The sequence below is a fragment of the Haliotis cracherodii genome, unplaced genomic scaffold, assembly GCF_022045235.1.
Source record: "Haliotis cracherodii isolate W230 unplaced genomic scaffold, xgHalCrac1.p SCAF_10, whole genome shotgun sequence".
NCBI lineage: Eukaryota > Metazoa > Mollusca > Gastropoda > Lepetellida > Haliotidae > Haliotis > Haliotis cracherodii.
Window position 1 is genome coordinate 13,416,733 of NW_027266265.1, and position 72,089 is coordinate 13,488,821.

General features: G+C 42.5%; 4 protein-coding genes across 4 annotated transcripts in view; 2 read left to right on the forward strand and 2 right to left on the reverse strand.

The window, feature by feature from the left end:
• Positions 1–2,093: 2,093 nt before the first annotated feature.
• LOC139454080 (uncharacterized) lies at positions 2,094–14,265 on the reverse strand. Its single transcript, XM_071235575.1, has 3 exons — positions 14,161–14,265; positions 7,003–7,396; positions 2,094–3,756 (listed from the first exon to the last, which is right to left on the reverse strand). Exons 2-3 carry the CDS (start codon positions 7,327–7,329, stop codon positions 3,316–3,318), a joined length of 768 nt encoding a protein of 255 aa, XP_071091676.1. The 5' UTR covers positions 7,330–7,396; positions 14,161–14,265; the 3' UTR covers positions 2,094–3,315.
• A 7,481-nt stretch (positions 14,266–21,746) lies between these two features.
• LOC139446709 (2,4-dienoyl-CoA reductase [(3E)-enoyl-CoA-producing], mitochondrial-like) lies at positions 21,747–34,888 on the reverse strand. Its single transcript, XM_071228003.1, has 8 exons — positions 34,811–34,888; positions 32,505–32,704; positions 31,746–31,803; positions 30,400–30,634; positions 29,568–29,667; positions 27,826–27,898; positions 25,432–25,578; positions 21,747–22,759 (listed from the first exon to the last, which is right to left on the reverse strand). The coding sequence occupies exons 1-8, from the start codon at positions 34,865–34,867 to the stop codon at positions 22,637–22,639; spliced, it is 993 nt and encodes a 330-aa protein (XP_071084104.1). The 5' UTR covers positions 34,868–34,888; the 3' UTR covers positions 21,747–22,636.
• A 212-nt stretch (positions 34,889–35,100) lies between these two features.
• LOC139446716 (bolA-like protein 3) lies at positions 35,101–39,357 on the forward strand. Its single transcript, XM_071228013.1, has 4 exons — positions 35,101–35,194; positions 36,161–36,308; positions 37,394–37,482; positions 38,011–39,357. Exons 1-4 carry the CDS (start codon positions 35,162–35,164, stop codon positions 38,077–38,079), a joined length of 339 nt encoding a protein of 112 aa, XP_071084114.1. The 5' UTR covers positions 35,101–35,161; the 3' UTR covers positions 38,080–39,357.
• Positions 39,358–71,900: 32,543 nt separating this feature from the next.
• Positions 71,901–72,089, forward strand: part of LOC139453209 (uncharacterized) — a 1,021-nt gene continuing 832 nt past the window's right edge. The window contains exon 1 of the mRNA XM_071234841.1: positions 71,901–71,975. Coding sequence (XP_071090942.1) covers positions 71,901–71,975 — 75 coding nt within the window. The remainder of the gene's footprint in view (positions 71,976–72,089) is intronic.

Sequence of the window (72,089 nt, forward strand, 5' to 3'; positions counted from 1 at the left end):
AAACCACAAATAAAAATGCCACTGATTTCCTGCAAACATTGAATAAAACACAATTAGGGATGGGACGGGTAACTCAGGTACTCGGGTCCGGTGGGTACTGAGTAGGACCCAGGTACCCACAGGACTACCCATACCTGTGGTTAGTCACATGATGTATTGTTTAATGACAAAAAATATCTAGAACTCTACTGTTACACTACAAGTCACTTATGTTCACAATTCTTTCTGACAATGCACCCATTCCTTCTGACCTTTATATGTTTGAATAAAGTTTGGTTGGTTTGTTGTTTAACGCCGCACTCAGCAATATTCCAGCTATATGACGACGGTCTGTAAATAATCGAGTCTGGACCAGACAATCCAGTGATTGATATCATGAGCATCGATCCACCCAATTGGGATCGATGACATGCATCAACCAAGTCAGCGAGCCTGACCACCCAATCCCGTTAGTCCCCTTTTATGACAAGCATAGTTGCCTATTACGGCAAGCATGGGTTGCTGAAGACCTATTCTGCCCCGGATCTTCACGGGTCGTTTGAATAAAGATAAAACTTCAGTCAACTTCAGTGTATGCATGATCAGATCATTTTATACCTGTATCTAAATACATTTTACCAGGGCTATGGTCAAACTATTCCCAATCTGGCATTTTGTACCTATCTCATGACACCAACAGCGGGTACCCGGGTAGGGTCAGGTAATAGGGGTGTGGGTACCCGGGTAGTAACTTTGGACTCATCTCAGCACTAGTATTCCAGTTATATCACAGCATGTCAGCTTAATATATGTGGGAGGAAAGCCCAACAGGCACTGGTATGGTGCTGACTGACATCGAAACAGAATCGAGGCAAACCGGGATTCGAACCCACAATCATCATCCCCTGAGGCAAGGGAGTTCATCCCCGGAGGCAAGGGAGTTCATCCCCTGAGGCAAGGGAGTTCATCCCCTGAGGCAAGAGAGTTAACTGACTGCAAAGTCCAGTTTCCACCCTTGCTGAACTAGGCTGGAATTATGGAGTAATACTTTGGCTGGACTAACAAGTCTATGCATAGTCCAATCAAAATTGCATCACAAAATCGACATCCGGTTCATAAACATGGATTTCAACGTTCAGATTTCGGTCGACTGCAGGATTTGCAAAAAGATGTGTACATGTACCATCAACTGGGTGTCGACAGATATTTTCCAAATCTTTTTATGTTTTTAAACAATGTGCTCATGTAATTTCATGCAATTAGCAAGGTAAGATTTAATTTATTACAATCTATATCTTGATCATCGATCAGATCATCTTAAAAAAGTGCCACCATTTTGTTTTAAATCAAACGCAAGTGACATGAGAGGTGGAATCTGATTGGTCAATAGGAGGGGAAGAGAAGGGACAAAACTCGTAAAAGCCACTGGTGGCACTACGATCGAGTCCACAAATTCCAGCCCAGGGTGGTAACTGGATATTTAGAGTCAATTAACTCCCTTGCCTCGGGAAGAGGACAATCTGGTTTCTGGCGTGCTGAAGAACAAATTTGATGACTGGGCCAAGAGCTTGCTGGCTTGTGCAACACCTACTGATCAACAACAATACTATCAGCACATTCAAAAATCATACACTTGAGCTAAGATTATACACCACCTGAACTTTTCAGTGAGACTAAGATAACATATAAACCAAATAAAGGAGTTTATACTACTCAAAAAAAGTTAAAGAAGACCCAATCCTTTTATATTATTACTGTCATCCTGTCATGCATGAACATACACACCGCTCCAAAGGAGTAAAGAACACCTGATTCTTTCGTACAACTATTGTTAATCTGTTATGCCACAACCAACAACATTATGTTGTTGTTGTTTGTTGTTTAATGCCGCACTCAGCAATATTCCAGCTATATGACGGCGGTCTGTAAATAATCCAGTCTGGACAAGACAATCCTGTGATTGACATCATGAGCATCAATCCTAATAATAGGGATACGATGACATGCATCAACCAAGTCAGCGAGTCTGACCACCCGATCCCGTTAGTCGCCTCTTACGACAAGCATGGTCGCCTCATAACAACATTAACTATAGTCATATGAAAGAATCTCTACTGCAGTATATATTTTAAAATAATTTGCTAACAGATATGCATTTATTTACTGCCATATGCCCAAAGTACAAAATTCTATAATAATGTTTAAATATTTTTCAAGTTCAAGGTCAATGCAGAATCTTAGTAGGAACTTCTCCCGAACACAACTCTAACCTATTCCTTTCAGACAACCCCAAAGCATGCCATCATGTTAGCTGTCCATATGAAGTATCAGATTGGAGGACAGAAAATATTTATTTATTATTTGTCCAAATATATAAAAATATATCAAAATATATCACACCTGAAACTGCCCGTGAAAGTATATTCTTGAATCGGTGTGCAGTGCCTGTGTGTCAGGCAGAGTATGCCAGTATCTCTCTATGTAAGCCCCTGCGTTAGTAGGCATTGTATCCAAGGGTTTGACATGGTCTCCATTAGGTCACGCATGAGAAGATAGTGCAAGTATCCAAACACTCATCTCGGTCAGAAAACATGTATAACGCACATCTATTGAGTGAATATATGTAGGTGTAGTATTAATCATGTTAATTGGACAATCTTGCATATTTTCATATTGCTGGGAAATATATAAGAGAACTGTGTGGACTAATTCAAATTTATTTTTTTCTAGAATATATTAAGGTCTTATGCCACTTTTAGTAATGTTCCTGAAAAATATGTCAGAGCTGCTACAGAATAAAGTCATTTAAGAATATATTTTTTTAAAACTGTAGCACTTTACTGCAAAAAAACAGTTTTCAAAATTTTTAGAAATTGTTCAGAGCCAAATACTGACCAGAAGAGTCATTGAATCTTTAGAACGTTTAGTCAGTTTCAGCAATACTGAAGGGGATACCAGTAGGTTCAAACATTAGTAGCAAAGTGGGGACATCAACTCTGATTACATAACCATACCAACAAACACCTTGCCCACTGCCCTCACATGTATATGAGTGGCAGACACTGAGTTTGGTTCCATGCTGCTTTGAACAGCACAGATATATGAAGATCCTTTCAGACAAAAAAATGTATGTATGAAATCACCACAACATCTAAAAATCAGGAATATTTCACATGGAGATATATACCATAACTCATATTATAAAAGTATTGCCAACATACTTCTATCAAAATGGACAATGGTCAATGTGACCAGCCAAAGTTCATCGGACACCAATAGTTCATTCAGAATGGATCCGTGGAAGTACTCAAGGATTCTTAAATTGCTTTTTGCCATTTACTCTTTTTCCAAATTCTTGATTTCTTCTTCAAATGTCGAAGGTTTTTCCGTTTTCCATTTTGAGATTTGATTCCACCCAGAAAAAGGATCTGGAGTAGTGTCATGTCCAAACATATCAAAATAGTAGGAGGGCTTGCGTGTTGAAAAAATTGTTTTTAAAAAGTCTCTATCTTTTTTCACGTTGTCAAGTTCTTTTAAAATTGCTGGATCAACTGTAGGATAGTCAAACTTAAATGTTGGTTCCTGGTTGATTGAGCCGTGAGAGGATGATGGATAGTGGCGGAGCACAGAGGCAGCAATGAGTCCAGCGACAACAAACACTCCCATTATTGCTCCCAGTAGACAGACTGACCACTTTTTTCGGGCTGCAGTTTGTGCCCGAGGGTCAGATGGAGAACTTCCTCGTCCAGAACTATCTCTTCTTGGTTGTGACCGGTTCTGAAATATACATTGCAAGAGTTGAAGGATTTTGTTTGTTTGTGTGTTTGGTTGTTGTTTAACGCTGCACTCAGCAATATTCCAGCTATATGACGGCGGTCTGTAAATAATCGAGTCTGGACCAGACAATCCAGCGATTGACATCATGAGCATCAATCCACGCAATTGGGATACCATGACAATAACCAAGTCAGCGAGTCTGACCACCAGATCCCTTTGGTCACCTCTTAGGACAAACATAGTTATAGTAGTACCTATTGTAGCAAGTATAGGTTGCTGAAGACCTATTCTACCCCAGATTTTCACGGGTCCTCGATGCTTCTGACTGATGAGGGGGCCTAAAGCTGAGTTGAGGAGGTCAGTGTAATATTGATAAACATGACCATAAAAGTAAAAAGATATTTAACATAAAGACCATTAAAATACTGCTTATTGAAAATAAAATAATATTATTTTCCATAAAGGCACAAGTGGACTTTTATAGTCAGTTAAAGCCCTTGCCCCAGGAAGATGGTGAATCCCCAAATGAAACATGTCATGTGACACTTTCAATAGTTAATCACAATGATCATGCAGATTCGAGAATTTGATATTTCACAGGCAAAACAAGCACCTGAAGACTTTTGTATTACTTTTATCAAAAAGCAAATGCATGAAATAAGTGACCACAAAAAACAACTTCAGATGAAGAACTGGCTTAGCAAGAGTGCTGGCAACTGATCACATAATCAATATATCAAGTGTCGAGGAATTATTGATTGTTGTTATATCTGATCTGAATACAACATGGACATGTAACCATGGTAACAGAAGGTAGTAACTACACAATATTGTAACTTACAGGAATATGAACTGGAAAATATTATCAATTCAATAACCCAATATTGCAATAACCGCAACAGCAGCCAGTCTAGACTCAATTGGGTTTTAAGTTCATCACTTCTGACAAAATGCATTTTCAATCAAACTATTTGGCCTACTTATCGATAAATGATTTGGGATCTAGGGGTATAAAAACGTTCACAACGTGCACTTTGACAGAGATTGTGAAGGCCAGTGAAAAATCATCTTCCCGAGGCAAGTGAGTTAACTGACTATAAAAGTCCAGTTTCCACCCTTGCCGAACTAGGCTGGGATTACGGAGTTACATTTTGGCTGGGCTAACGAGTCTATGAATAGTCCAATCAAAATCGCGCAACGAAATCGAAATCCAGTTTGTAAAATGTTGTGCAGATTTCTGTTGATTGCAGGATTTGCAAAGCATTTGCACCGCAAACTCGCTGTCAACAGATATTTTCCAAGTCTTTTCATGTTTTTAATCAAGGTGCTCACGTGATTTTATGCACTTCGCTATGTAAGATCCGTTTTATCACAATATAGATCTTGATTATCAATCAGATCGTTTTGACTGGGCGCCACCATTTTGTTTGAAACAAATGCAAGTGATACGAGAGGTGGAATCTGATTTGTCCATAGGAGAGGCTTAGAAGGAACATAACTCGTAATAACAACTGGTGGCGCTACGGTCGAGCCCAGGAATTCCAGCCTAGTTCGGTAAGGGTGGAAACTGGACTTTTACAGTCAGTTAACTCCCTTGCCTCGGGAAGATGGTGAAAAATCGGCATTGGTAGGAGCAGTGTTACTGTCCTGACAAACCTAGAAACATAATCAAGGCGAGTTTGGGATTCAACCTCACGATAAGGCATTCATAAGATATGATTTGTGTACAACTTGTTACATGGATTGCAACACAAAGTGCATTTTTTTAACATAAAGTAGTCCCTCACAGATGGTTTGTATTGTCATACTACTGCATACTGACAACCTGATCTCCATTTTTAAATTTTAATACATCTTGATGTATTATATGTATTGTATTAATAAAGCATATGAAATATCAGAACAACAGATAAGCAGCGTATTTGCGTAAAACACCCAAAAAAAATATTCAAAACTCAATTACTTTCAATTAACTTGTGTACAGAAACGCATGCATTAAATGAAAAAGTCAAATGTTTTAAAACATCATGCGTAAATACCCAGTGAAGCTTTTTCAGCAGAGTACAACATGTACAAAGGAGCTAATATCCGAAACCCAATTACGAGCTAATTAACTACTTTTTTTTACTTTTTTTAAATCTTAAAATGTTCACTCATTTTGCGGAATACCCAGTAGAGTGATGAATAGATGTGTGAAAAAATAATGGTTACCTAATGAAAAATAACCCCATTAAGATAGAAAGCCAAGAGTAAAATAAAAACTCAATTGCTCAAAAGTTACCTGGAGAACTGAATGATTCATACCCTATTAAACTATATCTCACTAATGAGGTTTTATGTGGGCAAAATTGCTTTTTTATCCACATAATCCAGATCATTATGTAATAATTAATTAATATCAAGGGAAACCGCTGTAGTAAACATCCCATGGCCAACTATTTGCCCTCCTACAATGCCACAAGAGTGTGTGTTTGTTTCATGCCGCACTTAGCAATACTCCAGCTATTAGATGGCATCCAGTAAGGAATCGAGTTTGGACCAGACAATCTAGTGATTGATATTGTGAACAACAATCCAAGCCATCAGGGTACAATGACATTCAATGAACCAAATCACCAGATCCATTAAATCGTTGCTTATATCCAGTATTGGTTGACGGGTACCTATTTTAACTCAGAAACCAAAAGGGGACATGGGTGGCCCAGTCGTCTAAGGCGCCACGATTTGCTGTGCAGAGTTGCGTCCCTTTGGCTCGCCAGAAACCTATGATTGTGGGTTCAAATCCTGGTTCGCCCCGATTATCTTTCTAGGTTTGTCAGCACCATACCCCTGCTCGTGGGTTTTCACCGAAGTGGTAAACATCTGAGACCTGCATCACTTTGGGCTTTCCTCCCACATTAAGCTGACACGCCATGATATAACTGGAATACTGTTAAAAGGGGCGTCAACCCTAACTCAATCACTCACGGGGATGAGGTGGTAGTGTGACTGTGATGTAACTGTTAGCTTTAAAACTCCTCATAAGGCAGCTTATGTTGCATACTCCCCAGGGAGCTGAGAATCAAATTTGTGTGCACACATTGACTGACCAAGGGTAATAATAAATGTTAGCACTTTGAGCTTGCTACAACTGATGGATCTGTAAATACACCTTACCATTATTGTTCTTATTATAAATAATTCACATTACAGACCACAGACATATTACAAATACAATTTATACACCATCCAGGATCCTGACATTACCTGTGTTGCGGTTTGATGCAAAAGTCCCGGTGACCTCCCTTGCCGTGGGCGATCAGCCCTTTCTATGCTAACAATAATTAGTCCTGTGAGGTCATTCGTGCTCTGCACTTCTGGCTGATCAGAAGGGAGATAACTGCTGGGGTACACATCATCCTTAGTAGCCTCAGTGTAAGAAGGTGGTGGTTCATCATTGCTTGCAATTTCAATTCTGGGAATCTCGGGAGCGGGCGACTGAACTGCTTCCTCGTATGATGGTGGAGAAATTGGAGCATCAAAAGGAAGAGAAGAAGTAGCCATATTGGAAGAGCTTGACGGATGATTAATCATTTGTCAGCGTATAATCTATTTCCTACTTGTGCGTCCTGGAGCAAAATCCTCTCATCAGACTCTCATCCTGCAAGAATCACAAGTGATAAAATTAATATCATGATTACCATGATTATGATTATTATTATTTATACCTCATTTATCCAGATACACAAGTATCTGCTCAATGGTGGCTTATTGTTCCCAAACCAGTGGAGCATTTCAGTTATCATTCTCAACTCCCTGGGGAGTATGCAACCCAGACTGCCTATGGGTACTAGAAGGTTTTACATCCACCTCGCATATCAGGTACCCATTCCCTGCTGGGTGAACAGAAGAACATTGGAACTTGTCACTTGCCAAGCGTGACACCACATATATTGACACTTGTGTTTCACGTGTGTGAATGTATTCGTGTTTCCACCATCTGGTAATTTACTAACAATTTTTTAGTTTGAAGTTTACACGATATACGGTTTTCCATTGGACAAGTGGTCGGTCACATGATGGCGAAACTGGTGTTATAAGTGTATGAACGACACAATTTGATATTTATGTTTTTCATGAATCTAGCTTAGTGTCAATTTGACACATCTTTACATTCACCTTTCAGTGATCGGCCAACTGATCTGTGATGACTGACACCGTTAATAGCCACAGGTTCATTAAAAAATTCGAAAATCTCTCCCATCACGTTTATCGTGTCGCCCATTTTGACATCTCGTACTTGATGTAAAATGTATTATGACGCGCTGTCATTGTGACTGACTTATTGAGGTTGTTCTCAACATTCCTTTCTCATCTAGTGTACATTTGTTGCACAGAAGCTACAAAAGTTGTTCCTGTTGAGCATGTTAAGCTCATGTCACCTCTAGTTTTGAGGAACCAATTTATTCCGCGAAACAGCTGGTTGTTACATGGCTGTCAGTGTAAACATGAAGTCACACATCCTAAACATAATTGTTATAGATCCAGGTCTACATCTTTTGAGGTGTAAAATAGTGATATAAAAAAGTATAAGAATTGACTTTCACTTTGTGTGAGTTTATTGGAGTATGAACCTTCATAGAGTGAGGGCCAAACTGTTTGAACGTAAGCTCAGACATTTTTTATAAATTTGAAGGGAAATCTAAAATTTCAGTGATTGTAGCTTTACCTTGGCTGTCTATAATCCAGAGATAATACAATGAAGGCAACAACTATGCAGCCTTTGCAGGCAGATTGGAAACAAATCAAGACTTTGTCCAAAATTAGGATTTTGTTTAAAGTTCTAAATTTCCTAAATTAAGAGGTATTTTATCTGTGCCGCAATGTTTAGTTGTTTGTTTGTCATTTTCCGCCGCACTCAGCAATATTCCAGCTATATGACAGCGGTCTGTAAATAATCAGACAATCCAATGATCAACATCATGAGCATCGATCCACGCAATTGAGATACAATGACATGCATCAACTGAGACAGCGAGCCAGACCACCCAATCCCCTAAGTCACCTGCAACAATGTTAATGCCAGTTTAATTGAGTACTGACATTTGCTGCAGGCTAAGGAGTGAGATATAATTTAACACCAGTTAAGTAATTAAGTAAACCAGCTTAATTAAGTAATGACATTTGCTGCAGGCTAATGAGTGAGTTATAATTTAACACCAGTTAAGTAATTAAGTAAACCAGTTTAATTAAGTAATGACATTTGCTGCAGGCTAAGGAGTGAGTTATAATTTAACACCAGTTAAGTAATTAAGTAAACCAGTTTAATTAAGTAATGACATTTGCTGCAGGCTAAGGAGTGAGATATAATTTAACGCACCAGTTAAGTAATTAAGTAAACCAGTTTAATTAAGTAATGACATTTGCTGCAGGCTAAGGAGTGAGATATAATTTAACGCACCAGTTAAGTAATTAAGTAAACCAGTTTAATTAAGTAATGACATTTGCTGCAGGCTAAGGAGTGAGATATAATTTAACGCACCAGTTAAGTAATTAAGTAAACCAGTTTAATTAAGTAATGACATTTGCTGCAGGCTAAGGAGTGAGATATAATTTAACGCACCAGTTAAGTAATTAAGTTAACCAGTTTAATTAAGTAATGACATTTGCTGCAGGCTAAGGAGTGAGTTATAATTTAACACCAGTTAAGTAATTAAGTAAACCAGTTTAATTAAGCAATGACATTTGCTGCAGGCTAAGGAGTGAGTTATAATTTAACACCAGTTAAGTAATTAAGTAAACCAGCTTAATTAAGCAATGACATTTCCTGCAGGCTACGGACCTCCAGAGAGCTTCATCTGAAATGTGTGGATCAGTTGAACATAACACCTGGTGTCTAGCCCCTGTTTGTGCAAGGCCGTAGTTAACTTTTTTTGACAGGGGGACAAATATTTGTACAAGTATCACTTTTCCCCAACTTGATTCAAATAAAACTGTTTTCTATAAAAAATCTAGGGAGGCAACTGCCCCTCCCCCCCCCCCCCCCCCCCCCCCCTCTCTTGGCTGTGGTTATGCTAACATCAGCAAAATCCATCATAACAAGATGGCAGACAGTGTGTTACCAAAGCAACAATTTCTTACATTTGGGTTTACAGATTTAACCGACCAGAGTTACAAGCTACAATAATAAAATGTAATAATGAAGTTCAATTTAATTCTAGTTCTCTGAATGCTTAACCTGATACAACTAAGGAAATTTACCATAGTAATTGTTAAGTGTTAATTGGTCAAATGCAATATATGTTATGTCGAGACTCTTCAAACCAGAGATACAACAGAAAACAAAATCTTCTCAGAAGTGAGTGAGTGAGTATGGTTTTACGCCGCTTTAAGCAATATTCCAGCAATATCACGGCAGGATGCACCAGAAATGGGCTTTACACATTGTACCCATGTTGGGAATCGAACCCGGGTCTTCGGTGTGATGAGCGAATGTTTTTACCACTAGGCTACCCAACCGCCCCTTTTCAGAAGTATTATTATACATACCGGTACATATTACCGTTAAAATGATAAACTTGAATCTATATATTCAAACTAAACCGACCGAAAGAACCTCCTGTTCAATAAAATAAACCATATCATCCTCAACATGCTCAAATCTTTTTTACTACTTTTGACTGACCCAAGCAAGAAACAAAATACAAAATGTGTCCCAATGACAATATATATAGATATAATAATTAAGAGAACAATAAACATTCTCCCAATAGAATCTGAAGACAAATATTGATGTATTTTGTCGATCCAGTTTAGGTAGAATGTTATGACAGAAACCGGCAACAACCTCACACCGTTTATTACCAGCCAGCTGGTATGAACATAGAATTTCTGGTCGGGTTCAAATTTCCCGTCTGGTCCAGTACGACTACATAAGCAGTAGTGATAAACATGATAAAGCTGGAATATTGCTGACTAAGAAACAGTGTACCATTAACTCGTCCCATTGTATATGCATGTGTATCAATACAAAATACTGTGCATAGGTATCAATACAAACTGAAATACAATGAAAAGAGTCAAAGAATCAAGTTTCGTATGGACAAAAGTGCCTTGCAGTTGTGATAGCTTATATCCCATATCAAATTTCTGCACAGAGAAAGGTTTGAATCAGGGATTAGCTTTTCATATTAACACTTCACTGACTGCATGAGGCGAGGTAAAATTAGGCTTAAGATTATTAGGACTTAAGATTATTATTGTTATACTGCAATATGCTTTTCATATCATTTGTATAGCCATATGTCTTCTGTGTTCCGGTATATTGGGTAACAAAATACAGCATTTGTTATTATTTGTATCTCTTACCCTAAACATGCTAAAGTTTATACAGAAATTAATTCACAAATGATCTTTCTGTTCAAAATTGACTGACTGAACGGTGATTTTCCTCACCTATATCCATGACTACAATATGACAGAGAACTACCATGCCGCACTCAGCAATATTCCAGCTATATGACGGCGGTCTGTAAATAATCGAGTCTGGACCAGACAATCCAGTGATTAATATCATGAGTATCGATCCACGTAATTGGGATCGATGACATGCATCAACCAAGCCAGCGAGCCTGACCACCCGATCCCGTTAGTCCCTTTTAACAACAAGCATAGTCACCTTTTACGGCAAGCATGGGTTGCTGAAGACCTATTCTACCCCGGAATCTTCACGGGTCTACTTCAGTAGTAGACAATAGGATCTGCGTGCACAATCAGTGTCAATCACTGCCATAAACCTCAGAACCAAAAAAATTGCAACATGTATCACAGTACTAATACTGTAAATCGTGAAATTAATGCGTCTCCAAAAGAATGTGAACACTGGCCCCTTGCCAAAAATGCGACACCCCCCTCCTCTCAAGCTTCAGTGGATATGTTATCTAAAGAAAATGTCCTCTGTCAGGTTTACCGGAGAATCCTCACCTTAATCCAACCTTACATTAATCCAATCACACACCAAATAGAACTGCTTTTTAGCGCTGAGTAGTGTACTTCCGCTAAAACAATGCGGGCGCGCTGGCTCGTGTCGGCCTTTGACGCAGTCGCAAAGAACAAAAGACACTGTGTTGCGTGGGTGGCGTCTGTCTGGACTTGCAGGTGTGATCAGTGATGACATAAGTGAGTAGAACTCTTGTCATGACCCCAGCAGTGACATTTCACAGGATGTAATTAGTGTTTGAATTACATTGTTTATATACTTGTTAAAAGTGCTGCTCAATAAACAGTGATGTGGAAACATAGTTGTTTATTTTCAGCGTATGTCTAAGTTCCTATTTCTGCTAAACAAAATGTCTTATTGTTGATATAAATGTGATGTTTAATAATTGCGAGCCAAGACCACGCACATTTTTCGCATTCAATTCACGCTCACGTTAATTTCAAGATTTACAGTACCTATATTGCAAATGCAATACAAATTTTTGGCCAATACACAGACCCAAAATGTTTTCCCTTTTATTACATATACAAAGATGTTCATGCACATGTGTCTGTACAAGACAACTAAATTGTGCAGAGGTCAAGCAAACAGCCAAGGATGGTCGTCATTGACACGTAGCACTTGAAGGCTATAATTCTGTTTTGTTTGTTGTGTAATGCTGTACTCAGCAATATTCCAGCTACCGTGTTCGACGTAATAAGCGCCCAGGGCGCTCTCATAATTAGAAACATGAGGCTCTAATTAGAATATTATTTCGGTGGAAAAAAAAGTGCTGAAAAATAAATTTCGTGGTTTATGCTGACAGCCTGAAATGTTTATATGCGACATATATATTTTTCCAGAATTTAATTGCCTATAATTAAGGGTGCATATGACACACGAGTGCGTATTATACACGAATAAATAAGTCTTGTGTACATTGATCAATCCGAAGGGGTGCTAATTGGGATTGTTCACTAGCCACTATATACGCAAATATCGCCATGGGCGCTTATTAGAGCGGGGCGCTTATTACGTCGAATACGGTATATGGCGTTGGTCTGTAAATAATCTGGACAAGACAATCCAGCGATTGTCAGAATGAGCATTGATCTTCACAATTGGGATACAATGACATGCATCAACCAAGTCAGCAAGCCTGCCCACACGATCCCCTTAATTGCCTCTTACGACAAGCATTGTCACCTTTTACTGGGGGGGGGGGGGGCTGGCTGAAGACCTATTCTACCCCGGACCTTCACGGGTACCAGTTCTCAAAGCTTCAGTCTTGCTACAAATTGGAAGTGAATGAATGTGACAGAAAATGTAAACATATATACATGATTGTGTCATTCAAGCAGTACTAGCTACAAAGTCTGAGATCTGAGGATGAAATTGAGAAAATATCCTAAAATGTGTAAAACTATTTCCATTGTCATATTATACTCCACATGCTGTCATCGAAGCACCTAACTGTTGCAGTTGTAGTCATGTATATGTATAATCATTCAAAACAACATGTAAAGCGAACAGAAAGGTTTCAATTAGGCCTGTCTGCTGTTATTTCAGAAAAAGTGTGTTTGTTTGCAAACAAGAGAAAGATCTGTGACAAGACCATCCACTGGAGCAGAAACTTCTCTGCTTAATAAGCGAGCAAGCCCAAGTGGGCTATTGTTTATAAACAATTCTTCAGAATGGTCTATGTACTGACCCCACATTTTTTTATAATATGACTCCAAATGACTACCTATATTTAGACAAACTACAAATACAATCTCTCAATTCCAGACGGTGAAATCAAATTTACAATATCTCCACCTCGACTGCAAACGTTTGTGCACATACTTGTGTACTAAACAATGCGATACATAAAGAGCATAAATTGTATGTGTTCTGTACATTATTTTTGATCGTTTGTGTAAACAATGCCATACACGATCAAAAATAGTGTCCCGCACACATAAATATTATGTTCTTCTTCAGTAATGATCTAGTCCGATACGTGTTCGACCAACAATACCACATTGAACAACAGTAACTTCGGCGGAAGGGTATTCAATAACGTTACCCCATTGTTAGAATATGTCCCGTGTCATGACATTACATACAATGTTGACAAACATTGTGACAACGCGGATTGGCCATTGTCGAACTGCAACAGCGATCTTTAATTCCAAACAATCCCGACAATTGTTTGTCAACAGTGTTATGAAACCAGTTACCGTTTTTAGCAATATCATACGTGATCACTAGTGGGAAATCGTGACAATCGTGCATTTGACCTATATGTATATATAAACCACACATTTAGGACGCTGGTTCCCCAACAAGCCCCCGGCTGAGCTGGCGATCGTTGATGTGCGAAGTGTTTGCAAACTTCAGACAGAGAACTACGACTAGTTTCACCAAAATATATATATATCATTGACGTTTCGACTTTTACTTACCTTAATGTTCAATTAATGGTGAATAATTCATGACAGAAGTTGAGAAAAACTACCACAAAACGAACACAAACACAAACTATGAGATCGCGTGTGAAATCCAATCGACACAGGATACACGCCATCAGGAGTTACCTCCCTTTCAATATTTTCCATCACAACTCATGGGAAGACTGTGCATCACTCGGGTCGTGACGCACACCTGCACGTAAACTTGCTTGTATTCATGTAAACGTGTTTCCACGAGAACAGGATGTATGACAAACCCCTTTTTATATTTCAAAGTTATTGTGTATCTTCTTCTCAGAAAATCTGACACCGAAACAAATTCGGGGTCATCACACAATTCAAATATTGACTCAAATCAGCCTGTGTCGACTAGGCTAGAGAATTACTGCTCAAATATATGCCCCATAACTGTAAATATTTTACCCTGTTTGTGTAGACAATGTCACGAATGTGGTGACTGCACACAAAGCACGATTTAAAGTGACCTTGAGAGTTAGATCAGTGCAGTTGTTTACGTTCATAGTAGAAGTCGGCCGGGATTTTTAATTACGCTCGTTTTGAGTGAGTGAGTTGGGTTTGACGCCGCTTTTAACACTATTCCAGTTATATCACGGCGTGTCAGCTTAATGTGGGAGGAAAGCCCGAAGTGATGCAGGTCTCAGTCTTTACCACTTCGGTGAAACCCACGAGTACGGGTATGGTGCTGAAAAACCTTGAAACATAATCGGGGCGAACCGGGATTCGAACCCACAATCATAGGTTTCTGGCGTGCCGAAGGGACGCAATTCTGCACAGCGAATCGACACTTAGACGAATGGGCCACCCATGCCCCTCGCGTTCGTTTATACAACGTATATGCCCATTCACATACCTACACGCGAAGATCCGGGGTAGAATTGGTCTTCAGCAACCCAAGCTTGCCATAAGAGGCGACTATTTTTTTCGTAAGAAGTGACTCACGGGATCGGGTGGTCAGGCTTGGTTGATGCATGTCATTGTATCCCAATTGCATACATCGATGCTCATGATGTCAATCACTGGATTGTCTGGTCCAGACACGATTATTTACCGACCGACGTCATAAAGCTGGAATTTTGCTGAGTGCGGATTTAAACAACAAACAAACAAACAAAACAAACATACATATATGGTAAGTGTTAGGGGTGCCACAATCGGTCGATATATCGATGCATCGCGAATTGAAAGCTGACGATAGGCGATGTGCATACCAATGTTTTGATTCATGTTTTAATTCTGCATCGATTTTCAAAAAGTAATGTGTTAAATATTACATTAAGAAGTCATACGCGATGCTAAACTGGGTGCAGCAATTGTCATCCGGCTCACACGGAGACACCCAAGCAATGTGGGGGAAACTTTAAATATACAGTAAACTACGGTTATAACGAACACGGTTATAACGAACAAACGGATATAACGAACTAATTTTTTAGTCCCGACTAAATGCTATAGTTATGCTGTGTATATGCTTATAACGAATTAAGGTTATAACGAACTAAAATTAGTAGTCCCTTTGAGTCCCTTTACAGTTTACTGTAACTACTCAAAATAAGGTTTAAAAACATCATTTTTTCAAATGATTACAGTTAATTTCTCATATGTATATAAGTACTCAAAGTAAGTGAAAGAACACCCAATTTCTTCACATGACTATAGTTAATCTGTCAAGTCACGATATATGGAACCGGGCCTTCGTCGTGACGAGCAAACGCTTAAACCCCTAGTGAGTGATTTAAGTATGGTTTTACACCGCGTTTAGCAATATTCCAGCCATATCAGGGCGGGGGACACCAGAAATGGGCTTCACACATTGTATCCATGTTGGGAATCGATCCCGGGTCTTCGGCGTGACGAGCGAACGCTTTAACCACTGGGCTACCCCTACCCTCCAAATGGATCAGAAGTGACATTGTATGCTGGGCACGAATTTGTACTCAAAGTACACATCATGTGATATAGCGTGGATTTCAGTTCATGTTGGACTGCGTGCTAATGTAATGGCAGACCAGCTTGCATAATCTGGCATAAAATATCCTGAAGTAATTACACATGGCCATATCTGAATACAGACGCCAACCAAAATGGGCTAGAATATCAAGATCTATATTTTTATAAACGTGTCTTACTTTGAGAAGTGCATCAAATCACGTGAGCCCCTTGATCGAAAACATGGCAATATCTGGAAAATATCTGTTGACGCTAAGTTGACGGTACACATGATTTGCAAATCCTACAATCGACCGAAATCTGCACGACAGTTTGCGAACCGGACGTTGGTTTCGTTATGCGATTTTGATTGAAATATGCAAAGACTTGTTAGTCCAGCCAAAAAAACTCCATAATTCCAGCCTAGTTCGGCAAGGAGTGAGTGAGTTAGTGAGTATGGTTTTACACCGCGTTTAGCAATATTCCAGCAATTTCACGGCGGGGGACACCAGAAATGGGCTTCACACATTGTACCCATGTCGGGAATCGAACCCGGGTCTTCGGTGTGACGAGCAAACGCTTTAACCACTGGGCTACCCGACCGCCCCAGTTCGGCAAGGAGGGAAGCTGGACTGTTACAGTTTGTTAACTTCCTTGCCTCGAGAAAATGTGATTTACTCATCTGCTTGAAGTCAACTTCCCCTAAAGGGAATTATAAGTTTTGTCTGATTTGTCTTTTTGTTGTTTATGCCGCATCCGTTTTCCCGAGGCAAGGGAGTTAACTGATTAGGGACATGGACTTTACAGTTAGTTAACTCCCTTGCCCCAGGAAGATGCGCCGCACCATGAGCATCCATCTACACTATTGTAGATCTGACGGGATCCAATTCTAACCAGGGTCTTCACGGGGCAATTAAAAGTTGCAGTCGGATTATATACCAATTTTGCGAAATGTTTGGAGCTGCTGGGCTATTGCTCGACATATGATTGTGGGTTTGAATCCCGGTTCGCCCCGATTATGTTTCAAGGTTTGTCAGCACCATACCCGTGCTCGTGGGTTTCACCGAAGTGGTAAACGTCTGAGACCTGCATCACTTTGGGCTTTCCTCCCACATTAAGCTGACACGCCGTGATATAACTGGAATACTGTTAAAAGCGGCGTTAAACCCAACTCACTCACTCACTCACTCTTGTGTCGAACCCACAATCATAGGTTTCCGGCGTGCCCAAGGGACGCAACTCTGCACAGCGAATCGCAGCGCCTTAGACGACTGGGCCACCCGTGCCCCCTGCACCCACAAGAAATGGAATTTACACCATCAGCTACCAAGTCCATGTTCTGCAAGACGTTCCTGCAATTAAACAACTTGGGTGATACAGGAAAAGGACACTGTTGCTGGTTCCTGAAATTTGAAATATTGTGAGACATTTAGAGTAAAGTCTTGTTCTTACTGTGTGCAGTCTCAATGGTTCTTGAAGGAGGGGCAACACATCTTCCAAATCAATGGTATCATTTGCCTTTCATACTTATTTTGTGTGACCATGGCTGCTGCTGCGATGCCGAAAACCAACTCAATACATTGACGTTGGCAATTCGTTGGCTTGAAAGACTGCCAATGTCTTAATTTTGTCATTACATCCCAACGGTCGAATCAATTTATTTTCTTAGCAGATCCTATAAGGTCGGATGTATTCAAGGCTATAGGATGGATGGTATATTTTCTCTAACTTCCTGATATTGGGGTAGATTATTCAGGTTTCTAAAAGTTTGCTACAACCAGATTGGAGTCAATGCAGATCATTAAACGAGTGAGTTAGAAACGCTAACAAGTATTTTTGGTATGCGAAGGCGCTTCATGTGTAATGGCGAAAGAAAGCATCAAATGACCCAGATCATGGCTATGTTGCCCAAAGACCGAGGATCAGAATCAGAACAACGTACTATTCGAACCCGTGCACGACCGGCAGATTATCCAACCTATTGGGATTTGCAACGCAAACTGCAGTTACACGGATCACGGGAACACCTCTTCACTAAATCCCCAGAGACCACTTGGTCACCTCTTTATTCTATCCTCACAGACCTCTGGGTCACCTCTTTATTCTATCCTCACAGACCTCTGGGTCACCTCTTTATTCTATCCTCACAGACCTCTGGGTCACCTCTTTATTCTATCCTCACAGACCTCTGGGTCACCTCTTCATTCTATCCTCACAGACCTCTGGGTCACCTCTTCACTAAATCCCCAGAGACTACTGGGTCACCTCTTCATTCTATCCTCACAGACCTCTGGGTCACCTCTTCACTAAATCCCCAGAGACCACTTGGTCACCTCTTCATTTTATCCTCACAGACTACTGGGTCACCTCTTCACTAAATCCCCAGAGACCACTTCGTCACCTCTTCATTTTATCCTCACAGACTACTGGGTCACCTCTTCATTCTATCCTCACAGACCACTGGGTCACCTCTTCACTAAATCCCCAGAGACCACTTGGTCACCTCTTCATTTTATACTCACAGACTACTGGGTCACCTCTTCATTCTATCCTCACTGACCACTGGGTCACCTCTTCACTAAATCCCCAGAGACCACTTGGTCACCTCTTCATTTTATCCTCACAGACTACTGGGTCACCTCTTCATTCTATCCTCACTGACCACTGGACCACCTCTTCATTCTATCCTCACAGACCACTGGGCCTCCTCTTCATTCTATCCTCACAGACCACTGGGCCTCTTTATTCTATCCTCACAGACTACTGGGCCTCTTTATTCTATCCTCACAGACCACTGGGCCTCTTCATTCTATCCTCACAGACTACTGTGCCTCTTTATTCTATCCTCACAGACTACTGGGCCTCTTTATTCTATCCTCACAGACTACTGGGCCTCTTTATTCTATCCTCACAGACTACTGGGCCTCTTTATTCTATCCTCACAGACCACTGGGCCTCTTCTTTCTATCCTCACAGACTACTGTGCCTCTTCATTCTATCCTCACATACTACTGGGCCTCTTTATTCTATCCTCACAGACTACTGGGCCTCTATATTCTATCCTCACAGACCACTGGGCCTCTTTATTCTATCCTCACAGACCACTGGGCCACCTCTTCATTCTATCCTCACAGACCACTGGGCCACCTCTTCATTCTATCCTCACTGACCACTGGGCCACCTCTTCATTCTATCCTCACTGACCACTGGGCCACCTCTTCATTCTATAATCACTGACCACTGGGCCACCTCTTCTTTCTATAATCATTCTATAAACCTCTTCTTTTTATCTTCACGATCACAAGGCCTCCTCTTCATTCTATCCTCACAGACCACTTGGTCACCCCTCATCCTATCCCCACATACCACTGGGCCTCCTCTTTATTCTTTCCTCACTGACCACTGGGTCACCTCTTCATTCTATCCCAACAGACCACTTGGCCACCTCTTCATTCTATCCTCACAGACCACTGGGCAACCTCTTCATTCTATCCTCACAGACCACTGGGCAACCTCTTCATTCTATCCTCACAGACCACTGGGCAACCTCTTCATTCAATCCTCACAAACCACCTCTTCATTCTATTCCCACAGACCACCTCTTTATTTTATCCTCACAGACGACTGGGCCACCTCTTCATTCTGTCTTCACAGACCACTTGGCCACCTCTTCATCCTATCCCCACAGACCACTGGGCCACCTCTTCATTCTATCCTCACAGACCACGTGGCCACCTCTTCATTCTTTCCTCACAGACCACTGTTCATCTCTTCATTCTATACTCACAGACCACTGGGCCACCTCTTCATCCTATCTTCACAGACCACTGGGTCACCTCTTCATTCTATCCTCACAGACCACTGGGCCACCTCTTCATTTTTTGTCCACAGACCACCTCTTCATTCTATCCTCACAGACCACTGGGCACCTCTTCATTCCATCCTCACAGACCACTGGGCCCCCTCTTCATTCTATTCCCTCAGACCACTAGGCCACCTCTTCACTCTTTCCTCACAGACCACTGGGCCACCTAGGCCTCTTCACTCTTTCCTCACAGACCACTGGGCCACCTCTTCACTCTTTCCCCACATCTCATTTTGGATCAGTGAGTGATTGCACATTGTTTTTATGACAGTCAGCAATATTCCAGCTATAGTACAACAGCTGTACATTTTCCTGTGTCCAGGAAAAACAATGGTTCAATAGCATGAGCCACGATCCATGTCTCAAGGGTACATAGTACCCAACCATCCAGGTCACATACTGTAACCATCCAATTGTCACCACTGTAACCATCCAGTCTTCACCACTGTAGCCACCCAATCGTAACCACTGTAGCTACCCAATCATCACCACTGTAGCCACCCAATTGTCACCACTGTAGCCGCCCAATCGTCACCACTGTAGCCGCCCAATCGTCACCATCGTAGCCACCTAATCGTCACCACTGTAGCCACCCAATCATCACCACTGTAGCCACCCAATCATCACCACTGTAGCCGCCTAATCGTCACCACTGTAGCCACTGTAGCCGCCTTATTGTCACCACTGTAGCCACCAAATCGTCACCACTATAACCATCCAATCGTCACCATTGTAGCCGCCCAATCATCACCACTGTAGCCGCCGAATCATCACCACTGTAGCCGCCCAATCGTCACCACTGTAACCACCCAATCGTCACCACTGTAGCCGCCTAATCATCACCACTGTAGCCGCCTAATCGTCACCACTGTAGCCACCCAATCGTCACCACTGTAGCCGCCCAATCGTCACCACTGTAGCCACTCAATCGTCACCACTGTAGCCACCTAATCGTCACCACTGTAACCACCCAATCGTCACCACTGTAGCCACCCAATCGTCACCACTGTAGCCGCCCAATCGTCACCACTGTAGCCACCCAATCGTCACCACTGTAGCCGCCCAATCGTCACCACTGTAGCCGCCCAATCGTCACCACTGTAGCCACCTAATCGTCACCACTGTAACCACCCAATCGTCACCACTGTAGCCACCCAATCATCACCACTGTAGCCGCCTAATCGTCACCATTGTAGCCACTGTAGCCGCCTAATTGTCACCACTGTAGCCACCAAATCGTCACCACTATAACCATCCAATCGTCACCATTGTAGCCACCCAATCATCACCACTGTAGCCGCCTAATCGTCACCACTGTAGCCACCCAATCGTCACCACTGTAACCACCCAATTGTCACCACTGTAGCCGCCTAATCATCACCACTGTAGCCACCTAATCATCACCACTGTAGCTACCCAATCGTCACCACTGTAGCCACCCAATCATCACCACTGTAGCCGCCTAATCATCACCACTATAGCCACCCAATCGTCACCACTGTAGCCACCCAATCGTCACCACTGTAACCACCCAATCGTCACCACTGTAGCCGCCTAATCGTCACCACTGTAGCCACCCAATCACACCACTGTAACCACCCAATCGTCACCACTGTAGCCACCCAATCATCACCACTGTAGCCACCCAATCGTCACCACTATAGCCACCCAATCATCTGGGAAGCTAGTTGGACTCCATGGAAATCCATTTGGAACAGACAGAGACGACATTTGATCCTTCATGGCTTGTAAAACTCAAATGAAAACATCATCAATAATTAGTCAAACAGTGGTCACCGAATTCGTAAGAGTTAAAAATAATAATATCTCATTCAGATTAACTGCATTCCTAAATCAGTCGGTGTGTTGGCAAACATTTTCGCAATTTTTCTTCTTGAAAAAATATTTTATGACAAGGAACGTCTATTTGTATGTATATCGAGAATGTCTGAGTGTGGAGTGGGAATACAAACAAATAACTACAACACAAACAAATAACCACAACACAAACAAATAACAATAACAGAAACAAACAAATAACTATACCATAGACTGACAGACAACGACAACAGATGAAAATATAACGATTTTATTATGTTTAATTCTTTAACACAAATAAATAGTCATATGGAATATACCTTAATATAGAGATGGTTAATCATTGACTTGTGCAGTGAGTAATGGATTTGTTCTATCATGTCATTGAAACCATCATGAGGTACTTCCGGTTCATCTCCAATGCCTCAATAAGTCATCAATCAAGCATCGGTTTTCATCCCATACACAAATATTTCTTCCAATTAAACAAAGAATCATTCAAACACACAGCCATGTTCAGCCATCTTCAACCATTCTCATTAATCAGATCCAGATGACCTGGGCTCACTTGCACAAAGCGATCTTAGCGCTAAGATGATTGTAACTCCCACGCTTTAACACAGGCTTACAATAGTCGTAGCGCTAAGATTCCTTTGTTTATGGACCAGGGCCCACTTGCACAAAGCAATCTTAGCGCTAAGATGATCATAACTCCCATGCTTTAACACAGGCTTACAATAGTCGTAGATTCCTTTGAGCAAGTGGGCCCTGGTCAATAAACAATCTATGCACTCATGTAGAGGGACTCTATGAAGAGGTGTGGACGGTCCTGGACTAGGTTCACGATCCTTTCACCCCTCTGATCATGGCCTCCAGCTGATCCCACTGTTCCTTCGTCACCTGTACCAGTGGGCTGAACATCCCCGAGGAGGCAGGGTACTCGCCCCCATTCAGTCTCACCACCTGCAACATACATGCCACACTAACACTAACAGAGGCAGGATCTGGGATTTCCACTTTGTTGGGTATATCCCGGCAGCTAAGGGACACAACTTACTGCACTGCCATAAACCCATTGGTATCCCCTAGTCTGAATTGTGGTGACTCACAAAGCATACCAAGATTACAGACTGTGATCTTAATGCACCCAGTTCATACTTCATTTCTGTCAAGCCTAGTGACTTATTATCATTCCTATGCTGACAAGTGGTCAGTGTCCCCACCACACTGCATCGCTACAAGTGGTCAGTGTCTCCATCACACTGCAACACTACAAGTGGTCAGTGTCTCCACCACACTGCAACCCTACAAGTGGTCAGTGTCTCCACCACACTGCAACCCTACAAGTGGTCAGTGTCTCCACCACACTGCAACCCTACAAGTGGTCAGTGTCTCCACCACACTGCAACCCTACAAGTGGTCAGTGTCTCCACCACACTGCAACACTACAAGTGGTCAGTGTCTCCACCACACTGCAACCCTACAAGTGGTCAGTGTCTCCACCACACTGCAACCCTACAAGTGGTCAGTGTCTCCACCACACTGCAACACTACAAGTGGTCAGTGTCTCCACCACACTGCAACACTACAAGTGGTCAGTATCACCACCACACTGCAACACTACAAGTGGTCAGTGTCTCCACCACACTGCAACACTACGAGTGGTCAGTGTCTCCACCACACTGCAACACTACAAGTGATCAGTATCACCACCACACTGCAACACTACAAGTGGTCAGTATCACCACCACACTGCAACCCTACAAGTGGTCAGTGTTTCCACCACACTGCAACACTACGAGTGGTCAGTGTCTACACCACACTGCAACACTACGAGTGGTCAGTGTCTCCACCACACTGCAACACTACAAGTGTCAGTGTCTCCACCACACTGCAACCCTACAAGTGGTCAGTGTCTCCACCACACTGCAACACTACAAGTGTCTCCATTACACTGCAACACTACAAGTGGTCAGTGTCCCCACCACACTGCATAGTTACAAGTGGTCAGTGTCTCCACCACACTGCAACACTACAAGTGGTCAGTGTCTACACCACACTGCAACCCTACAAGTGTCTCCACCACACTGCAACCCTACAAGTGGTCAGTGTCTCCACCACACTGCAACACTACAAGTGGTCAGTGTCTCCACCACACTGCAACCCTACAAGTGGTCAGTGTCTCCACCACACTGCAACACTACAAGTGGTCAGTGTCTCCACCACACTGCAACCCTACAAGTGGTCAGTGTCTCCACCACACTGCAACCCTACAAGTGGTCAGTGTCTCCACCACACTGCAACACTACAAGTGGTCAGTGTCTCCACCACACTGCAACACTACAAGTGGTCAGTATCACCACCACACTGCAACACTACAAGTGGTCAGTGTCTCCACCACACTGCAACACTACGAGTGGTCAGTGTCTCCACCACACTGCAACACTACAAGTGATCAGTATCACCACCACACTGCAACACTACAAGTGGTCAGTATCACCACCACACTGCAACCCTACAAGTGGTCAGTGTTTCCACCACACTGCAACACTACGAGTGGTCAGTGTCTCCACCACACTGCAACACTACGAGTGGTCAGTGTCTCCACCACACTGCAACACTACAAGTGTCAGTGTCTCCACCACACTGCAACCCTACAAGTGGTCAGTGTCTCCACCACACTGCAACACTACAAGTGTCTCCATTACACTGCAACACTACAAGTGGTCAGTGTCCCCACCACACTGCATAGTTACAAGTGGTCAGTGTCTCCACCACACTGCAACACTACAAGTGGTCAGTGTCTACACCACACTGCAACCCTACAAGTGTCTCCACCACACTGCAACCCTACAAGTGGTCAGTGTCTCCACCACACTGCAACCCTACAAGTGGTCAGTGTCTCCACCACACTGCAACACTACAAGTGGTCAGTGTCTCCACCACACTGCAACCCTACAAGTGGTCAGTGTCTCCATCACACTGCAACACTACAAGTGGTCAGTGTATCCACCACACTGCAACACTACAAGTGGTCAGTGTCTCCACCACACTGCAACCCTACAAGTGGTCAGTGTCTACACCACACTGCAACCCTACAAGTGGTCAGTGTCTCCATCACACTGCAACACTACAGGTGGTCAGTGTATCCACCACACTGCAACACTACAAGTGGTCAGTGTCTCCACCACACTGCAACCCTACAAGTGGTCAGTGTCTCCACCACACTGCAACACTACAAGTGGTCAGTGTCTCCACCACACTGCAACACTACAAGTGGTCAGTGTCTCCATCACACTGCAACACTACAAGTGGTCAGTGTCTCCACCACACTGCAACACTACAGGTGGTCAGTGTCTCCACCACACTGCAACACTACAAGTGGTCAGTGTCTCCACCACACTGCAAGCCACAAGTGGTCAGTGTCTCCACCACACTGCAACCCTACAAGTGACGGTGTCTTCACTGCACTGCAACCCTACAAGTGGTCAGTGTCTCCACCACACTGCAACCTACAAGGGGTCAGTGTCTCTATCACACTGCAACACTACAAGTGACGGTGTCTTCACTGCACTGCAACCCTACAAGTGGTCAGTGTCTCCACCACACTGCAATCTACAAGAAGTCAGTTATACCTGTCCAGTGATCCAGCTGGCATAGTCGCTGACCAGGTAGGTTGCCAGGTTGGCCAGTTCCGGCACTTGCCCGAGACGTCCAGTTGGGACACGATGGACGAACTTCTGTACAAACTGACCAGTTGGGTCAAGTCGACTGAATGCTCCCTGAAACACAAGGTTTGGTTGTCATCTTATTGATGGCTGATATAAGGAGTGTGACATTGCACCTAGAACAGACTTTTCTTATTTCTTTTCTGTTTTCTGTTTTCAGATTTTACTGTGAAAAATCCTTGTTGCTCGGTGGGAAAAACGTAGAATGAAGACCATAATTCAGATTTCTTGTTATTATTAATCTGAATGTGTTGCCATGGGAGCAGTGGTTACCTTGTGGATCTTCCTGATCCTATTGTATCAACAAGTTGTATTTTCAGATCATTTTTTACCACTGTTAATTAATTTAGGTTTGTTGGAATCTATTACCAAATCTTAAAAGGTTTCACTCTAAGGAAGTGAAGTAAACTTGACAACTCTTTTGAGTGAGTGAGTGAGTGAGTGAGTGAGTGAGAGTGTTAGGAGGTTGAATGAATGAATGCTACATCAGCTATATCTCAAGTTTGCTTGTTATTTAACGCCGCACTCAGCAATATTCCAGCTATATGACGGCGGTCTGTAAAATATCGAGTCTAGGCCAGACAATCCAGTGATTGACATCATGAGCATCAATCCACGCAATTGGGATCGATGACATGTATCAACCAAGTCTGCGAGCCTGACCACCCGACCGCATAAGTCGCCTTTTACGACAAGCATCGTTGCCTTTTACGGCATGCATGGGTTGCTGGGTTCTACCCCGGAATCTTCATGGGTCCTATATCTCAAGTGAATGAGTGAATGAACGCTACATAAGCTATATCTCAAATTGAGGCAGAAAAACCAGTGGTTGATAACATGAACAACATTTACGACAACCATAACATATGCTGATCAACATGGGCAGAAATGAAGGGGCAGCCTACAGGGAAAAACATTTCTAGTAATTCTTGACCAACTCGTGTTATTCCGGGACAAGCCGAATAGCGACTCTTGCCCCTCTCGTGGCCATTTCTGCTACCGGGTTCCGTCTTAGCGCAAACGGGCATACCTAAAACAATTGTCAACTCGTTGCATAATGTTTCACATATATATCCCCATATATTATATATATTTCAGATGCAATTAAAAGCACATCGGGACATGCGGATTTATACAACATGATTGACCACATTTAACTGTGTCTTGGGAATATTTTCAGATGCAAGATGTAAATCATAAATTGTTTCTGAGGAATTCTTTGACGAAAGAACTTGAAATCATACGCGCATTCGGATTGGTTTGTCGTATTTTCGCACATAACATTCATCGATAGGGGGACGAGTCTTCTTGCAGGTTACGGAAAGAGACGAGTGGTGATGAATGATTTCTTGTCTCGCTGAACACCTGGGTTTGATTTGGTGTCCCCTAGAAGGATATTTCTTGAATATTGTCCCAAAAGTCAAAAATAATTTCCAATCACTCACAAAGTGTTAGTTTGTTTGTTTGTCGTTTAATGCTGCACTCAGCAGTATTCCAGCTAAATGACGGCAGCCTGAATATAATCAAGTCCAGACAATCCAGTGATTGATATCAACAGCACCAATCCACACACTTGCATGCATCAACTGAGCCAGCGAGCCTGACCACCTGATCCCGTTAGTCACCTCTTAAGACAAGCAAAGTCCAATGACTGTTCTTATGGGCAATGATCCACACTGTCGGGGTATGATGACACGAAATCAACCAAGTCACTGATTCTGACCAGCTGATCAGTTAAGTCACGCCCAATCTCATTAAAATCAGACATTAGTTCTCGCTACCGCTAAACAAAGATCTGAAGACATCCCATTAGGGGTTAATCAGAACGACCTTTCATCCGACCAATCAGAGCGTCGCTTACCAGATTATGAATGTGATTTCTAATCATGCAACCTCGAAAGTTCGAAAACTTTATTCCCAACGAAAGTTACGGGTTTAACGACTGAATCCATACAATCTAGCCCATCTCTTAGCCATTCCAGAATGTTCTTTTGTTCAGGTTTCAAATTTGTAATCGAGAATTTGTCAAATTATGTTTCGAAGCATAGTCGCCAATTTGAAATTAGTGCTGTAAAGCACGAGAAAGCTGCCTTCTGACTGGTCATTCCATTGGTTGGTCAAGGTTCGTGCAAGGTCTGACATGACCCATTATGGGATTTCTTCAGATCTTTGTTGAGTGGTAGCGAGAACTAAGATCTGATTTTAATGAGATTGAGTCACATCTTACTTCCAGCATTGGTTGCTGGGAGCCAATTCTAGCCCTGAATCCCCATGGGGGTCACAGTGGTGATGTCCACTTACCTTTGTCTCAATAGCCCCGGGAGAAAGACAGTTGAATCTAAATCCATGCCTGGCCCATTCAGCAGCTAGAGATCTAGGTATAACCAGACAAGAGAAATAGATTAAGAAGAACTTTCGCATTTCACAGACAACTCAAACATATTTATAAACAGGGGTGTTGAATACCTGCATGATGTACATTTTTTGTTTTGTTTGTTGTTTAACGCCGCACAATATTGCAGCTATATGAAGGTGATCTGAAAATAATCCAGTGGTGGATATCATGAGCATCGATCTATGCACTTGCATGCATCAACCAAGTCACCGAGTCTGGCAACCTAGTCGCCTCTTACAACAAGCTTGTCACATGATGTACAAGCAGTGTGGTGCGCTTAATTTGAACGGGGCACAGGTGGCCCAGTCATCTAAGGCGTTAAAACCAACTCACTCACTCACTTAATTTGAAAACTTATTAATCTATGTCCTGTCTATCTACTATGTTGGAAGGCCTTTCCCAGGTTGATGGTACAAAACTGTTTATTTGGTTACATACTAGTTTGAACAAGCAAATAAAAAAAAAACACCAGCCACCAGCACTATATTTTCAAAAGTCATTGAATGACAACCAATTCTTGTATTTTTTAACGACTTCTTCAACATAAATGGTTTGGTGACAAAATATTCAAAATGATCCTTTGTTGGCTTGAATTCTCCCTCAAAATTACCAGAGCTGCCATTGACCATGTTTGTCAAATAAATACCAAAGTACAAAATAAGTGAAAATCATAGATCTAAAATTCCAACAGTGTTAATGAATAGTTCTCAAAACAAGGGTGAAAAAAATCTCCCCCTACAAAGTGTCATCTCTACAGATGTTCCAATTTGGGTAACCCGAATAACTGACAAATAAAAAAAAACGTCAAATAGACTCAAATATTTATATGTTATTTACAAGATACGCGATCCAGACAGATGTCTTCTATCTCTGAGGATAATATCCTCATCAGTGTTGACGGGCCGCAGTCAAATGTAGAGCCAATTCAAGTGGTCCAAATTTGCTTGCCTGAGTGACGTCTCCGGCAGCGTGAGTGTGTCAGTTGGGTTTAACGCCGCTTTTAACAGTATTCCAGTGTCAGCTTAATGTGGGAGGAAAGCCCGAAATGATGCAGGTCTCAGACGTTTACCCCTTCGGTGAAACCCACGAGCACGGGTATGGTACTGACAAACCTAGAAACATAATCGGGGGGAACCGGGATTCAAATTCACAATCATAGATTTCTGGCGTGCCCAAGGGACGCAACTCAGCATGCGAATCACGGAACCTTAGATGACTGGGCTACCATGCCCCCCCACAGAGGCAGAACACAACGCCCTGGATCGGTGATGCTTACAAGCATGGTGAACCAACTCCTTGCCGGCCAGAAGGGCGACCAAAAGCTGTTGGAATTTCTAGTTGTTGGAGATCTTGCAATGCACCAGAGGGAGCAGTCATACCAGTGGACACGCTTATGCATTCAGATCTACCCAAGAGATGGCTAGGGCACCATGATCCCATGTTCGGTACCAGGATAAGTTGAAAATACTCCATAATATACTTATCCTGCATGACCCAAGGGCACTCCCATAACTGATGTCTTCCTCCCCACAGTACCATCAGCCCTGGAGGATGTTCAAAGACAATGGCGTGTCTCCCGACACCCGATGTCACAGGGGTCATTGTGGCTAGTGGTAGATGGAATCCCAATAGTACAATATCTACTTACTTTGTGAGTGCTTCAACACCTGACTTGGCTGCAGAGCTTGGTGCAACAAATCCTGAACCAGTCTCTGCATAATCAGTTGATATGGACAAAAATGCCGCTCCTGAAACAGGACCATATCAGCATCGTTTCCCTTCCTGCATCTAGAGTCAGCCTCCATGGCCTAGTGGTAGAGCGTCCGCCCGGAGAGCGGAATTTAGGGCTTCGATCCGCAGCCACGTCATGCCAAAAGATGTTAAATGATTGTACTTGTTGTAACCCTGTCTGGCCTTCATCATTAAGGGACTAACAGAAGGACTGGTGGGCTCAGAGACAGTGTACTGTGTGAATGGGGTATTCATGTTAAAACTGCGGCATGGTATCTCAGTGGGCTAGCACTATAAATCGGCACTTAGTCCAGACTAGTACAAGCAGCAACCCATACAAACAAACACACACAGGAATTCTCATCGCTATATAAGTGCAATAATCTTGGACGCCATGTTAGACCCAATTTCACACTATACTGACTGAGTCTACCAGTCCTTGTTTTTTCCCCTTAATGCTGAGTGCCAGGCAGGGTAACAACAAGTACCATATTTTAACATCTTTTGGTATGACACAGCCGGGTATCGAAGCATCACTTTCCACTCTCTGGGCACACTTTCCACTCTCTGGGCATACGTTCTATCCACTAGCCACTGAAGGCGGTCCGTTATTAAAGTATATATATGATAATTGATCAAAGGGAGGGACAAAGATGGATGATGTGGTCAAGTGTGCGGCATGCAGGAAATATTGTTTGTAAAAATCAGCGCCCTCTGGACTTCTGTGCACGGCGATCCCGCTGTTTTACCTTTTCCGGCATCAATCAGCCTCTTCCCAGCTTGCAATGTGACGTTGGCTGTGCCATTCAGAACAATATCAACCACCGTCTTCCATGCATTGTAGGACAACCTCTCCGTTGGGGAGATGAAGTTGCCCGCAGCATTGTTGATGATGATGGTAGGAAGGTCAAACTCAGATGTGATCTTGTCAAGGGCTTGTTTCACAGCAGCCTCATCCCTCACATCTGCAGATATTGGAAGCACCTGGCATACAAATGAAATGATCGAGTTGGAATTTAATTAAGAATAAAAAGATCTACCAGTATTTTCATAGTGGGCCTGACAAGTTTACATTGTCAATTCATTGACACTGTCACAGCTAAGATGCTAGATGCAATGCTGAATATTAGATATCTTTATTAAAGTACATAGTACTTTTTATTAGTTGTGGAAAAAATTGGCCAACATAAACATTTAAAACATTCTGTTGATGAGAGTTATCTCCCTTAGCAGTTGAAAGGTGAGTACCAGTTCTCATTACATCATACAGAACACAAAACCGAGTACAGTTGATCCAGAATCTTCACTTTAAGCAATACTAATATAAACATTAATATATTACTGCCATAGTCAACCCCAATTATATACAGGATCTTATTTCTATGTTGTATACGTTACTGACATGCAATATTCGAGCAAAATGACAGCAGTCTGTAAATAATCAAATCTGGACCAGTCAATCAGGTGATTGACATCATGAGCATCAATCCACCCAATTGGGATACAAAGACAAGAATCAACCAAGTCAGCGAGCGTGACCACCCGATCCTGTTAATTGCCTCTAACAACAAGCATGGGTTGCTGAACATCAATTCTAACCCAGATATTCACTGGGATTATATCAAAGAAGTATGAGTATCGAAAATCGAAGTGTCATGTTACATACCAAAGTCACCCTATAGTGAAAATGGGGGGCACGGGTGGCCCAGTCCTCTGAGGCACCGTGATTTGCTGTGCAGAGTTGCGTCCCTTCGGCATGAGAAACCTATGATTGTGGGTTCGAATCCCATTTCCCTCCGATCATGTTTCTAGGTTTGTCAGCACCATATCCATGCTCGATGGTTTCACCGAAGCAGTAAATGTCTGAGACCTGCATCACTTCAGGCTTTCCTCCCACATTAAGCTGACACGCCGTGATATACCTGGAATACTGTTAAAAGCGGCGTTAAACCCAACTCACCCACTCACTCACTATGAAGTGAAAATGAAGCAATGATGGCACAAACCATAGATTACAAGCCAAAAAGCAAACTTCGCGAAAATGCTGTCATCATTATACTGTGTGCATATAAAACTAAGTCCTCAAATGTTTTACCTTATTCCCAGTTAGGCCACTTATTTCTGCTGCTGTTTGTTGCAGTGGCTCCATTTTTCTAGAAATAAATAACCACTAAACATGTCAAAATATTTTGACATTGAGCTGTCTCGAGGAAATTAGCTGTTCCTTTACATTTAATACACAACATATAAACAGTAAATACACAATAACCCGAATACCTGATCTGACATCACAAGGGCCGTTTGGGTAGCCTAGTTGTTAAAGCGTTCGCTTGTCAGACAAAGGCCTGGGTTAGATCGATTCCCCACATGGGTACAATGTGTGAAGCCCATTTCTACTGTCCCCTGCCGTGAAATTGCTGGAATATTGCTAAAATTGCGGCATTAAACCATACTCACTCACTAACATCACAAATAGAACGATGAGTGGCGTTTCAAGCTCAGATATACATGAGGTGAGCTGCTTCCTGCTCAACCTCTGGGTATTTCCTCCAAACAGCACATCCTGCTCACAGCTGTCAGTGCACAAGCAGTTGGACTTCAAGTCTGACTGAAGATCTACATGAAGTTGACAATTTATACAGCAAGACAAAGTAAACACACACATATAATAATAATTGCTTGTTTAATGAAGAAAAACATCCAGAAAATACTTCAATATATTAGATCAACCAAGGAAAAATTCCAAGACAAAAAGGCTTTCTTCATTTGAAATACAGGAATTTATCTGAAATTACAATCAGCACAAAATAGTTTTTCATGGATTTAAATAGAGTTGGTAGTTAGGGTAACTCACCTGCCTGAAATGGCCACTCTGGCGCCAAGTTGAGACAAACACAATGCCATGCCCTTTCCCAGACCAGTTCCTCCTCCCGTGATGAATGCCGTCTTGCCATCAAATGTACCCGGTGGCAACATTGGAGTTGAGACAGAAGGGAAGTGTTTTGCGTGTGCCAAGGGCTTGTAGCTGTTGTAGCGTACATGCCTGCATTTACACTAGGAAAGAAACAGGATGTTCTGTAGTTCACCTTGAAGGACTCAACGTGAGTTTTATTGTGGTTAAGATATTTGACCATTTTGACAGCATTTGTTTTGTAATTTCTAGTCTTAAACAAGAAACTTTCCATGAACTACTTACCAAAGTCATGATCATGTTTTTAATACAAACGAATAATGTCCACATAACGCTTACAGTCTGGAAACTCTAAATACCAGGCAATTACACTTGAAAACCCACATGTATAAGTGAGTGAGGTGGGTTTAACACCGCACTGAACAGTATTCAAGCAATATTCCAGTGTCAGCTAAATCAGGGAGGAAAAACCGAAGTGATGCAGGTCTCAAAGGTATACCACTTTGGTGAAACCCACAAGCATGGATATAGTGCTGACAAACCTAGAAACATGATCAGGTGATCCAGGATTGAAACCCACAACTATAAGTTTCTGGCCTGCCCAAGGGACGCAACTCCACACAGTGAATTGCAGCGACCCATCTTCCCGAGGCAAGTGAGTAAGCTGACTCTAAAAGTCCAGTTTCCACCCTTGTCTAACTAGGCTGGAATTTCTGGGCTCAATCGTAGCGCCACAAGTGGCTCTTATGAGTTATGTCCCTTCTATGCCTCGCCTATGGACCAATCAGATTCCACCTCTCATATCACTTACAGTTGCTTCGATTTCTTTGCATAATTTTGATTGGACTATGCATAGACTCGAAAGTCCAGCCAAAATCTAACTCCATAATACCAGCCTAGTTCGGTAAGGGTTGAAACTGGACTTTTATAGTCATAGAACTCTCTTGTCTCAGAAAGATGTAGACAACATGTAGACGACCCTTAGATGACCGGGCCAGCTGGTTCCCTATATGTCTGACATAAATAAAGCAAGATTAAAACACCAAGGATTCTTTGTCATATCTTTAAATCCAAATCTTGAAGATTTTGGGGTCTCTCAACCTCATTAAAATCAGATCTTAGTTCTTGCTTCAGCTAAACAAAGATCTGAGGACATCCCATTACCGAAGACCAGCCTTGCGCGAGCTTTGACCGACAAATGAAATGACTGACAAGAAGTCGACATTAGCCAATCAGAAGGCAGCTTTCTTGTGCTTTACGGCACTAATTTGAAATTGGCGACTATGCTTCGAAACATATTTTGACAAATTCTCAAAAAAAAAATTTAATCCTGAACAAAGGAACATTCTGGAATGGCTAATAGATGGTCTAGATTGTATGGATTCTGTCGTAACGCCCGTAACTATCGTTCGGAATACCCCGTGTTAAAGTTTTCGAGGCTGCATGATTAGAAATCACATTCCGACTGTCACTTTCATGATCTGGTAAGCGGCGCTCTGATTGGTCAGATGAAAGGTCGTTCTGACGTGACCCCTAATGGGATGTCCTCAGATCTTTGTTTTTGCAGTAGCGAGAACTAAGATCTGATTTTAATGAGATTGGGGGTCCCTGGACTTCAATTTCTAACAACTGTATGAACAGTTCCATCCTAAGCAACTAGTTTTCACTGTATATAAAGGTTAGGCTGACATCATAGAGGTATTTCACTTCCATTACTGATAGAAAAGGTGCAAATAAGCATAATGAGATCATCACAAAACAGACACGCATTTGGAACTGATCACCAAAGGAGCACAGGTTTTGTTTATTTGTTTGTTGTTTAACGCTGCACTCAGCAATATTCCAACTATATGACGGTGGTCTGTAAATAATCGAATCTGGGCCAGACAATCCAGTGATTGACATCCCCGAGGTTGCAGGACTAGTGGACTAAGATGTTTGTTTATTGTGTGCATAGTCAGAAAGAAATGCGAACATCAGCGACTTGTACTCGTGTAATCTTGGAATTCTAATGTTATCGTCATTAAACAATATATCACATGAATAACCACGGGTCCGGGTTGTCCAGTGGGTATCCGGGTCCTAGACAGCCACAGGACCCTCCCGGCCCGAGTACCCGAGTTACCCTCCCCGCCCCTACGTCAGGGATCTGATTTATTCATCATTTTTCTGTGATTGGCAATTAAAACTCTCCCGAATATAATCACGCTGCATCGCCACTGTCTAAATAATGCAAATTGTAACCGTACATTTTGGTACACTGCTCTAATCACCGGTCCACAACACTTATCCATGAGCGCTGACATTTTGAAAACTCCCGGATGCAATACAGGGAGATGCCATTTACAATAATAACTGAGATTGTCAACGCGCAATAAAAGCACACGTGCGTTCCATACAACGTGTTATAAATATTTTGATTATCCTTTTCTGTTTCTGTAATACTTTATTAGCAAAAAAAGATAATTATTGCAAATTCTCCAATATTTGGTTTTATTTGGTACTTACTGGTCCCCACGATTAAGGTGAAGGACACATAAATAGACAATTTACGTGCAAAGGGAGAGATAGTGTTGACCTTTGTCACGAGATAAGTCACGATGATTCGGAGCTTCCTAACAAAGAGGCAAATGGTACGTTGTCACCAATGTTTAGTTATGTTATTGACATTATGCTTTTGTAAAGTACTTTTTATGCCACATGGTGTGAAACTTTTAAGTGGCATTACCGCTAGATCTAGATGTATCACTATGAGGAACATGGTCATTTTCTGGGACAGTTTACATCATTCAGTGTTGGTGAGCACTTGGTGGGACAATCGCATAGAGCATAGATCTTTGTTTCGATCTATATCCAGTGAACTACTGGGCAGATTGCAGACGATGTCACTAAACATTCTAAACCCTTCAAAACTCAAATTATGCAGATTCAGCACAACCATTATCAACCTCAGACACTTGTGTAACTGCAGTCTAGCCCCATAAAGAGTGACAACTGTACATCCCCTCCAGTAGACACTGATTCTGTAAAAAACAGCAGGTATAACAGTAAATGAATTGTGCCCAATAAGAAATCATATATAAAATTTAATAAATACAGTAAACTACAGTTAAAACAAACTTGAAGGGACCACTAATTTTATTTCATAATAACCGTAGTTTGTTATAAGCATATAAACATCATTTATACAACAAATGGTCAGGACTAAAAATAAGTTTGTTATATCGATCAGTTCGTTTTAAGCGTGTTTGTTATAACCGTAGTTTCTTGTAGTCCCATTTGGTGAGGGGCTTGGGTGGCACCGTTGACTTAAGGTTTCTGGGGGTTTGAATCCCAGATTCACCCTAATTAGAATTCTGGATTCATTAGCACTGCACCTGTGCATGAGGGTTTCACCAAGGTTCTAAATGCTTAGACCTATATTACTTCCCACATTAAGCTGACATGTCATTACTTTAACTGAAATACTGTTCAGGACGACATAAAACCAAACTCTTTTGCTTATGGTGAAGAAACAGACAATGAAATAACAGTGCCTCTTAATTATTTTATCAGTCAAATTTGTTCACTCTTGGTCACTCACACTCTGTTTCTCATAGCTCTGGAGATTTCCAGTATCAAATCATCCTCGATGTTGTCTGAATAGCGAGGCTCCGCCCGAGCTGACAAGAGGAGAGAAAAAACTCATAGATGTTCTCAGGGTGAAGTTCCCCGGGGCGACTTCGGTACAGGTTGCCGATATATCAGGTGAGTCATGTCGAACCATTCACAACAAAGTTCAGTACCTTATATATATTTAGGGGGAACGGGTGGCCCAGTCGTCTAAGGCGCCGCGATTCGCTGAGCAGAGTTGCGTCCCTTGGGCATGCCAGAAACCTATGTTTGTGGGTTTGAATCTCGGTTCGCCCCGATTATGTTTCTAGGTTTGTCAGCACCATACCCGTGCTCGTGGGTTTCACCGAAGTGGTAAATTCTGAGACCTGCATCACTTGGGGCTTTCCTCCCACATTAAGCTGACATGCCGCGATGTAACTGGAATACTGTTAAAAGTGGCGTTAAATCCAACTCACTTATTCACTCACTTATATATATTTAAGAATAATAACAATAACTTCAAGTGAAGGCTCATGACTCTACATTATTACCCTGGCCTTTAGATCCGTGTGCACTTAAATATCATTCTCAACTCACCGGGGAGTAGACCCCATGCCAGGTCTAAAAGACCTCTTGGTCATGGTCTTGGGGCACAAACAAGCCATGCCTAGGGATTTCACCAAAGTTATAGACAGAGCTAAAGATAAGCTGTTTATTTGCGTAAAATACCCCCCAAAGCTATTCAAAACCCAATTACTTTCAATTAACATGCGTACAGAAACACATTCATTAAAATGAAAAGTCATTTGTTTGAAAACAGCACTCGTAAATACCCAATGAAGCTTTTTCAGCATTCGTACAACAGAGCTAATCTCCGAAACACACTTCCAAGCTAATCTACTTTCCGAGTCAAGCCTATATTTAGAACCCTTACATACATCTAAAACATTATTTCATTTTTCATTAAATCTCAAAATGCTTACTCATTTTGGGAAAAACCCAATAGAGTGATGAAAAGATGAGTGAAAAAATATTGGTTACCTAATGAAAAAAGTAACCCACTTGAATTAGAAACCTTCGAGCAACACTCAATTCTCAAAAAGTTATCTGGAGCTCTGTATAGATTTTACAACCCGTATCTCGTTGTTTTAACTTACACTTCATCAACTTATGCTTATAGATTGTGCCCTTTGAAGTAGTTGTGTGGTCAAGTACATCTTGTGTTTTGTGCTCACTAGGAGGGTGTGGAGCTATGTATCAGATATCAATAGAAGCCAGTGAGTTCCAGGGCAAGACCACGCTGCAACAACAGAGGATGGTGAACAAGGTGAGTCTTTAAATTGTCAATAAAGCGACACAAAACCTTTCCTGATCATTAGAAATCATTTTGCAATTCTGCCTATATCCTTAGCTGAATCGCAATCAAATTGTGATGATACCAGGTGTTTGTGAAAAGGTGAGCTTATCCTTCCCCACCTGTGACACGGGTAACAAACACATGCAAAGGCAAAACTCAACTTTCAGATTAGTACTGCTTTGATGAATGGCAAGTTTTAACAGCAAGACACCGAAAAATAATTCAATGCTTTTTTTGGAATAAAGATTTTTATACGTATTATTCATCATTTGTACGAACAGCGGTGACAAAGATTTTTTTCCTCATTTCACTTACTTGTAAAACAGTCAAAAACATAAATTGTCCAAAGTTTGTTATTCAACCTTTCAGGGGTTTTTTTTGTTGGTCGGTCTTGTAAACCAACTAAAACGCATTTCTTTAAGGTCAAACATAATCTAACATATGAAAAATGTACCACAGCACATGATGTACATATATTCTTCGTATTCTTTGTTCCAGGCTCTGTCAGAAGAAATAAAGGAAATGCATGGACTTCAGTTAAAAACCAAGCCTTCGAACACATCATAGGAATGAGCTGTGTACAGTTATTTGTGTTATGTGTACAGATGTGGACGTACAGAGAAATGAGAAACGGGATCTGAAGCCGAACATCCCCAAATCATGTTTAGTTGAATCGAAAAAAAACAAAAGAATCTCTCAACATTAACAGAAAAAGTGTGTACAAAATGGTGAATTTGTAATATTTTGCCTGAACTATAAATATATGTGTATGTGTCTTCAGATGCAGGTGAAAGCTTGATATTTATTAAGTCCAAATAGTTCACATCTCATTAGACGCCATTGGAATTCCTGGTTAGAAAAGATCCCCAGCAACCCATGCTTGCCCGAAGAGGTGACAAAATGGTTAGGGTGGTCAGGCTCTGAGGCTTGGTTTATTTACAGGCCACTCTCACAAAAATACCCAGCTTATTGGAACCTGTTACATGTAACACAATCAAATTGTTGTTGAAAACAAATAGTCCTTCCAAGTTTCCTCTCGTCTTTGGACTAGTGGACTGGTGTCTTTCCCGGTCAGGATACAGCATCTTCCCGAGGCAAGGGAGTTAACTGACTATAACAGTCCAGTTTCCACCCTTGCCGAACTAGGCTGGTATTATGGAGTTACATTTTGGCTGCACTAATGAGCCTATGCTTAGTCCAATCAAAATGGCGCACTGGAATCGAAATCCGGTTCGTAAACTGTCATGCAGATTTGGGTCGATTGCAGGATTTGCAAAACATGAGCACCGCCAACTCATTGTTAGCAGATATTTTCCAAATCTTTTCATGTTTTTAATCAAGGTGCTCACTTGATTTGATGCATTTCGCGATGTTAGACCCGTTTTATCACAATATAGATCTTGATTATCGATCAGACCGTCCTGACTTGGCGCCACCATTTTGTGTGAAGCAAAAGCAAGCGATACCAGAGGTGGAATCTGATTGGTCCATAGGCGAGGCGTATAAGGGACATAACTGGTAATAGCCACTGGTGGCGCTACGATCGAGCCCAGTATTTCCAGCCTAGTTCGGCAAGGGTGGAAACTGGACTTTTACAGTCAGTTAACTCTCTTGCACGGGAAGATGAGATACAGTGTCTCGCCAAGGCTAAATGTCTGTAGGTGTCCTGACATGTCAGATACGATTTGTTGCAACAGGATGAGAAAAGCTGATTATAATATTATTCATGCTTTGGGGAATTAATTCATTTTGAGACCTGAAGAACTTAATATTGTTTGATGATATGTAATGGATGACATGGTTATTGTTTTCAAACTAGCTGCAGATATGGACATTTCTGACTGAATAAAAAAGAATAAGAAAACAAAAAAGTGACTGTCTAATTAATGTATTTTCTACAGAAATGTTAAGTCTGATACTGGACACAAAGGGTTCCTGTCTTCAGTTTAGAGAGTAGGGTCAGCCTGGTGCTAGCCTGTTGAAAAAAGGACCAGGGTGCATTGCTGTCGAAGACAATTTTGGTGCATTGTTGTTGAAGACTGAACCTCAGTGGGGTGCTGTTGAAGACAATCTTGGTACAGTGCTGTTGAAGACTGAATCTCAGTGCGGTGCTGTTGAAGACAATCTTTCTACAGAGATGTTGAAGACTGAGAGTTATGAACAGCATCCTCTATATCTCAAGGGCTAGCATTTCAATAAACCTTTTGCCAATTTAATTGGTTCCGCAACTAGGTCTATTGTACCAATCAGGATGCATGTTACAAACCAGCCTTAATGTTGGGCTCGCTAGTCCCATTGATTATAATCGAGTTTGCCAGAAATGTGACATTAAAAAAACTGACTGACAGCAGAAGAAAGCCCTCACAAATAGTTTTGATGGAAAAGGATGCCTCCAGGTCCATTAAAACTGGCGATGGCATTGTTTTTTTCTAGGTAATACGAGTTACATGTATGTTGACGTTTGATTGGTCCGTAAAATGTTAATAAAAATCAAGGGCGGGTAATTTGCGATGGCAAGAATCACGGGAATGGATCCGGGTGTTAGTGTTGGTTTACCGAAATGCAAGCCCTGGGCCCACTTGCACAAAGCGATCTTAGCGCTAAGATGATTGTAACTCCCATACTTTAACATAGGCTTACAATAGTCTTAGCGCTAAGATCGCTTTGTGCAAATGGGCCCTTGTCATATAGCGGATGCATGAACAGTGGGAAAAAAGAACTTGACAAAATGGATGAGCTACATCAGTGTCTTTCATCTACGAAACGGGGCACTCTCTGTATCTCTGTAACCAATCCCTGGCCTACGTCCCACATATGCACATATTCTTCGCAATCCAAGATAAAGACCTTACTATGTCAGCAGCAGTGGTGTCGTTTACATCATCAATGTCCTCCCCAAAGTTGGCTTTTCCTTCTTCAAAGATGAGATGGGCAGATACGTGTGGTTGTCCAGACGGCCACAAAAAAGTCAAAATGGCCACACACAAAAATCATAACGGACACATGTAAAAAGTCAGAATGGCGATGATGATAATAATCATAATAATGATATTGACTTTATTGCATTTTAGGTTAATATCACATCTCTACAAAGAAATCATTAATCCATGAGATATGTGTTTTCAATCACGTACAGCATGTGGCATTAACATGTTTCCTTGAGATCAAGGTTAACAACATGCTGTCTTAAACTGTTACGTTGCTGGTAGGCAGATATAACAAGCCTACTTTTAGCCAGATTGCGATTATTTTAGAAATTTAATTGATTATTTTAGAAATTTAATTAAGTCAGATACTTTGTAATTGTATCGGTGACGGAATGAGCGTTAAACCGGATGTAGGGTAGAAAAAGTAGACAGATTCGGTGTAGCAAGTGGCAGAATGTTGGGAGTAGTCTCTTATAGGTGAATAACAACCAGTCAGAGCTCGAGATAAGCGGCGTATTTGCGTAACATACGCATTAGATATACTGAAATACGCAGCGTATTAAATGCGCAATGAAACTATAAATGCGCTTGAAATAAAATTAATGCTTATATTAGAACTATTAGATAAAACGATTGCATATATTACAACTGTTCGATGAAAAGATTGTGTATCAGCTGATCGCCACATTCACTTAAAGCTTCTGCGACAAACATACTGATATATGCCAATTGAAAAGCACATCGTGCCTAGTCAATGTACATGTTTCTTTATTGGTCGCTGATTGGTAATTATAACAACTACGCCTTCCTCACAATGCTAGGTTTTGTAAACTAATGACCGCCCGGAGGAGGAGCCGCAAGCAGACGCAGGCGGGTTTCCTGGTATTCACATAGTTGTAAATGATTTACAGGGATTGTTACGAAACGGGTATTAAGTTAAATACCGCAAAGTCAAGAAACAATTGGGTAAAAAAAATTGAATATCCCCTGAAAATCAACCCCCTGGGTAAAATACCTAATTAAGCAAAAGTTTATCTATAAATCTGTAACAGATCTTGTTCATTTCCAGGGCACTTAACAGGTGTCCCTTATCATGTCGAGATGTTACGTGATAACGTCCGACTCTGCAACCACCAGGCACCATTTCAGCATGACAAAGCTCGATCCCATACAACAGGGACACGGGTGGCCCAGTCGTCTAAGGCGCCGCGATTTGCTGTGCAGAGTTGCGTCCATGAGGCACGCCAGAAACCTATGATTGTGTGTTCGAATCCCGTTCGCCCCAGTTATGCTTTTAGGTTTGTCAGCACTATACCCGTGCTCTTGGGTTTCACCGAAGTGGTAAACGTCTGAGACCTGCATCACTTCGGGCTTTCCTCCCACATTAAGCTGACACGTCGTGATATAAATGGAATACTGTTAAAAGCGCGTTAAACCCAACTCACTCACTCACTCCCACACAACACGAACCTGTACTGATTTCCCGAGATTCCAGAACATGAATGTTAAGGCTGTCAAGGCCGCCGGATATCAATCCAATTGAGCCCATGTGGGATGAGCTGGACAGACATTTAGGTCAATGTCAACCAGAGCCACAGAATTAATGGACAGTGATTGGATACGAAACATGGTACCCGGTCAGGAACAAGCAGATGAAGAGATGCGTTTAAATTAATTATAATTGCAGGGAGCGGTTCAAATATACACATGCACAAAAGTTAAGCGCCACCATATTAATAGTCTCTTGATTTCACGTGTGGGAATCAGAAATACGAAATATGATGATGTATGACTGAATTAGGCTTCCATAGTGTCATGAACCCAAATTTGTCCAGATACCACAAGGAAAGCGTGCTTTACGTGTTGCTGCTGTTCCCCTTCCCTATAAATAGTGAAATTCAAGTTTCAGACACGTGGTTGCATTTTGCTCCTGTGAGGAGAAAGTTAACGAACGCTGAAAGATGGCAAGTGATAGGCATGAACAATGCTGGCATGTCCTGCAGGGCCATTGCAAGACAAATGGGTCGTCATCACAGCGTTATCACTCGTTTGATTGTCAAACATGGTCAAACCAATGATGTCAATGACAAGCATACGTCTGGTAGGCCAAGAAAGACCTCTAACAGAGAGGATAGACGTCTTTTCAGGATAGTCAGACGAAATCCATTTGCCACTTCAACAGATTTAAGACTGCAGTGGATTACCCATCAGAGACTCAGAGCGGCTGGTTATAACGCCAGAAAACCAGTAAAACGTCCTCAACTGACTGAGAGGCACATGCGGAATCGTCTGATATGGTGTCGTGCCTGTAGTCGATGGAACTTGGCCAACTGGAGAAGGATCCATTGGTCTGACGAGTGTCGAATGCTGCTACGAACTGTTGATGGTCGAATACGTGTTTGGAAGCAACGTAACACTCGTTTTGCACCAAGGAACATCCAGAAGCATGTGGCGGGGGGCGGGGGGGGCGGGGGGGGGCGGGGGGGGGGGGGGTCTGTGATAATATAGGGTTGTGTTTCCTTCGGCTGCAAACTTCCGCTGGTGATAATTCGTGGAAACCTGAATGACCAACAATACCAAGATGCCGTTCTTCGTCCAGTGGTAGTCCCTCATTTTGACAACCATCCTCTTCAGACAAGACCTGTTTACATGGACGACAATGCTAGACCACACAGATCTCGGGCAGTTTGGGCTTATTTGCGTCAAGAAGCTATTGCCACTCTTCCTTGGCCGGCCTGTAGTCCGGATCTTAATCCGATTGAGCATCTCTGGGACATTCTTGGCCGGAAAATCAGACATCGTGATCCCCCAGTTCAAAATCTCGCTGGACTTGAAGCTGCACTTCAAGAAGAATGGATCCGTTTGCCTCAGAGAAGCATTCAACGACTTGTAATGAGTATGAGGCGTAGGGTTGAAGCTGTGGTCAATGTCCGTGGATCATACACACACGTTACTGACGTTTCTGTCTTGCAATAGACTCTGCACTCCCTAGGGTGTCTATGTGACACCTGATATGGTCTGCTGATATCATGACAGTTACATGACAAAAAAAGTTTTTCAATGTTTTCTAATCCTTCAATTTCTGGTCTTCGATAAAATTCCACTCTGCTCATATTCTTTTGGAACACAAGATAAACTTGCTTTGGGACAACTTTTGCATCACATGAGGTTTACATATACGGCTTACAACAATCGTACATCTCGTTATAATAGTCATCATTAAGTGCCAAAATTAACAGTTCACAAATATGGTGGGTGGCGCTTAACGTTTGTGCATGTGTATATAAAACATTGTATTGACCCGTGTTAGTGACGAAGTGACGCGTTAGAAAAGTGTCGTCTGGTCTCTTGCCTCGCTAGCAGAGGCGTAGGCGGTGCCCTTCCCTTCGGCTTTTAGTGGTTTTCAGTTGAGATTTTAAGGGCAAGCAAACCAGTCTATCTGAGGCGAAGGGCAATGTCTTGCTTCTAAAACTATACCCAAGACACAGTTAAATGTGTTCAATCATACTGTATAATTCCGCATGTCCCGATGTGCTTTAAATTGCATCTGAAATATATATAATATATGGGGAAATACATGTGAACCATTACGCAGCGAGTTGACAATTGTTTTAGGTATGCCCGTTTGCGCTAAGACAGAACCCGGTCGCAAGAATGGCCATGAGAGGAGCACGAGTCGCTATTCGGCTTGTCCCGGAATAACACGAGTTGGTCACGAATGCGTTTTACTGCTGTCTTTTGGCCGACAAAGGAAGTAGTGTATTGAACGAAGAGTAAGTGAGTAGAGATTTACGCCGCATTTGAGCAATATTCCGCATGTGGGCACCAGAAGTGGGCAGCGATAACCAGTCAGGGAATCTAACCCAGGTCTTCCGGATCTTTGACAGAGATACAGTTAACTACGATTATAACGAACTCAAAGGGACCATGCACTAATTTTAATTCGTTATAACCGTAGTTCGTTATAAGCAAATGTACGGAATATATACAGCAATTGGACAGGACCAAACAATTGTTCGTTCTATCCGTCAGTTCGTTATAAGCGTATACTTTACTGTACTAACATATACATGTAATTTAACATCGCATTGAAAGTTTATATATTTGACACTCCATATTCAATGATACGTCAACTTTTTTTATCAGGGTTTGTGCTGATTGGTCGTTACAGAGAAAACTTAAACTTGGTTGACATTCAGACTGAGGAAAGACGAACAACCCAAATTGTACCGAGGCAAGCGCTCGTGGATCATTAGCTCGGCAATATTATTGAAGCGTCATAAAATCACTCGCTAGAAGTTTGTTTCGATTGGGTTTGACAAAAAACAATTTACACACAGCATATATACAGCAAATGGCCGTGACCAAAAAACCAGTTCGTTTTATCCGCCGTTCGTTATAAGCATGTTCATTATAAACGTAGTTTACTTATACGCACGCACGCACACACACACACACACACACACACACACCAATCAACTCAACTCGAAAGGGTGCACGGGAATCACGCACGCACGAATTCGGTGTTAGCGTTGGGCGTCTCAACGTGCGTGACTCCCGTGCACCCTTTCGAGTTGAGTTGATTGGTTCAACTGTGTCATATGGCCCTGTGACGCAGGAGTAGCATTATGCAGATGGCTGTTTCAATGAATGCTCGTCCCACCCGTGACGAACAGGTCTGGTTGTTGATGAAATATAGTGATAGCTAAATAGACAGATTTTATGTAATATCCAGTTATGTATGACTGTTTAATAATCTCATACCAGCTTTGACTGGAGTAGGTCCAATAGTTTTTCAGATATTGTATTAAACATCGGTACCTTAAATTACCTTCCAGACTATACATGTATGTTAGGCCCACACACCGCCTCGTGGTCTAGTGGTACAGCGGAAGGTCCGGGGTTCGATCCCAGGTCGCGTCATACCAAAAGACGTTAAAAGATGATATTTGTTGTTACCCTGTTTGGCGCTCGGTATTAAGGGGCTAAAACAAGGACTGGTCGGCTCGGAGTCAGTATATTGAGTGGGGTATTCATGTTAAACTGCAGCATGGTATCTCAGTGGGCTAGCGATATAAATCGGCATCTGTTCGGACTAGTACAAGCAGCCACATACACGTGCATGTACGTCGCTATATAAGTGTAATAATCTTGGACACGACGTTAAGCACCATTTCACCTCATCTCCAAATTCGACAGGCTGTATTATATAGCTTTATTTAATTATGGCTAAGGCATAAACATGACAGGCAGCGATCACATCACACAGTCGGTCCACTAGGCTTTGTCGTTTCTGGCGGCGAAGTAGGGCAGTGTAGCAGCCTGTTTGACATAATGTGTGATATCTTGTGGTGCCATGCTGGTTAAGTACTGTGTGCGTGTGTTGAGGAAGTCATGATCATGAAACAGTCGTGAAATGTACGAAAGGAAGAAGGAAGACTGTGTGCAAACTCGATAAGGTCGTCGTGGTACAGCTGGAATATTGCACACTGCGGCATTAAACAACTTTCACTCACTCACTCACTCACTCACTCACTCACTCAGACACGGATAAACCCAACCACCGACTCACGCACGCACGCAAGCACGCACGCACGCAGCCGCTCAATCAGGGTGACATAATTGGTGGCATATGTGATACGGAGAGATTATCTGCCTGTAACAAGTATCAACTTTAAACGTTAGATTGAAATAAAAATTAGTAGGAAAACAAACACTTGTTCGAACGATTTAAATTATATGTGCCATCACTGGATCATAATCGGGGAACATTTGGAAAGCGATCCCAGGACTAGCAGATGTTCACACGCTTCAAGAAACTCCATCTGCACATGGACTTAGTTGTATGATTGATGTGAGAAATGCTCATTTCACACTCGGATACTGCTAAACATGTTCGTGGCCTGGACATGTTGACAATACGACACACCCTCAGATTGGCTGGTAAAGTGGGCGTGTTGACAACAAGACACACCCTCAGATTGGCTGGTAAAGTGGGCGTGTTGACAACAAGACACACCCTCAGATTGGCTGGTAAAGTGGGCATGTTGACAACAAGACACACCCTCAGATTGGCTGGTAAAGTGGGCATGTTGACAACAAGACACACCCTCAGATTGGCTGGTAAAGTGGGCATGTTGACAACAAGACACACCCTCAGATTGGCTGGTAAAGTGGGCGTGTTGACAACAAGACACACCCTCAGATTGGCAGGTAAAGTGGACATGTTGACAACACGACACACCCTCAGATTGGCTGGTAAAGTGGGCGTGTTGACAACAAGACACACCCTCAGATTGGCTGGTAAAGTGGGCGTGTTGACAACAAGACACACCCTCAGATTGGCTGGTAAAGTGGGCATGTTAACAACAAGACACACCCTCAGATTGGCTGGTAAAGTGGTCGTGTTGACAACAAGACACACCCTCAGATTGGCTGGTAAAGTGGGCGTGTTGACAACAAGACACACCCTCAGATTGGCTGGTAAAGTGGTCGTGTTGACAACAAGACACAGCCTCAGACTTTTGCTGGTAAAGTGGTCGTGTTAACGACAAGACACAGCCTCAGACTTTTGCTCGTAAAGTGGTCGTGTTAACGACAAGACACAGCCTCAGATGTTTGCTGGTAAAGTGGTCGTGTTGACAAAAAGACACAGCCTCAGATAATTGCTGGTAAAATGGGCGTGTTCACAGCAAGACACCCTCAGATATTGCTGGTAAATTGGTCGTGTTGACAATAAGACACAGCCTCAGTCTTTTGCTGGTAAAGTGGTCGTGTTGACGACAAGACACAACCTCGGTCTTTTGCTGGTAAAGTGGTCGTGTTGACGACAAGACACAGCCACAGTCTTTTGCTGCTAAATTGGTCGTGTTGACAACAAGACACAGCCTCAGTCTTTTGCTGCTAAATTGGTCGTGTTGACAACAAGACACAGCCTCAGTCTTTTGCTGCTAAATTGGTCGTGTTGACAACAAGACACAGCCTCAGTCTTTTGCTGGTAAAGTGGTCGTGTTGACAACAAGACACAGCCTCAGATATTTGCTGTTAAAATGGGCGTGTTGACAAAAAGACACACCCTGAGATATGTGCTGGTAAAGTGGTCGTGTTGACAACAAGACACAGCCTTAGATACTGCTGGTAAAGTGGTCGTGTTGACAACAAGACACAGCCTTAGATACTGCTGGTAAAGTGGTCGTGTTGACGACAAGACACAGACTCAGACTTTTGCTGGTAAAGTGGTCGTGTTGACAACACCACACATCCTCAGACGAGTTGAAAGCAAGGCACACCTTCGGATCTCTGTTGATAAAGTGAAGGTGTTGTAAACATAGAACAACCTCGGATCTCTGCTGATGAAGCTGGAAGATGAGGATAATCTCCACTCACTCACTCATATAAATGAATATATTAGGGTCATGTGTGCGGACTGTACAAAAATATCTTTCTTTTCTCTCGTTAGTTCATAATGTTAAAAAAAACAATTACAGTAAAGTACGGTTATAACGAACTCAAAGGGACTACTAATTTTAGTTCGTTATAACCGTAGTCCGTTATAAGCAAATATACAGCATAACTACAGCAAATAGTCGGGACCAAAAAAGTAAGTTCGTTATATCCGTCAGTTCGTTATAAGCGTGTTCGTTATAACAGTAGTTTACTGTATTTCAAAACCTCCTATCATACATGTCTACAGTATGCCTAAAAACTACAATTATTACAATTATTAAATAAACAGTTATAAGTGGGAAAATTATTCTACATGTTTGATGTCATGCATCTCTTAATAAATGTAATTGAAGCATGTGAATTGTATTTTTGTGTTCCGAAGTTACTGTAGTTTTAAAATATAATGAAAAGTAAAAATGTGAATTTTCACAGATGAGGCCTTATCCCATGCTTGGTCACATGTGTCGATTTTGTATGTTTCGTATTGTAATTAGAATAGAACAGAGTAGAATAAGATTTTCAACTGCTTAGCGAAGATACTTCGGTTGCCACAGACGGCAGGAGATCGGTCCAAGGTGACAGGAGCAAGGTGACGGGAGCAAGGTGACGAGAGCAAGGTGACGGGAGCAAGGTGACGGGAGCAAGGAGACTGGAGCAAGGAGACAGGAGCAAGGAGACTGGAGCAAGGTGACGGGAGCAATGTGACGGGAGCAAGGTGGCGGGAGCAAGGTGACGGGAGCAAGGTGACAGGAGCAAGGTGACGGGAGCAAGGTGGCGGGAGCAAGGAGACTGGAGCAAGGTGACGGGAGCGAAGGTGACGGGAGCAAGGTGACGGAGCAAGGTGACGGGAGCAAGGTGACGGGAGCAAGGAGAAGGGAGCAAGGTGACGGGAACAAGGTGACAGGAGCAAGGAGACAGGAGCAAGGTGACGGGAGCAAGGAGACGGGAGCAAGGTGACGGAGCAAGGAGACAGGAGCAAGGTGACGGGAGCAAGGTGACGGGAGCAAGGAGACGGGAGCAAGGTGACGGGAACAAGGTGACGGGAGCAAGGTGACGGGAGCAAGGTGACGGGAGCAAGGTGACGGGAGCAAGGTGACGGGAGCAAGGAGACTGGAACAAGGTGACAGAGCAAGGAGACAGGAGCAAGGTGACGGGAGCAAGGAGACAGGAGCAAGGTGACGGGAACAAGGTGACGGGAACAAGGTGACGGGAGCAAGGTGACGGGAGCAAGGTGACTGGAGCAAGGTGGCAGGATGACTCATCTACCAAGCAGGAAGTTGTCGAGAATAGAAACAATGCAGGACAACTGTTTGTCAAGATTCGTGTTGTAAACAGCATAGCGTTTTTAACGTTCTACAGAGGCATGTTTCAATATTTAAATTCTGAATAGTCCTGAGACACTTGATTAAGTGTCTCTTCGTGCCTTTTTTTTTTAAAGAAAAGGATTTCGCGTGTTAAACTGTCCTGTTGTGCTTCAAATATGTTCTCGATGTTTTGCGTTGTGTAATTTTATACCACAGGGGTTTAGTTCTGATGATTACTCTGTAAAATTGTTTGTTTCTTTGTTTGTTGTTTAACACCGAACTCGACAGTATTCCAGCTGTTTAACGGCGGTCTGTAAATAATCAGGTCTAAACCCGACAACCCAGTGATTGATATTATGAGCAGCGATCCACGACGTCTGGGTATGATGACACGCAATGAACCAAGTCACCGAGCCTGACCACGTGATCCATTAAGTCAGGTTCAGTAGTGTACTGAGGTTGAGTGGGGAACTGAGGTGAGTAGGGTATTGAGGTTGAGTAGTTTACAGAAATTTAGTAGGGTACTGAGGTTGAGTAGGGTACTGAGGTTGAGTAGGGTACTGAGGTTGAGTGGGGTATGGAGGTCGAGTAGGGTACTGAGGTTGAGTAGGGAACTGAGGTGAGTAGGGTACTGAGGTTGAGTAGGGTACTGTGGTGAGTAGGGTACTGTGGTGAGTAGGGTACTGAGGTGAGTAGGGTACTGAGGTTGAGTAGGGTACTGTGGTGAGTAGGGTACTGAGGTGAGTAGGGTACTGAGGTTGAGTAGAGTACTGAGGTTGAGTAGGGTACTGAGGTGAGTAGAGTACTGAGGTTGAGTAAGGTACTGATGTGAGTAGAGTACTGAGGTGAGTAGGGTTCTGAGGTTGAGTAGGGAACTGAGGTGAGTAGAGTACTGAGGTTGAGTAGAGTATGGAGGTTGAGTAGGGTACTGAGGTCGAGTAGGGTACTGAGGTCGAGTAGGCTACTGATGTGAGTAGGGTACTGAGGTTGAGTAGGGTACTGAGGTTGAGTAGGGTACTGATGTGAGTAGGGTACTGAGGTTGAGTAGGGTACGGAGGTCGAGTAGGGTACTGAGGTTGAGTAGGGTACTGAGGTTGAGTAGGGTCCTGAGGTTGAGTAGGGTACGGAGGTTGAGTAGAGTACTGAGGTTGAGTAGGGCACTAAGGTTGAGTAGGGTACTGTGGATGGGTAGGGTACCTAGGTCGAGTAGGGTACAGAGGTGAGTAGGGTTCTGAGGTGAGCAGGGTACGGAGGTGAGTAGGGTACTGAGGTGAGTAGGGTACTGAGGTTGAGAAGGGTACGGAGGTCGAGTAGGGTACTGAGGTTGAGTAGGGTACTGAGGTTGAGTAGGGTACGGAGGTTGAGTAGGGTACGGAGGTTGAGTAGAGTACTGAGGTTGAGTAGGGCACTAAGGTTGAGTAGGGTACTGAGGATGGGTAGGGTACCTAGGTCGAGTAGGGTACAGAGGTGAGTAGGGTTCTGAGGTGAGCAGGGTACGGAGGTGAGTAGGGTACGGAGGTCGAGTAGGGTACCAAGGTTGAGTATGGTACGGAGATGAGTAGGGTACTGAGGTGAGTAGGGTACTGTGGTTAGTAGGGTACTGTGGTGAGTAGGGTACTGAGGTGAGTAGAGTACTGAGGTTGAGTAGAGTACTGAGGTTGAGTAGAGTACTGCGGTTGAGTAGAGTACTGAGGTTGAGTAGAGTACTGATGTGAGTAGGGTACTGAGGTTGAGTAGAGTACTGAGGTTGAGTAGAGTACTGATGTGAGTAGGGTACTGAGGTTGAGTAAGGTACTGATGTGAGTAGAGTACTGAGGTGAGTAGGGTACTGAGGTTGAGTAGGGAACTGAGGTGAGTAGAGTACTGAGGTTGAATAGGGTACTAAGGTTGAGTAAGGTACTGAGGTGAGTAGGGTACTGAGGTGAGTAGGGTACCGAGGTGAGCATAGTACTGAGGTGAGTAGGGTACTGAGGTGAGTAGGGTACTGAGGTTGAGTATAGAACTGAGGTTGCGTATAGTACTGAGGTTGAGTAGGGTACCGAGTAGTTTCCTGAGTCCGAGGAGGGTTCTGAGGCTGTGTAGTATGCTGAGGTTGGGTAATGTTTTATTTAGTTGAGTCTGCTGTTTTAACCATGTATATTTATTAATAAGGTTTATTCAAATTAGCTTGTTTGAGACAACAAGACATTTCTGTGCGAGTACAAGGGGAGGATCCGACCAGTCCCTGGTTTGTTTGTTTTTTGTTTGTTTGTTTGTTTATGTCAGCTGTGTCGCGCCCCTGGTATGTACATGTACATTGCATGTCGGAGCATGGGTATCGGCATGTCTCGACAATTCCGTACGTGTCATTATGGCTTCGTCCTCACCACTCGCGTCTTTCCGTAACCTACAAGTGGCTCGTCCATTCGTCACCACTCGAGTCTTTCCGTAACCTACAAGTGGCTCGTCCTCGTATCGATGCCCGCCGTTAGTATAAAACGGCGCAAAACAATCAGAATGTGCGTCTGAATTAATTGGGATGCTTATGTAACACGATTATTAATATCAAATAGGGGTATAAATCGAGGTTGTTGTTTGAAGGACTATGTACGTTGAGAGAGTCTAGGCACACGTGTGTTTATTTACGTTCAGGAAACGCCCACTTGACTGCAACATCCGTTCCGTTGAGTTATATCTCGACTCGACTTTTCAAAACTAAATATAGGTAATTTGCCGTTTTGATAATCTATCTAGCGCTGATGAATATACTTGAAATAATCACCAGTTTCAAAACAACATAAATCTATGCACCACTTAAACTCTCAATATAATATATTGTGGTCACGTTGCAGTCAATTTCAGACTTCCACAAAATTGTTTGTGATATCAAGGATTATTCATGCTTCAGTAAAAGCAATTAATAGATAACATTTTCCCAATTTAGATCAGTACACGTGTATATATTGTACTCAACAATTAGAAGTGTAAAATGAACAAGTTACCACTGAAGGGTATCACATAATAGCAACAATACCATTTCAAAAGTCGTAAGAAATATCTACTGACAGCAGAGTCGATTGTACGATTCCGACTTTATCATGAGCATGTGTTTATGAATCACTATCAAATAGTGATTATACCAGGTTTTCGCGAAAAGGCGAGCGTATCCTGCCCCACCGGTGGTTCCATCACAAACACATGCAAAGGCAAATCAATTAGTAACCTGAAACAAAGACGGGAACATGTGGTACAGGCCAAAATAGGTAATTGCTTCGGACATGTGAAATTATGGTATGTAGATAAGTACAATACTTACACAATTCTCTAATGGAAACTTAATGTGATAAATGTGTCACGATATGGCTGAGATATTGCCGATGTGACTCACTCACTCACTCACTCACCCACTCACTCACTCACTCACTCACTCACCCATCCTCACTCACTCACTCACTCATCCTCACTCACTCGCTCACTCACTCACTCACCCATCCTCACCCATCCTCACTCACTCACTCACTCACTCACTCACTCACTCACTCACTCACTCGCCCACCCACCCGCTCGCTCGCTCACTCACTCACCCACCCACCCGCTCGCTCGCTCACTCACTCACTCACTCACTCACCCACTCACTCACTCACCCACTCACTCACTCACTCACTCACTTAAAGCCCACCTACCCACTCACTCACTCACTGAATGTAATACATGTCCGGGATTTAAATGACCAAAATGGATGATATATCTTGGATCTCGCATTGACCAATTTGAACATTTATTCAGGATTATTAAACCTGCAAGGGACCATGTGATTCCAAGACATTTTGTTCAGTTGCATATTAACTGTTCCAAAGCTGAAGTAGGTGATTTTCACCACACCATCACGACATTAATAACTTGTGATTTTTTTTCCTTTTTCTTTAAGACTTAAATATTACGATATTTGAAATATTAAACTTGTCATGTGATATTGATGGTATATATTGAGAAATCCTTCCATAATCTGCCGACATGGTTGATATGGTATTGCTGATTAATGTCAATATTTAATGACGTTATTTCGTAATCCATTTGAGGGGCGGTCGGGTTGCCTAGTGGTTAAAGCGTTCGCTCGTCACGCTGTAGACCCGGGTTCGATTCCCGACATGGGTACAATGTGTGAAGCCCATTTCTGGTGTCCCCCGCCGTGATATTGTTGGAATATTGCTAAAAGCGGCGTAAAACAGTACTCACTCACGTAATCCATTTGTGATGACATATAACCTGTGCACACTGCTTGCTCATGAAGCGAGAAAACCCTTTCCAAATCCAATAGAAATCTTTGCTTAAAGCAGAGTCCATTGTACGATTTTGACTATATCATGAGCATGTGTTTATGAATCACTATCAAATAGTGACGATACCAGGCGTAATCACAAAGGTTAGCGTATCCTGCCCTCCGGTGTCATCCGTCACAAACACATCCTGTCTGGTGCTCGACATTAAGGGGCTAAAAAATGCCCGTACCAGCTGTGATCAGACTATGAGTGCTCGTTTTGATATTTGGGAGACAGCCTCCGTGGTCTAGTGGTAGACTGTCCGTCCCGAGAGTGGAAGGTCCGGGGATCGATCCCCAGCCGCGTCATACCAAAAGACGTTAAAAGATGGTACTTGTTGTTACCCTGTCTGGCGCTCGGCATTAAGGGGTTAAAACAAGGACTGGTCGGCCCCGAGTCAGTATACTGTGTCTGGGTGTGGTATTCATGTTTAACCGCGGCATGGTATCTCAGTGGACTCGCACTATAAATCGGCATCAGTCCGGACTAGTACAAAGAGCCACACAAACACACGTGCTTGAACGTCGCTATTTCACCTCACCTCACCTCACCTCACCTCACCTCACCTCAGACAGTGGGACTCAACTGCTGCTCAAGTATATCACAAATATAACAATACTGTTCCTGTCAAATCTGTAGCGCTGTATCAGTTCATTGTCATCTAATGAATGTAGTACATCTCTTCCCTCATTAAATATTCTTTGATTACGTCTGGCAGCCATTTTGTTTTACATGACTTAAGTCAAACATAAAATTTATATGATTTAAGTCTAGCAAGGTGAGTCTTAATAGTTAAGTCAGAAAATGACAAAACATAAGTCTAAGTCTTTTGTTAAATATGACTTAAGTTGTTCCTCTAATCTTAAGTAAAAAAACTTTTTGTTTTACATGACTTAAGTCAAACATAAAATTTATATGATTTAAGTCTAGCAAGGTGAGTCTTAATAGTTAGTCAGAAAATGACAAAACATAAGTCTAAGTCTTTTGTTAAATATGACTTAAGTTGTTTCACTAATCTTAAGTAAAAAACAAGAAAACTAAGTTTTTTTAACTGACTTATGTTTTATTTATGACTTAAGTTGTTTGATAAATACGGCCCCTGAGCATTGTTCATACCAACCAGTCTCAGTATAAACGTCTGACATCGTAAACATCCGGGGCCTTATATAAAAAAATAATATGCTTTGCGTGTGTTCAGGTGAAGACCTGTGACCCCTCTTCTGAGCTTTAACGCCCATCCGCCCTGTCTACCCGGAACTTATACCGGGGAGGCACACCCGTGTGACATTTTCCTCGTCATGTGATGTTCCTTGATATTTGTCTGCCGAAAAACTTCGTAGTTGTTCCGGCACAAAAGACGGGGGAGCGTGTGTGGTGGCACGTCGTCCTGTACACAGCGCACAAGTCACGAATCAGGCGAAGTTATATTTGAGTGAGTGAGTGAGTGAGTTAGTTTTTCTTTTCCCTGCGTTTACAGATATTCCAGCAATATCACGGAGGTCGCTAAATAATCGAGTCTGGACCAAACAAACCAGAGGTTGACATCATGAGTATCGATATACGCAATTGGGATACAAAGACGTGCATCAACCAAATCAGCGAACCTGACCACCCGTAGTTGCCTCTTACGACAAGCATATTCGCCTATTGCAGCAAGCATGGGTTGCTGAAGACCTATTCTAACCCGGATTTACACAGGTCTAAACCTTCCTTCGGGCGGACCCTACGATAAAACACAGGCTGCATATAAATGACTTTGCTGGAATGTGCCCCCATTGAGTGAGTTAAATGCTTTTACGCCGCTTTTAGCTTTGATCCAGCCATCATGGCGGGATCATCAAGTATGGGGTTCAAACAGTACTCAAATTGGGAAACGGCCCCAGTTGATCTGTGTGATGAGAGAACACATCAACCACTGAGCTACCCCACCGCACCAGTTCACCTTAATACCCACAGAACAAGATCCGAAGTGAGGCTGATTGTGTTCGTTTTGTAAATCGTGATAGGGCAGATCTTGGCGGTAGTAGCCAATATTAGGTGAGGTGTAATGGGGTTTAACGTCGCGTCCAAGATTATTGCACTTACATAGCGACGTGCATGCACGTGTATGTGTGTGTGTGGCTGCTTGTACAAGTCCGGACTGATGCCGATTTATAGTGCTAGCACACTGAGATACCATGCCGCAGTTTAACATGAATACCCCACAGTATACTGACTCCGAGCCGACCAGTCCTTGTTTTCGCCCCTTAATGCCGAGCGCCAGACAGGGTAACAACAAGTACCATCTTTTAACGTCTTTTGGTATGACGCGGCTGGGGATCGAACCCCGGACCTTCCGCTCTCCGGGCGGACGCTCTACCATTAGACCACGGAGGCGGTCTAGCAAATAGTAAAACGATCACTCATAGTCTGATCACAGCTGGTACGGGCATTTAAGGCTCCAAAATCTATGGCTAGATCGACGTATGTACTCAGATTCCCGGGTACTGCTGAGTGAGCATGACTGTACACCGCTTTTAGCAATATACCCGAGAATTGGCTTCACGCATGGGGCATCGAACCCGGGCCTTCGGCGTTACGAGCGAATGCCTTAACCACCAGGCTACCCACCGCCCTCCTATATTTAATACGCAAAGCATTATGTTCTAGTGGCACTTATAAATTATATATCATGCTTTGCATGGGACCTGTGAAGATCCGGGGTAGAATAGGTCTTCAGCAACCCATGCTTGCCGTAAAAGGCGACGATGCTTGTCGTAAGAGGCGACTAAAGGGATCGGGTGGTCAGGCTCGCTGGCTTGGTTGATGCATGTCATTGTATTCCAATTGCATGGATCGATTCTCATGATGTCAGTCACTGGATTGTCTGGTCCAACTCGACTATTTACAGACCAATAGCTGGAATATTTCGGAGTGCGGCGTTAAACAGCAATCAAACAAATAAGTAAAACACAGCTTTGCATGGCTAATATATCTTCCTTCAATTCTGTGAATAAAAGTGACAAAATCCTTTCCATAATCATTAGAAATCTCTGCTTAAAGCATAATCCATTGTACGATTCCGACTATATCATAAGCATGTGTTTATGAATCACTATCCAATAGTGAATTGGTGAGCGTATCCTATCCCAAAAACATCACAAACACGTGCAAAGGCAAGTCAAGTTTTCACACGGAAAAAAGGACGGGGACTTATGGGACAAGTCAAACTAGGTAATTGCATCAGACATCATTTGGGACCCCGATGTGTCAAATTAAGAAATGCCCATCACATTTTTACAACAAAACGTTTTAAAAGCTGTACTGAGGCCACACATGTTGTAACCCTGATCAACCAACTTTTGGGTTCTTTGAAATATTGTTAGAGAGAATGCTCGACTGTACCTCAAAAGTTGTGAAATGTTCATATCAAAGGCAGGAGTTTCCGGAATATTGTTCAACATTGCTCGACATAAATAGTGGCACATTCATGTTTATTACACAGATCCGGTGCGAACAATGGGCATTGAGAGTGACAGCCAATCACCGAGAAGTATTGTGATCAAACTATCAGCAATATTTCCCGAAAATCAAGCTCAGTTCCAAGAAAGTGGCACACTATATCCTCGTATTGTTTACCGTTGGATATCCGGGCTGAGTGCATATCAAATGTAGATCGGGATGGTAGCTACCGTGTCGTTATCCCGTCATTGTTGAATATCCGTTTTTCTGTTTGACTGTTAACCTATTAGCGCCCCACAGGCTGCTTGAGTTGCATCATGCCCAGGGAGTTGAGAATGAAAATCGAGTGCACACAAATTCAGTGACAAGGATAAAAATATGATATATCACGGTCTATAATCCTTGCCAATTGAAATGGAATCACGAAATATTGCGATGATTAATTAACGAAGACACCTGCATGTTTGTTAAAAGTTATAAAGTGAAAATAAGCCATTCCGCCGATAAGAAATATTAATTACAGTAATGACTGTTTGTGTTCGAGCTTGACACGTACGATAAAGGGAGACAATTTAAGGGGAGGTAACTCCTGTATGACAATAGTTCCGTCAAAGTGTTATGTTCACTGCAGTGAAATATCAAGTGTTATGTTCGCTGCGATGAAAATATCACTTTTCTCAACTTCAGAAAACTCAATCTTTCACACTGAAGTATGTAATAAAACGTTTTCTACCATCTGTGAATCGGATGAATCTGTGATTTGTATGTAACCGTGGTGTAACGCCATTGGCGTACAACCATGCCCCTAGCGTAACACAGCTCACCCAAATCTCTGTCGCCTATGGTAAGCTGTTAGGGTCACATCCTTCACTGGACGGGGCTGCGTAGAGGCGATTATTAACGGTAGATGCTGAAATTCGCCTCCTGTTATAGTACAAAATTCTCTATTGATAATGGGAGCAGATTTGAAGCTTTTGCGTAGTGCAATTAATGTAATGTATGCTTGTGTGTTTATTGGATTTATATTAAGGATTGAAATATATACAAACATTATTGTTTGTTTGTTTCTTGATAAACGCCGCACTCTGCAATATTACAGCAATATGACGGCGGTCTGTAAATAATCGAGTCTGGACCAGACAATCCAGTGATTGACATCATGAACATCACGATTAACGCCGCAATCAGCAATATTCCAGCTATATGACGGCGTTCTGTAAATAATCCAGTCTGGACCAGACAATCCAGTAATTGACATCATGAGCATCGATCCATGCAATTGGGATACGATAACATGCATCAACAAAGTCAGCGAGCCTGACCACCCGATCCCGTTAGTCGCCTCCTACGACAAGCATAGCCGCCTTTCACGTTAAGCATGGGTTGCTGAAGACCTATTCTTCCCCATTTATATTTAGTGCTAAAGCCTATACTGCAACGACGATATCTGTAGACAGTGTCCTTCGGGGAAACTGTTGCATGTATTTACGTTTAAATTAAATTATGTTTTTCCTGACAGACTTATGCTTCAGCATGTACATGTATGTACAAATTTACAAAAGGGGAGCGTGGTGCTTCTTATAGACAATGACGACTTATTTAGAAATCAGCCAGTACCCTGCTAAGAAGCGTAATTGCATCAGTGTCTTATCCTCATAGATAATGCCCTTTAAACAATCTAAGAATACGTTATATGGTTTTAAATTAGTTTCTTCCGCGTTGAACTTTTGTTGAGACACAAATTGTGTGACCTTGCTTGACATTAATACCATATGAAACTGTTTATATTTAAGTATTATATTAGTTTGTTGTCAAGTCTCCTATCTCTTGTTGTATTTGCGACAACTGCAATTGGTTTATATTTTAACCAATCACAGTCCACGTCCTGTTTACTATCGGACTAGGGCTATATGACACAAAGCTAAACAATGATGACATATTTGGTACGTGTCAATTACGAAGGCGTATTATATTACAGGACTGTTCATAAATAAATCATTAATGCCCAAATGATTATACCTTTCACTCATATTTCAAGTTTGAAATCGATATAATTCAAACATACAACCTACTGATGCTGTTTCTTAATGATTGTAAAAATAATCTGTTGAGAATGTAGTTACAGGAACACACACACGCACGCGCACACACACACACACACACACAAACACACACCTGTGTATATACAAAAATGAGGCAAATGTTCATGTTAATCCAACATCTTCTTTACATCTGTATATAAACTGTTATTAAGACGATGTTGGACTAACGTGGACTTTATTATTTAATTATATATATATATATATTTCTTAAAGTTGCTTAAAGTGGCGTAAAAATCCACCTCATTCACTCACTCTTACAGATGTTAGACACGTTGTTCCGACTCCATTTCCGTAGCTCATTTTCCCAATCATTGAAGCCATCATCAGTAGGTTATATGTCTAAAGTATATAGCCTGTCCATACTTCCTTGTTTGGGTACGTGATGAAGAGAGTGAGTGAGTGAGTTGGGTTTAACGCCGTCTTTAACAGTATTCCAGTCATATCGCGGCGTGTCAGCTTAATGTGGGAGGAAAGCCCGAAGTGATGCAGGTCTCAGACGTTTACCACTTCGGTGAAACCCACGAGCACGGGTATGGAGCTGACAAACCTAGAAACATAATCGGGGCGAACCCGGATTCGAACCCACAATCATAGGTTCCGGGCGTGCCCAAGGGACGCAACTCTGCACAGCGAACTACGGCGCCTTAGACGACTGTGCCACCCGTGCCCCCTGTGATGAAGAGAACAACACAAAGTAACTATGATGTCAAAAAACTCTCCTTCATATGCAAAGTACTGACAACGCCTGGCTCCATGGGTCAAAGACTGATGCGACGTTGATAACGATGACGTACAAGAGTTCGCGGAAGGAAGTGACAGCTTGGAGTCGGTAGCTTGTGTATATACAAGTTTGTTTTGTTTGTTGTTTTACACCGCACTCGGCAATATTCCAGCTACATGACGGCGGTCTGTAAATAGCAATCGAGTCTGGACCTGACAATCTAGTGATTGACACCATGGGCATCAACCTACGAAGTCACTGAATCCGACCACCCGATCCATTAAATCGCCTTAACTGCCAGCATAACCCGAAATCCCCACGAGGAGTAACTGTTTGCTTGTTTGTTTGTTTGTTTGTTTGTTGTTTAACGCCGCACTATATGGCACGGGTGGCCCAATGGCCTAATGCGACATGCTATCTACCGCTGATCACTGGTTCGAATCTCAGACCCCGCTGACCATGATCCCTAGCATGGCTCTGACATGCGCTTCTCAGCTGCCCTGCCACGTTCTGGCGACACACCGTGACATAACTCAAACACGCTAACCTAAACTCAAGACGACAACACAAGAGAATAATCTGTCTCGATTGTCTGCCGAAACAGCTTCCATTTGACATTAAAGGCAAAATAGTGATGAGGTGAGGTGAGGTGAAATGGGGTTTAACGTCGCGTCCAAGATTATTGCACTTACATAGCGACGTGCATGTACGTGTGTGTGTTTGTGTGGCTGTTTGTACTAGTCCGGACTGATGCCGATTTATAGTGCTAGCTCACTGAGATACCATGCCGCAGTAAACATAAATACCCCACTCAGACACAGTATACTGACTCCGAGCCGACCAGTCCTTGTTTTAGCCCCTTTATGCCGAGCGCCAGACAGGGTAACAACAAGTACAATCTTTTAACGTCTTTTCAAACGTTCCAAAATAGTGATGAAAATTGTATGAGTGGACAAAGAAAATCAGTGATGCCACCAGGTGTTCACGAAAAGGGTGAGCATGTCCTGTCTACCAGAAGCCTCCGTCACTCACACAATTTGCTAAAAAATGTGTGTTGCCTGACACCACGCAGCAGTACTCTTCCTAACAGTGAGTGAGTATGGATTACGCCGCTTTTAGAAGTATTCCAGCAATATCACGGCGGGGGTCACCAGAAATGGGCTTCACACATTGTACCCATGTCGGGAATCGAACCCGGGTCTTCGGCGTGACCAGTGGAGTATGAAACTTAATTGGTTTTTGGACAACACTGTCTTTATCCGTTTAGTATGCTAGGAATGTATGTATGAACAAAGAATATGGGATTGTCGATATGAGGAGACTATATCGAGACTATTTATTTTCTCAGTTATATATCTACCGTTGCAGTCATCTATCAATCTTTATTCATGCAGTTGTTAGGAAGAAGGGGCGGTCGGGTAGCCTAGTGGTTACTCGTCACGCCGAAGAGCCGGGTTCGATTCCTGACATGGGTATAATGTGTGAAGCCCATTTCTGGTGTCCCCCGCCGTGATATTGCTGGAATACTTCTAAAAGCGGCGTAATCCATACTCACTCACTGTTAGGAAGAGTACTGCTGCGTGGTGTCAGGCAACACACATTTTTTAGCAAATTGTGTGAGTGACGGAGGCTTCTGGTAATATTGCTAAAAACGGCGTAAAACCATTCTCACTCACTCATACTCCACTGAGAAGCAAAATTCCATGAAAATTACACCCGATACGTAGATGTATTTAACAATTGACTTTGTTATGTTTGTGGAGATACAAACATAAACACTGATGTGCTTTGTTTGTTTTTTGTTGTTGTTGTTTAACCCTGCTCTCAGCAATATTCCAGCTATATGACGGCGGTCTGTTAATACCGGTCGAGTCTGGACCAGACCATCTTCCCGAGGCAAGAGAGATAACTGACTATAAAAGTCCAGTTTTCACTGGACTTTTAAAGTCAGTTAACTCTCTTGCCTCGGGAAGATGGGACCAGACAATCCAGCGATTGACATTAACCAAGTCAGCGAGCCTGACCTTCCGATCCCGTTAGTCGCCTCTTACGACAAGCACAGTCACCTTTTACGGTAAGCACGGGTTGCTGGAGGCCTATTCTACCCCGGATCTTCACGGGTCGCACTGTATGCTCTCTGCGTTAATGCAGCAATATATTTATATATATATATAGTTATATCCGTTTTATGTGTAATGAGGTGTACAATAATATGTTGAAACAAAATCAATATAGATCCTGGAGCAGGGCGCTGATGAGTGTTCTGCGCTACTCAAAGCGCTACACTGTAAAAAATGTGTTTAGCATGTAAACACATGCGAGACATGTTTATTAATGTCCTTAAATCCTAAACGGAATACACTTTTGGTATGTTCTATCTAAACATGTTCAGGGCCTAAACACATGAAATGAGCGATCTTCTCACAGCCTAAACACCACCTTAATACCACGTCCCCACAATGTTTAGAATTTCAACATGTTTTTTTTTAAAGTAAAGTGCATATCATTTGGAATTATGTCAAATATGAATAAGGTGTATTGAAGTTTGGTGTATAAACATGTTTAGAATTTAAACACATTTAGACCATCAACGAGCTTAGCTGTTTAACTCAATCCTAAACATGTTTAGACCCAAGGAGCGTCACACTAATGGGACAAGGTACGTGTTTGGGGTGTTTTTTTAGGATCTAAACACATTTTGTACTGTGTGCTTCATAATTATCCAGGTCAGTGGATCTGTGTGTTCTTGAATGCCATTCTCAGTATAAAACCTAAGCTGTCTGTGAGGGGGGCACGTGTGGCCCAGTCGTCTAAGGTGCCGCGATTCGCTGTGCAGAGTTGCGTCCCTTGGGCACGCCAGAAACCTATGATTGTGGGTTCGAATCCCGGTTCGTCCCGATTATGTTTCTAGGTTTGTCAGCACCATACCCGTGCTTGTGGGTTTCACCAAAGTGGTAAACGTCTAAGACCTGCATCACTTCGGGCTTTCCTCCCACATTAAGCTGACACGCCGTGATATAACTGGAATACTGTTAAAGGCGGCGTTAGACACAACCCACTCACTCACTGTCTATGAGGCGATAGAAGGATTTGTCATTTCATCCTACCGGGTACCTATTCACTGCTGGTTCAACAGAGGCATATTATCTTGCCTAATTATAAAGGGTCGGCTCATGTAGCATGTGTTTCGGCGTGGGGCGGGACGGAAGTTTGGCAAGTTGTCACCCATTCGCAATGAACGTTACTTAAATTCTCCTGAATTTGTGCCTGTGCCCTATGCAAATGTACAGTCAACCATTTACGTCCGATGTACAGTCAACCGTTTGCGTCCGATGTAGTCAACCATTTACGTCCCATGTACAGTCAACCATTTGCGTCCGATGTAGTCAACCATTTACGTCCGATGTACATTCAACCATTTGCGTCCGATGCCAGTAAACCATTTTTTTAATATGTTCAATCAACCATTTCTATAATATGTACAGTCAACGATTTAAGTACAATGTACAGTCAATCATTTCTATAATATGTACAGTCAACGCTTTACGTCTGATGTACAGTAAAACATTTTTTGATACGTACATTCAACCATTTCTATAATATGTACAGTCAACGGGTTATGTACAATGTTCAGCCAATCATTTCTGTAATATGTAGGGTCAATCAATTTTTGTACCATGTACAATCATTCAACCATTTATGCACGAGGCAATGTCACCCACGTACTATATGTACCAAACTGATTATATTCATGTAAATCAAAGAAGGTAACAGTCATTTGTTTCACAGTCCCCTCTTAAGGACGTAAGATAACGGTCTTAAAATTTCAAGATAATAAGTTGAAATGTTGATATCTGAAAATTTCAACTTAGATGTTATGTTGAAATTTTAAGATACTGAGTTGAAATTTCAAGTTATAATCTTAAAATTTCAACTTATTATCTAGAAATCTCAAAATCATTATCTTGAAATTTTAACTTAGTATATATCTTCAAATTTCAACGAAGTATCTTCAAATTCCTGATATTGCCAGAATATTGCTAAAAGCGGCTTAAAACTGTACTCACTCTTCTTTGATAGGCATTTAGAAGTTGGAGTACTAAGTAAGGATAAGAATTTATGGATGAACAACTTCTTTATTACAATTAAGAGCGGCGTTTCGGTGTAGGTTCTAACACCTTTTTCAAGCAAGTGATTTACAGAGTGCAGTAAGCAAGTATATATACACGTAGGAGGCAATGTTTATACAGTAGGGTAGATATTGTATACTGGAGTAGCGAAGCCTGCTGTGTACTCACTCTGACGATAGAAGGTTGGGTAATGTGAACTCTGATCGGCAGATAAGTGTTTGGGCTATATTTTCGGTACCAGGGAGGCTAATCTTTTGCAGTCAGGGCTAAAGACATAAAATGTTTTCTCTAAAACATCAATGTCCCGCATCAGCTCAGCCAGTCTCCCGTTAGCATTGCGTTCGAATGATGCTGATGCTGCTGAATTAGCTTCCAGCTGCATTAAGCCAGGCAGATCTGGAGAAAGCCAGCGGCAGCCAGACGTTGACCACAGTTACAGCGTCAGTAAAGTGCATATGTACTTTTGCTCTTGGCGGGTGCCTGGAGAGGTCATGTCACAGAGTTATTTAGATACCGACAGATTTGGAATGGTTAAGGTCGCGTTCATGCTTCCCAACAGCGATCACCGTTGTTAGCCAAGGCTGTGGGCACCGTGCCAAAGTGATACACGTCTGATACCTGCATTACTTTGGAGCTTACTTCAAGTTAAAGTACGTAGACCCGGATGATGTCACTGATTTAGACGGAAAGGTACATCTGACCCTGCCAACAGCAAAGATTTATTATCAGTATGGCTAGAGAATTGTCGCTTGTTTTTATGATTTTTACGTGAAGATCCGGGTTAGAATAGGTCTTCAGCAACCCAAGCTTGCCATAAAAGGCGTCTAGCGGGATTGGGTAATCAGGCTCGCTGACTTGGTTGATGCAATCTTTGTCTTGACTAAACTTTGCCAAAGCCTCCAAATGATTTATTATGGAAGAACTGTTCAGTCAGGAAAGTCAACTCATATGTTCGGACATTACTGTAAATCTGCTTCAGTAATGTTATGGCCACGTGGGGTAGAATACATCTTCAGCAGCCTATGCTTGCCGTAAAAGGCGACTATGCTTATCGTAAGAGGCGACTAGCGGGATCGGGTGATCAGGCTCGCTGACTTGGTTGATGCATGTCATCGTATCCCAATTGCGTGGACCGACGCTCATGATGTCAGTCACCTACCGTTGGTTTCCTTGGAATTTATAGCAACAACGTATCCAAATATACATACTGATTCCCCCGAGGATCTACATGTATTTAATCTAAGACGACAAAGCATGAAGAGAATATGGGAACAGAATAACTGTTCCTGGCTACAATGTATGTGTGCTTAGCGTGTCGGATTCGATAGAGCCAGGGGGCACTGGTGGCCCAGTCGTCCAAGGCGCCGCGATTCGCTGTGCAGAGTTGCGTCCCTTGGGCACGCCAGTAACCTATGATTGTGGGTTCGAATCCCGGTTCGCTTCGATTATGTTTCTAGGTTTGTGTTTGTGAGCACCATACCCGTGCTTGTGGGCTATCCTCCCACATTTAGCTGACACGCCGCGATCACTCTCTCCGAAGGGGCCTGGTTCGCCGTGATATTGTTGGAATATTGCTAAAAGCGGTGTAAACCATACTCACTCACTATCATCTACCATTTGTGTAAATAGACAAGACAAATGGCTTTTGAGTGACTTTAATCCAAATTTGTAAGGACTCCCAATTCGTCTTAGATATATTATCTCTGTAAACATTTCAACCTACCAAAATATAGGGCGGCTTCACAGTGTTTGGTCTACTCTCATAATCAACTTTGTAACAGTTTTCGACCGCCTCCGTGGTTTAGTGGTAAAGCGTCCGCCCGGAGAGCGGGAGGTCCGGAAGGTTCGATTCCCGGCCTCGTCATACCAAAAGACGTTAAAAGGTGGTACTTGTTGTTACCCTGTCTGGCGCTCGGCATTAAGGGGCTAAAACAAGGACTGGTCGGCTCGGAATCAGTATACTGTGTCTGTGTGGGGTATTCATGTTAAACTGCGGCATGGTATCTCAGTGTGCTAGCACGATAAATCGGCATTAGTCTGGACTACATGCAGCCACACACAATAGTGCAATAGTGCAATAATCTTGGACGCGATGTTAAACCCCATTTCACCTCACCCGTAACAGTTTTCACGTTGCAGTGTTTGTTCAAGATTAACAATGCCTTGCCTTGCATGTGTTTGTGACGGTGCAACCGGTGAAGCAGGATCCGCACACCATTTCATGAAAACCTGACATAATCACTATTTGATAGTGATTCAGGAACACAAGCCCCAGATATAGTCGACATCGTACAATGGACTCTGCTTTAAGCAAAGATTTTTTTATGATTATGGAAAGGGTTTTGTGGCTTTTATTCAAAACATTTTTTTCTGCACAAGCATTGACACTGATGTCAGTTACATTTCTTACGTTACTGACATAACTTACACACCTTCCCCCTTATAACGGAATGTCTGACCAGTCAATAATACTTCCTGTTGTGATGAAAAACTGTTTTCCTTAAACTGGTTTGACGGTATCGCATGATGCATTGCACGTAGTCCCCATGAAAAAAAGACTTTATATAAATATAATATAAATATAAATATATTTCTTTTCCCGCGAGCTATATGGGTTATTCAAAATAACACAATCGCGGGAGAATATTTAATAACATTACACATATATTTATATTTGTAAAAAAAAACGATATGCATGTCAAACGAATATGACATCTCGACGGGGTTTTGTCATGGCACGTTATGTGATCAAATTGTTTTGTTTACGTAGGTGGGAACACGAATAGTCAACTAACAAAACTTGCATTATGGAGTAGTTGTATTTATATTATGTTTTTTTTCAGCGGCATTTAAAATTTGGAGTACTAAGTAAGGATAAGATATATGGATGAAAAACCTTTTTTATTACAATTAGGAGTAACGTTTCAGTATAGGTACTAACACCGTTGTCAAGCAATGATGTACAGAGTATAAGCATTTATACAGGTAGGAGGCAGTGTTTATACAGGTGAGTAGATGGGGATGCAGTTACACTGGAGTAGAGAGGCCTGCTATGTACACGGTGTCCTCCCAAAACTTCTACATGCCAGACAGTGGAAAAGTGTACCAAGACTATGGTGTCGCCTTAAGAATGTGTCTAGTAGGTTAAACAAACATGTGTTTAACTGGGCTGATAGATACGCTGTAAATGGTTGTAAAAATTGGAATGGTGGGGTAAGAAAGAAGTTTAGTAATATGGATTTAGGACATCTATTAAACGCTACAGGTTTTATTGATAAATTTTCTGTTTGTACACAGGTGGAACAATGGTGTAAAAATGAATATGTTACCCTTTGGAATGATATGTTAAGGAAGGAAGAGGGGCGAAATGGGCTTAATAAATTGAGAATGTATCGATGTTACAAACAAGTATATTGGACAGAATACTATGTTTCAAATAAGATGCCCAGAAACTATAGATCGGCACTAGCCAAGTTTAGATGTCGTGTGGCTCCTATTCGAGTGGAAACCGGTCGATACGAAGGTGCACCTGTCAATAATAGAAAATGTTTTCACTGTAATGACAGCGTAGAAGACGAGGTCCATGTTTTGTTTCACTGCGCATTATATGACGATATCAGGGCAACTCTTCTTAATGAATGTATTGCTAAATCTTATAATGTTTTAGATTTGCCTGATATCGACAAACTTTGTTTTATTTTCAGTGACTCCAGTGTGTGTTTTATACTTGCCAAAGTCTGCTTTTTAATTCTTAATCGTAGAAAACATCTTTTATATGGATAACTTTTTACTATATCATCTTTATATCATTTATGTATAAATTCTGTGATAATTCATCTCTCATAATTCTATTGAATGGTTCTGTACATTTTATCTATGTCAAGTTGTACAAAGCTGTTTTATGTATGTACAGGAGTGAGACGTTAATAGACTATTGTCTGTCTGTCTGTCTGTCTGCCAAAACTTCTACAGCTTAAAACAACAAAGTTTATGGTCCACTGCCTACTAATCTGTGGCTATTACCTGTTGGGCATTGATTGGAACAGTCCAATTAATTAAGTGTACAACATACAACAAAACAAAACAAAACAATTTGAAAACAATGAAGACAATTTACTCATATAGCACTGGTATGAATAAATAGTACACCCACTTTTTTGCACTAGACTACTTACTAATTTAATGTAAGCACTGGTATAAATAAATAGTACAGTCACTAATTTAATGTCACAACTGGCCTCACTCTGTCACATACAGCACTAAAATTACTATATTTCAAGTCTCTTAACCAGAGAAGATGACCAACAGCATCAAGGAACTAATTTCATTGTAAGTGACGGGTCTTTGTATTATAATCTTCTTTATCTCCAAATAAGTTGTTTTCATTAGGTACATCTGTAACTATTTAATCTTCCCAAAGTACCCTTCCTTGCCTTTCTAAAACAACATCGTAAAGAAGCTAGTGACTCTTCTTAATTACAGGAGGGCTATACCATTATAACAATAGGTAAACTCAATCAGCCATGACAACTCTCTGTAGATGTTTTGGCATGTAGACGTTTTGGCATGTAGAAGTTTTGGGAGTGAACCATGTACACACAAGGGTGAACATCTCAGCCGCTGAAGCCAGTAGTATAAACAAAGGATTATAACTGATGGGAGTCTCTGATGAGCTGATGGTACGCAGGGGGTACGATCACGGGAGAATAATGGTTGGAGTCTTTGATGTTGATGGCTTCTTGAAGCTTTCTGATTTTAAAGTCTTTGAGGTTGGTGGTGAGGGCTTTGACTTTGAGGTTGGGGCGAAGCGATGCAGGCCTCAGGCGTTTGATACGTCGGAATTAAACTATTAAGATCATTTTGATAGCTGAAAAGAAGCCAGCATCCAACTTTAACATGAACTTATTTACACGTGTTGATAAACGATGCTGTATAAATAAACATATTCAATTTTGATTTGTAAAAGAAACGATTAATTCTAATTGTGCAGTGTAAATTCGAAATATAGGTCCGTGGTTATAGGGACTACGCTAGGTTCAAAGTGTCGCATTGTTTCTTATTGTATTCTCCGTCCTTAATGGCAAACCAGCAGATTTAATGGTCCTGTATTTGCGAACGTTTACGTCATCGTGGTATGTAGGCATTATTTACCTCTTGAAGTGGAGAGCTGATTACATTTCCACCAATTAATGCTCACTTCCTGTCCACGACCTGTACCAATGTCATGTCACAATGACATGCGTAAGTTGGTCAGACTATAGCGTTTGTGTGACATGACACTTTGGAATATGCAAACTATGACACGTGCACAGCATGTGAGAATTTTGTAAAGTCGTCAGGATGAGGATGGGGATGAGGATGGTCAGAAAGATAACGGGATTTGACGTTTACGCCAGTATCCTTACATCACGGTGGAGTGAGTGAGTGAGTGAGTGTGAGTGAGTGAGTGAGTGAGTGAGTGAGTGAGTGAGTGAGTGAGTGAGTGAGTGAGTGAGTGAGTGAGGATGGGTGAGTGAGTGGGTGAGTGAGGATGGGTGAGTGAGTGAGGATGGGTGAGTGAGTGAGTGAGTGAGGATGCGTGAGTGAGTGAGGATGGGTGAGTGAGTGGGTGAGTGAGGATGGGTGAGTGAGTGAGTGAGTGAGTGAGGATTGGTGAGTGAGTGAGTGAGTGAGGATGGGTGAGTGAGTGAGTGAGCAAGCGAGTGAGGATGGGTGAGTGAGTGAGTGAGCAAGCGAGTGAGGATGGGTGAGTGAGTGAGGATGGGTGAGTGAGTGAGTGAGGATGGGTGAGTGAGTGAGTGAGTGAGCGAGTGAGTGAGTGAGTGAGTATGGTTGAGTGAGTGAGTGAGGATGGGTGAGTGAGGATGGGTGAGTGAGGATGCGTGAGCGATTGAGTGAGGATGGGTGGGTGAGTGAGTGAGTGAGTGAGGATGGGTGAGTGAGTGAGTGAGTTAGGATGGGTGAGTGAGGATGGGTGAGTGAGTGAGTGAGCGATTGAGTGAGGATGGGTGAGTGAGTGAGTGAGTGAGTGAGGATGGGTGAGTGAGTGAGTAAGGACGGGTGAGTGAGGATGGGTGAGTATGGAAGAGTGAGTGAGTGAGTATTAACGCACCAATAGGCAATATTCTACGTCGTTTCTCGACGGGGGACATTGAAAACGGGCTTCGCGTTGAACTAAAGTGAGGTTTCAAACCAAGAGAGAGCGAACGCGGGGTAGCCTAGAAGGCGGGGTAGCCTAGTGGTTAAAGCGTTCGCTCGTCACGCCCAAGACCCGTGTTCGATTCCCCACATAAGTACAATGTGTGGAGCTCATTTCTGGTCCCCCGCCGTGATATTGCTGGAATATTGCTAAATGCGACGTAAAACCATACTCACTCACTCACTCACTCACTCACTCACTCACCCACCCACCCACCCACCCACTCACTCACTCACTCACTCACTCACTCACTCACTCACTCACTCACTCACTCACTCACTCACTCACTCACTCACTCACTCACTCAACCACTCAACCACTCAACCACTCACTCACTCACTCACTCACTCACTCACTCACTCACTCACTCACTCACCCACTCACTCACTCAACCACTCAACCACTCAACCACTCACTCACTCAACCACCAACCCACTCACTCACTCACTCACTCACTCACTCACTCACTCACTCACTCACTCACTCACTCACTCACTCACCCACTCTCTCACTCACTCACTCACTCACTCACTCACTCACTCACTCACCCACCCACTCACTCACTCACTCAACCACTCAACCACTCAACCACTCACTCACTCAACCACCAACCCACTCACTCACTCACTCACTCACTCACCCACTCACTCACTCACTCTCTCCTTAGCAATGAGATTTAATAATTTATGTATGAGGAGTGGCTGAAACAAACATTTCAGGGGATTTCTAAATTGTTGTAGCCCAAATATTCCAAACTTGCCATTAATAAATAAAGAAATGAGTGTTTTACGCCGCATTTTGCAATATTCCAGCAATATTACGACGGGATATGCACTTTACACTGTGAGTGGCCGAGAAGAATGGGACTGTGTGCCCGGCGTGACGAGCGAACGCTTAGTGAGTGAGTTTGACTTAACGCCGCTTTGAAGTGCAAATCGTAGTCGTTTACCACTTTGATTACACCCACCAGGAGGGTATGGCGTGACAAACAGACAATCATGATCAGAGAGAAACGGGGTTTGAACCCAAGATCATAGGTTTCTTGCACGTCTGAGGCGCGAACACTTACAACAGTCGGCCCACTGACACAGTTTTCGTGCCTCCGTATCGAGCTTCGAGGCCTCCATCTGCTGCAAGTAGCCATGCATAGAGAGGAGATGAATCATAACATCCCATGGCACAGGATGCTGCACATATGTGCAATGACCATGTTCTGCTGTGGTAATTTAAAGAACCAGTATATTCAATTATTCACCGCTGTCACAGGAAGTGAAACAGCTGGAGCAATGATAAATTAAAGTGCCAATTAAGTTGACAGTTAATTGGGTTTTTTTACCCAGGATTCCTTTAACTAAAACGAGATTGGATTTTCATATTTACTGAAACCAATTTATGTATGGAATACTTTAAGGGACATTTTCGCGATCTCGACCTTTTGAAACGAGCTAAATGTGCCCAAAACACGAGAATGCGAGATCGCGACACTGTCCCTTCCGGTACTCCATATTTAACAGAAGCTTGTTTTTGCAGTCAATATTTGATGAAGATGATAATGACGACGAAGAAGAACAGCTAGGAATTATATCAACAACCAACTGAAAGCGGCCTCCTCCCCTGTACAAGATATACATAATATAGGGCATACCATGCAATGTTACCCCCTCTGCCCGTGTGAGCGGCTAGACTCGGGGGACCTTCTGTTACAGATTATACATGTGTCCAATCTGACAGATGAATAGCAGCTTTCCTATAAAGGCTTTAAACTGGGATTCAACTGATATTCATAACTATTGTTATTGCGCAGCAGTTTATCTGATAACATGGCCATGCCGGGTGATCTGATGAAGGTTATCCTGGGTGATCTGATGAAGGTGATACTGGGTGATCTGACCAAGGTGATCTGATGAAGTGTTATACTGGGTGATCTGACGAAGGCTATACTGGGTGATCTGATGAAGGTTATACTGGGTGATCTGATGAAGGTTATACTGTGTGATCTGATGAAGTGT

Bases quoted from the DNA above. Each gene is read 5' to 3' on its own strand.
- LOC139454080 (XM_071235575.1), bottom strand. From the start codon at position 7,329: ATGATTAATCATCCGTCAAGCTCTTCCAATATGGCTACTTCTTCTCTT. The intron at 3,757-7,002 runs GTAATGTCAGGA...TGTATATTTCAG, and splicing joins TGCATCAAACCGCAACACAG to AACCGGTCACAACCAAGAAG.
- LOC139446709 (XM_071228003.1), bottom strand. From the start codon at position 34,867: ATGTCAGCGCTCATGGATAAGTGTTGTGGACCGGTGATTAGAGCAGTG. The intron at 31,804-32,504 runs GTGAGTTACCCT...ATTTATTTCTAG, and splicing joins AGAGTGGCCATTTCAGGCAG to AAAAATGGAGCCACTGCAAC. The intron at 25,579-27,825 runs GTAAGTGGACAT...CTTGTGTTTCAG, and splicing joins CCGGGGCTATTGAGACAAAG to GGAGCATTCAGTCGACTTGA.
- LOC139446716 (XM_071228013.1), top strand. From the start codon at position 35,162: ATGATTCGGAGCTTCCTAACAAAGAGGCAAATG. The intron at 35,195-36,160 runs GTACGTTGTCAC...TGTTTCTCATAG, and splicing joins TCCTAACAAAGAGGCAAATG to CTCTGGAGATTTCCAGTATC. The intron at 37,483-38,010 runs GTGAGTCTTTAA...TCTTTGTTCCAG, and splicing joins AACAGAGGATGGTGAACAAG to GCTCTGTCAGAAGAAATAAA.